The sequence below is a fragment of the Akebia trifoliata genome, chromosome 2, assembly GCF_017979445.1.
Source record: "Akebia trifoliata isolate Shusen 1 chromosome 2, ASM1797944v1, whole genome shotgun sequence".
NCBI classification, from domain to species: domain Eukaryota; kingdom Viridiplantae; phylum Streptophyta; class Magnoliopsida; order Ranunculales; family Lardizabalaceae; genus Akebia; species Akebia trifoliata.
In genome coordinates, this window is record NC_141376.1 from 9,027,432 (window position 1) to 9,098,438 (window position 71,007).

Here is a 71,007-nt window from a genome sequence, read left to right on the forward strand (position 1 = left end):
CTACAATTTCATGGTTGCATTAGATTTAATAAATAATTTAAAAAAGATCTAAAAAGGAATGGGTAATGAACTTTCACATTTTGAATTAAAAATCCTAGGTGAAAAATAATTTTTTTTTTCAAAAAAGATGCAAAAAACTTAAGATTTACAACCATGATCATGATTTTGAGATTATCTTTGCTTGGAATGAGACATTGAAGCAATCTTACTTCCTCTATATTGTGTAATTCATGCAAAGAATGAATGGACAACGATCGATTTTCTCTAAGATTTTAGTATTTATTAAAATGAGAGGTTGAAAATGATAACAGACTTTCCAAAAAAAAAATTCAATACTTTCAATCTTACACCCTAAATCTAACGTCCTATACAAATTTTGATAGTAGAGGTCTTGATTGTTTTACTAGATTTTAATTGCAAGAGTATTTTAATCTTTTGACAATTTTTTATCCTCTTAAACGTGGGTATAGTTTAATTGGAAGGGTATTTCAGTCTTTTGACAGTAGTTATTCTCTCAAAGCTTGATGTGTTGTTGGTCCCTCATTAAGGACAACAGTCAATGAATCTAAGTTATTAATTTGAAAATGTGCGGGGTATCTCTAATATTCATAAAAAGGTAGGAGGGTATGTCAAAATCACCCTATATATATTTGTAACGAAAATAGCTAAAATAACTATGTAGGACATTGCGTTCGACATTGAGTTGGTGTGGAGGTTTGCACGAAATCACAAATGCTTTTCCTCATGAAAAGCATATAAGGACAACTTGAGAAACAAAAATTTATAGTTCTATACACACTGCCAAGTCAGTACAGTGTTGTAGGAAGCAGCTCAACATTTTCCTTTTAAAAAAAATGAGGAAAGTGTTGAACTGATGTGCCAAACACTGCATTGACGTGACAATGTGTAGAGAACTAGTAGCACAATGTCGATAGAACTCAATTTGCAACAACTACAAATAATTCAAGAGTTGTTTTAATTTGCTTACTATGACACTGCTCAATATTGTACTGACGTGGCATTGTGCGCAAAATCATATATTTTTTGATTTTGTGCACATTGTCACGTCTGCAATGACATAGGTAGTCAGCTCACCATTTTTCACAATTCAAATGAGAAACAATTGTCCAACGAAATAAAAATTAAAGTATGACAAATTGTGATTTGTCTTTATATTAGGAGAATGCAAATGTGAGTTTAAAATGAAAATGACAATAATTACAACTTGTGATTTATTATAACAACACTAAATACAATTTGCTTTTAAAAAAAGGATGATCAGCAAAGTATCAAAATGAAACAAAACATTTGGATTTCAATGTGAATTTCATAAACTTATTGTTTATCTTCAATTCAATACCTTTAATTGATGTTATAAGTCGATTCAATGAAATTATAATAGACTTAAAATGAATTAATCAATTGAAGGTAGAAGAGATTAAAAATGCACGAAATGAGAATTGGATCAAGATCCAAAATGGTGTTACGTTTCTATAGAACAGGAATGGTGTTTACATGGCATGTTTTGGTTAAATACACATCGGACTAGTAAACAATGCGTGTTTTACATAGCATGCAGCCCAATGTGTTTAATCTCCAATCAAAATGTTTTACGTAAATACCGTCAATTGCTATACAAATGGGACATAAGTTTGAATCGTGACTCGTAAGAATTTAACATGAGAGATGAGGAAGAGAGAAAATGCAAGAGTAAGAGGCAAATTTTAGATAGCCCTAAATTAGATTGAGTGATAAAATAATAGAGTTTCTTTATCTTTTAATAATAATTCTAAATGTTGGAGTATTTTTGTTATATTAAGATAATAAGTCATTTTAATTGAAATTATGTTTATGTTGACTTATGATATAGAGATAAGATGTAAGGGCCTTTCATATTTTTATATATAAAATAAATCAATCGAAATTAGATTAGTTTCAACAATATCCACCTTTCCATCATTATAATAATAATAATAAATATTTAGTCATATATAAATGTCAAGTAATTAATATAATTATATTATCATTCCATTTACTTAAAAAAAAAAAAAAAAAAAAGAAATTTAGTTTTTATTAAAAATAAAAAATGAGGTATTTTAGAATACCTCGCACTCATCTCTCTCATCATCACCCTCTACCAGCCTCGAACATCTGACCTTGTGAGTTAAACCGGATTAAACTCACCACTAAGCCAACAAAGAGGCGGTGACATATTATAGATAATAATAGTAAAGACTTCTTGTGGGTGACTATCCGAATAGAACGGATCTGAAAATTTGAAAAGAGTCGGGCTGGGGAGACACAAGGGTGATAAAAAAAAGTCGTGGTGTCATACACATTACCGTAGATGTTTTTCCGCGAGATACGAGTAAAAAGAATCTACGGTTATATGCACGCCATCACATCATTTTTGCCACCCTTATGTCTCCGTTTGTGTTATTCCAGCATTTTCCATTTGAAAAGTACTTCGACAAGAACAAACGGTTGTGATTTTGACTAAAAACGTGACAACTCTATTATAGAAAACGAGTTTGATGTGAACTACTCCCGTACAAAAAGTTCTGCAAAATTAGCAACTGCTGACATGTCATATTAGCCTGAATTTTCTATTTTTTTTAGGCACTAATGATGCGATTTTTACATTTTTGACGTGGAGGTGCATACATAACCGTAAATATTTTCTCGTATCTCAAAGGAAAAATCTACGGTTACACTAAACATGCCACGTCAGAAATGTAAGCATCGCAGCAAATACCTGTTGAACCTTGATTGTTACCACTAGAAGCTGGACTTTCAAGTTTCAACCCATCTCAATAGACCTCAAAGAAAATTATAAGAGGATCTATGAAGATATTAAATTTAACAAATATATTATATATATATTAAATCCATAATTAAAAATCATCAAAGAAATTATTAAATTTAATGACTAAAAGCCATTAATAAAGTTGACACCCAAGAGGATGGTTAAAACTAAAAATTTGCCTTCCAAATCTCATATCTTACAGTGGGTATCAAGTGCATTTAATTAGTCATGATCTAGGTGCCAAGATCTAGTTAAGTTGTAATCTTTTATATTTTATGTTACACTGAGATGAACTGAATCATTTCTATGATTAGATCAATGGCCTCGGTGATTAGTTGCTTATATAACTATATACGGTCAGATTCCTATTAAGATTAATGACTTTGTCTCTAATATTTCAATTGGTTTGAAAGTGTTTTTCAGGAGACAGACCTCTTCCATGCGTGTACTGATTCGGAATCTTTAAATATACAAGTCTAATAATCCTATAAAATATTTATAGGAGACACTATTATACTTTATTTATTTATCAATAAGCCTATTTTTAATAAATTCAATAATTTGGTGCACGTGGGATTTGAAAACTTTTTTTTTGTAATCATGAAATATGAGATAAGTATAAATTCTGACGGATTATGTATTTACATGGTCCAAATTATGTGTTTTCTCACCAATTATTCTTTATAAGTCATTGGAATCTGACTCATTGGCTTTTCTACATGTTTTCTCTTAACGAATAATTTTTAGCATATTTAAAAAACATAACTTAGCATACGAGTTGATTTGTTAATAGTACCAAAAAATAAAGTACATACTAATATCCATGCAATGAAATATTAAAAAAGTCTTTATTTTAAGTATATATATATATATATACAAAGTGTTCTATGCTGTACTCATAAGCTTGATTTAAAATTTACAACTAATAATGATATGCGATTTTTTTACTTAGGCATGTGCCTTTTTAATTATTTTTATTTAAAACAATTTATTAATCATTTAAAAATAAATAAACAAAGTAAAGCCATTAACTGGGAAACATGTGCACAAAGGACGAATTTATATTGGAGACACTTGCCCCGACAAGAATTTTCAAAATCCAAAGGATTATTGAGCAATTGTCCCCACATAAAAATTTTCTTCTTAGTTGTCCCCCCAACAAAATTTCACTCTTAATTGCCCCCACGTGAGCAAAATCTTGACTCCGGCCCTACACGTGCATTCTCCCTAGACAAAAATGGTGTATTATTATCATGTGGATGGATACATGCCAACCATCCTACTTTGAAAACTAATGGTGCCAAGAGGTGAGTCCAAGGACCCTTAGTAAGGGTGTGAAATTCTTACTAACTTAGTAAGGCTGGGCGGACTCAAATATCAAATAGTTTGGGTTGATATTAGTATTATTATTATTATTATTCTTTTTTTATGTTTTTTAAATATTAAGGGGATATGTGCTTAGTAGTTAGTAGAGGTGAAGGCTGAACATAATAATTTCTTAAGGATTGGTGTGCCATGAGGACAAGTTGGTGTTCTAATAGAATCTCTCATTTTTATTAAATATTTTTGGGCTCTACAACTCGGTTTCTTTCCTTGACAAATGTAGCCACTACTTTCTAAGTTGAATTGTCGTTTTGAAGATAATCCAATTGCCTTACGTAATTTGCTATGTTTTGCCTACTTTTCTTAAGTCGTAGATGTGAATTCAAATTATTAATAACAGAAAATGTTCAGCACCAAACATTTTGGCAAAACATTTTTCAAAACATGGATTAGAAGTTTTGGAATGGGCTGATTTTTGATGATGATGATCTCCTGGAATGACTGATTTTTGGTGAGGATGATCTTTACGGTGAGGAGATCATCATCACCAAAAATCAGCCCATTCCAAAACTTCTAACCCCATCAAAAATGGTTTATAAAGAATGAACGGTCCATGATTTTTCAACTTGTAAACATGGGGCTAGAAGTTTTGGAATGGCTGATTTTTGGTGAGGATGATCTCTTCACCGAAGAGATCATCCTCACCAAAAATAAGCCCATTCCAAAACTTCTAACTCATGTAAGACAAAAATGATTGGCTAAAATGTTGGCCAAAATGTTTGGTGCTGAATGGGACCCATTAACAACAGGTCTACTACTGAAGCATCATAAAGAGCTGAACAAAAAGTCTATTCTTACTCACTGACATTTTATGTTGAATACGCCTCGAACCCAACGACACAGGAAGCCAACTATGATCATAAACAATAAAAAATAAAAACACGAAGCCATCAAGATCATTAAGAAGAAGAATGTGATTGAAGAAATTAGCTTGACTTGTCTTACAAAACAAATCGTCATTTTCCATGTTCTCCATGTCAAAAGCCCCTGCCTTGAGCCCCAACAAACCTGCAATGCCTTATCAATGACCCTGTAAGATCTGATTTTACAACCCCCAAGCATGATCTTGCACCTCTTCCCAGTTACTTCAAGCTATGGACAAAATTTTCGGTGGGGTTAGTCAATAGCTTACGTACCATCTAATTGATTTCTCTAGGCAAACATCTGCATTCTATGTGGAACACTGATTTTCTGAAATCAGATTCATAGGGGGTTCGGCTTCCGCACGGAAGGGCCTAGATGTAAGGCAATACAGGCCGATTGTAAGAGAGACTAGTCTTACTAGGCAAGACCCCTAGGGAAGAAATCCACCTGGTTGAGAAATATTAATTCTCTGTTTTATGAACTTTTTTTTTTTTTTAATATCATTTGACTTCATCAAAATTTCCCATACTGTCCAAAAGGATTATCAAAATTTGGATGCATGACATGTACAATCATGCTGGTTATATTTGCATTGGTGACAAGGGAGTGGGGGTAATGTACCAAATAAGACGTCAAAAAATATATATACGCAAGAAGGTTGTTTGTGGTTAATAGTTAATAACTTAAACAAAAATGAGAGGGTTGACACCGGAGAAATTGGTGTCTACAACATAAATGTTTACACATATAACTATCCTGAAAAGGAAATGCAGATTTCAATTATTTATAGCCAAGATTTGTAATTATAGGCTACAAGAACGAAAATTCTTGAGAAAGCTCAGAAAAAGTAGTAGATTACTGAAGCACAAGAAGCCAAAAAGTGATGTTAGTCCAACCTACTCAGCATTCACCTCATGGTTTTCTCTTTCTCTTGTTTGAATTTCTCTTTGAGTTAACCTTCAAATCAGGATTTGACGGTGAAGCTGGCATCTTGGCACCCACAGCAGAGCTCCATAGGGCCCTTTCGACATCAGATGGTGTGAAAGAGTTTCCTTCTATACTTAGTTCCTGCATGTAACCCAACAGGAAGGATAGATGTAAGTGCCCGTACTCATAAAGCTTTCATTTGGTAGTTTTGGCTAAAAGAAGACAAATGCATACAAAAAATCAGTGTATTCAGAATTGTTGGGAGACGCAATGCGGGTTCTTTAGTTTAGGGAAGGTAGAGCCTAAATGACAATGTATTTATTCATTCATTTCTTTTATTAATTTACTTAAAGAAGACTAATAATTTGCACACCAAAAAAAAAGGTAGGAAAAAATAAATCAGGAAGTTGTAGATTATGTACCAAATAGCCAAAAAGGATAATCAACTATGTCACTTGACCATCAATCACTATGAAAAAATATCTAAAGAATCTAAGCAAAGCAAATATGTAATTGTAAACATAGTCAACTGTTTTTACTGCTTGGAATAGGTTGAAGAAACCAATAAACCAAACAAACAAAAAAAATCACGAATGACCAAAAAATAAATGAGGGAAAAAATAGATGACCACTTTTCTGCTGCACAGAAAGCATTGAAAGTTATGGATCCAATATTCTTACTAGTAATCTAGGCGTAATTAGAATGTGTGGAGTGCAATCTCCCAGCTTGAGGGAAAATCTTGAAAAGTTAAAGATCTTACGTAATAAGATGTTTTTTTTTTTTTTGAAAAGTAACTTACGTAATAAGAGTTATTGAATGGAGTCACAATCCAGAACGGTGTCCTGTTCCTATAGCAACCAACAGTGTCTACATGGTACATGTTTATTGGAGATTAAACATATTGGGCTGCGTGAGATTAGAAGAATGGCTTGGTTAGGAGCCTGATGTGTTTTAAACTCCAACCAAAACATGCCACGCAAACACCATTCCTGGACGCAATTTTGGATCCTGATTCTATTCGATGTTGCACTCGTCCATAAATGGGTTTAATGGAACATTATTTATGAGTCAGTTTCTTACTTTGCCTCTTCTCAGGATAAAGAACTCATTAACAGTTACCAGGTTCATGTTCTCATTGAAATCAACTGCGGCTTACATTTGATTCCTATTAGAAAGAAGTGAACGATAACATGTGTGTTCACTTGAGAACTTTATCATTTTGAATGTTTCAATTGTTTTCAGTTCAACAACATTGTTTGGACTTGCAATTCCCTGTGTCCCACAGATTTAAAATCCAAAATAGTACGATAAATGGGTTAGTTGTTTAAATAATAAACAAACATTCATTAATGCCTCCTTAATTTTCTATGCAACTTGTGCACAAACTCATACAGGGAAGTTCTAAGTCAAATAAATAACTCATACAAGAAAGGAAACTGTTTGCTTTTATTAAGATTAATACACTGATATGAAGATGTACAGGTTCGTACAAAATTATTATTAGAAAGATGGGAACATTGGGATCAAATACTACAACAAACAAATTGTGTAGAAAAATAAAATCGAACCTTGGATTTGGATTGTAGCTTCTTAGTGAATGTGAGATATTGCTTCAGTGTATAATCCTTGGAATTACCAAGAGCAGCAACCATCGCCTTATAATGGGGAAAAAAACCAATTCGATCAAAATTCAATTTCAAAAATAAAACAAACAGAACAAATTATCTATCAAAATTTAAAATTTCAAAAGAAATGAATCAAATTTCACCTCATCCGACATGAAAGGTGCGACGTCAGGCGCATAAGCAGCAAGAATAGCAGAAGCTGTGGCGGGACCAACACCTTTCAACACCGTAAGCTCAGAAATAGCTTTCGAAACGTCGGGGATAGATTGAAAAGCCTTTAATGAGGCAGATTTCACTAGGGTTTCATCTAGAGATGAAACGAAATCCAATAAACGCGGCCTGAAATCAAGAAATCGTATCTAAAAAATTGATTAAATTTAATGAAAAATTGTTTTTCAAGCGAGGTGAATAAAGAGGGGTTAAGCGTACCTCCATTTTCCTCTGGTTAGCTTCCATTGCATGAGCTTGGAGAGCTCGGATTTGGTGATGTGAGGGTTAGGGTTTCGTTGGTGCAAGAGTGGAGGGAGTTGGTTTCGGTAGAAATCGTCGAGATGAATGAGTTGGGGCTTGTTTACAGACTCTAAGCGAGTCTGATAGGACGATAGAGCTTCTCTCCACACCCCAATATCAGAGCACCCTAAATCCATTTTTCACTTTCTTTTGTTAATTAAACCATCAACCATGCACACAACCAGACTACTCTACTGGTCTCTCTGACTCTCTCTCATCATATTATAATGGCGGGAATAACCAATAACTTACAACACACGCGTGAGAGCAATTCAGAATACGGCAAAAATTCGACATTTTGGATTGCAAAAATCCGGTAAAATTTTTATAAATGAAAAATATGTGATAAATGCTTTCTCCTTGTATTATCCGTCTCATTTCAAAAATTCAAAAACAAATATTCGGTAATTTGATAATGATGCTGATGATAGTGATAATGAGGGCATTGAAGTTATTGTTTTATTGATTTATGAAAGAAAATCAAAGTCAAACGATAAATCATCAATTTAAAAAATAATTAAAGTGTAATCTCAAATAAATGTAAAGGATCTTATCATTATTTTATTAAAGATAAAACAGACATTTGTCATGTAAAAATGTGGATTTCTCTAAAATTTTGAAGCATAACCGCTTCAAAATTACAAGTTTACACTTTACTACATACAACAAGTTATAATAGTATTTTTTTTTTCACTGAGTTTTATAAAAATTCATAAAAGTCATTAAAAAAAATGTGTTTTATTCAGAATAATTTAATAATCTAGAGAATAATACTTTCATTGAAATTTTTTTTTAAAAATTCATGAATTTTTCAAGAATTAAATGGGAGATTGTTAACAAGGCACCACACTCCCCTAAGCATCATCGAAAAACTCATATACAAATAAATAAATAAATCACAAAAAGAGTTGTGATGAATGCACATGGTCATGGTACGTGGTTAGGTATGCGGTTATGTGCCCTTGTCACGTTAGCAATCATCATTATTCAATCAAAAAACATTTTCTTTTGAATTTAGAGTCAATGTTTGGAAAATGGCCTCTATTGAACTTCTATATAACTCCCAAACTTAAAAATGAAATTAAATGATCAAAAATTTATATTTTTTCAAAATTCATAGATTTTCATCTTCTATAACTTTGAAGTATCGGATCATGTTTTTGGATGACAAGTGGTGAGTCCAAGGACCCTTAGTAAGGCTAAGGGGACTTGATTAGATATGTTGCTATATTAGATACATCGAATCATATTATTTATGATTACAAGCGCATGCACGTGCCTACTACATGGCCCATCCGCTCAAGTGCATGTGTCCCTTACATGTGTTGAAGGAGAAGAATGAAGAACATACTTTAATCTGATTCATTTAAGGTCAATTGCTAAACCAAAATGGATTCCTTCAACTTCTCAATAATAATGTGTGTGTATATATATAATGGTGGATATTTCCAATATTTTGATCTGTGGATTGTGTATTGTTCTTTATTTTAGTGACTAGAGAGACATGGGAGAGTGAGTGGTTAGAGGTGGTTTCAAACAGTTGAGTTGATTATAGTAGTAGTGGTTTCCACCGTTAGAACTTCCTTGATTTATTGTCTAGAGAGAGATAGGAGAATCCATCGTTAGATCTTCCTTGATTTATCGAATAGAGAAAGATGGGAGAGTCGGTTGTTTCAGGTGGTTTCAAACAGCTGAGTTGGTTATAATGGGGAGTGCTCTCCATTGTTGGATCTTTCCAACACAATCTAACACCATGAATTATGTTTATGTGTGTGGGGAGGGGGAGGGGTTATGTTACATTGGGTCAAGGTGTATGGGGGAGCAAATCCTTTGTAACTCGTTTTCTCGATAGCTCTTTGTAGCAATTATCAACGGTTGAGGCTGTACCACATCATCATGACGATTACATCCAATCGTTTAAATTTAGGAGTTCAATAAACACCCACTTTCAAACATTTGATTAGAACAAAAAATAAATTTTTTAACTTTTAATTTTTAATTTTTAATTTTTCTCAAAGCTGATCTAAATCATGGGTACAAGCAGATTGATGTGTTTATTTTTCTTCAATTCAATGTTCTATGGATAATAGAACAAGAGCTATAAGAAAAAAAGGACCATAGAGGATCTGCTCCCGATGTATCATACATTGAATCATTTCAATATTGTAGTTAGGGTGGCTAAACTACATGTATCCAATTTCTATTTGATAAGAGTTTGCCCGGAGACCAGATCCATTGGATTATTGAATCCATGATTTATTTTGTTCGATTAATATGAGTTTCAATGAGATAATGAATCTACCATCCATTTCGATTCCATTCAAATTTTTTTTTTGAACCTTTCAATAAAATTGTATTTCATGTGATTCATTTTAATTTGTGAATTGTTCATATATTTACTATGATAAATTTAGACACATATGACGGTGGAAAAGCAATTGAACCACAGATACAACTGTGAAGTCTAATGGTGAATAAAAAAGAAGTAAAAGTTGGAAGACTCCTACAGTGCCAACTCAACTCAGAGCAACTTCAGCTAGGGTTCAAGCTTTGCATCTTCTCCCAATTGCCATTTTATAGAGCTAGAACTCTTCGAAAGTACTCAAATACACTTAAATTGTGACTCTTTAGATTGAAATATTTTGAAAAGAGAGAAAGTGAAAAAGATAAAAGAAAATAATGAATCTCTCTCTCTCTCTCTCTCTCTCTCTCTACTAGTTGACAATAAAAAATAATGACAGTTGTGAAATATTTTATTGTAATTGAATTTGTTGAGAGTCATTTTGACTAGTTCGATTGGAGTGAAAATCGCTTGAATAGGCAAATCACTCTTCACAATGAAATGCCTAGCAAATATGCCTATTTACGTTGGAGTGCTCTTGGTGAGTAGATCCTTTCCTTAGGAGTACCACGTGGCAGAGTTTGACATGTAGAACACCAATCAAGACTTTATCCAATCAGATAATTTTGACCATCCGATGGAGCTCACACCTTTACATCTTCTAAGGAAGCCTACGAATCCCTCACCTATACATGGGTGGCGTTCGGAGGCTTTAAAGAGAGTCAAATATTGGCTCACCTTAGGCCTCCCAACGTTTCTCTCTATATTTATATATATTACTTTATTGGCTTTTCGTTGGGAAATAGGGAAGAAATGCAGAGGGTCTCTTCAGCAACAACCCAACTCTGCAACAAGTACCAACTCATCTTCTCATATAACTTCATTTTCAGAGAAGATTTCATTTCCGCTCCTTCTCCAATCCATAATTCATCAAAACCCCATAGCTTTTCATCTTCCCCTCAAATGGGTTCTCCCCAAACTACAGAAAATCACAAAAAATCATCCCCACAAACAGTCCCCATCGAAAACAACGAAGATGAATCCATGGTGGGCACAAGGATTTCGAACCTCTCGACTGATAGAAATCGAGGGTCTCGCTTTATTTGTCTTGAAAACAAACCAAACATCTACTCCAACCACCTAAACTCAGACGAATACTCTGCAGATGTTGAAATGGTTTACAGAATTCTGAGGAAATTTCATTCTAGGGTTCCGAAATTAGAACTAGCTTTGCAAGAATCTGGTATTATCGTAAGGTCTGGTTTAGTAGAACGAGTCTTGAATCGGTGTGGTGATGCTGGGAACTTAGGTTTTAGGTTCTTCAATTGGGCATCTAAGCAACCCGGATATCGGCACAGCTACGAAGTTTACAAATCAATGATAAAGATTCTTGGAAAAATGAGGCAATTTGGTGCTGTTTGGGCTCTAATTGAAGAGATGAGGAAAGATAATCCTCAGTTTCTTACTGTTGATGCTTTCGTCGTTTTGATGAGGAGATTTGCCTCGGCTAGGATGGTTCAGAAAGCGATCGAAGTGTTGGATGAGATGCCCAAGTATGGTTGCAAACCCGACGAGTATGTGTTTGGGTGTTTGTTGGATGCTCTGTGTAAGAATGGTAGTGTTAAGGAGGCAGCTTCTTTGTTTGAGGATATGAGAATTAAGTTTAAACCCAATGTAAAACACTTCACTTCTCTTTTGTATGGTTGGTGCAAAGTAGGGAAATTAATGGAGGCTAAATTCATTCTTGTTCAGATGAAGGAAGCTGGTTTTGAACCCGACATTGTAGTTTACAACAATCTTCTTAGTGGGTATGCCCTCGCGGGGAAAATGCAGGATGCTTTCGATCTCCTGCAAGAGATGAAGAGAAAGGGTTGTGACCCGAATGCAACTTCGTACACAATTTTGATTCAGGCCCTTTGTTCTAGGGAAAAAATGGAGGAGGCGATGCGGGTGTTTGTTGAGATGCGGATGAACGGGTGTGTTGCGGATGTTGTCACTTATACTACATTGATAAGTGGGTTTTGTAAGTGGGGGAAGATTGATAAGGGTTATGAGCTTCTCGATAGTATGATCCAACAAGGTTGCACTCCAAACCAGATGACGTATTTTCATGTATTGGTGGCTCATGAGAAAAAGGAAGAATTGGAGGAGTGTTTGGAGTTAGTGGAGGAGATGAAGAAGATTGATTGCATTCCTGATCTCAATATTTATAATACGGTGATCCGCTTGGCTTGTAAGTTGGGGGAGGTAGAGGAAGGTATCCGTGCTTGGAATGACATGGAAGCCAATGGGTTTAGTCCAGGGCTCGACACATTTACCATTATGATCCATGGGTTTCTTGGACAAGGTAGATTAATTGAAGCTTGTAGTTACTTCAAAGAAATGGTTGGAAGAGGACTTCTGTCTGCTCCCCAGTATGGCACTTTGAAGGAGCTTTTGAATTCAGTGTTGAGAGCGGAGAAGCTCGAAATGGCGAAAGATGTTTGGAGTTGCATTGTGAGTAAAGGATGTGATATTAATGTGTTTGCATGGACGATTTGGATTCATGCTTTGTTCTCAAAGGGGCATGTGAAGGAAGCTTGTTCTTACTGTTTGGATATGCTTGACAATGGTGTCATGCCGCAGCCAGATACCTTTGCGAAGCTCATGAGGGGTTTGAGAAAACTATATAATAGACAGATTGCTGCAGAGATTACTGAGAAGGTGAGAAAAATGGCTGCAGACAGACAGATGACCTTCAAGATGTATAAACGACGGGGTGAGAGGGACTTGAAGGAAAAAGTGAAGATGAAAAAGGATGGAAGGAAGAGGAGGGCTCGTCGACAGCAATGGGGTAAGGGTCAGGGACGAGCCAACATTTTATAAAAAAGGAGGTTGTGAGTTCAATCCTTTTTGTAAGAATTTGTAGCCCAATTTCAACAATGTTTTACTTTTGCCGCTTTGGTGGTAGTTGAAGTGGTATTTCATATAAATAATCAATCTGTGGAACATGGTACTCTGCCCGAGGGATCGACACATTAATCTTTCTGCCGAAAATCTAAAAAGACATTAACATAAAAAATAACTTTCTATATATTATTGTAATTAAGTTAAAACAAAATTTACATGAGATTGAGTATGCATTTATCTATAAGGGCAAAAGCAATCTTTTTACATACTCAAAACTAATAGTGATCCATTAAAGCCTGACTTTCCAAGAAACCCACCCAAGGTATCCCAAACTCTCAAATAGTACACAAAGAATATGCCGTAAAAAAAACCTCCACACAGCGCCAACAAGGAGTTAGGAAATCAATTTCATCTGGGAAGGAAAAGGTGAGACTACAAGGTCTGATGTTTGATCGACTTATGTATGGGTTTTCTTTGAATTTACGAGATATCTTTGGTACTTTTGATCAGATTAGGACTTCCCGTTCTTCCTTTCTAATTTTATGGCCTCATAGGACATCAAAACCTCTTTGAACTTGGCCTCGGCAGCTACTGCAACAATACACAAGCACTCAGAATCAATCAGCCAAAACAATGGTAGATGGCACAAAATAATCCGATTGGAACATCATTCTGTGTATGTGGGTCGGTCCTCACCTTTATTATCCTGGTTTTGATCTGGGTGGTACTCCTTTGCTCTGTCTCTGAAAGCTGTCTGCAGTAAACATAAGGAAGATGAAGCTGTTTTCCTACCATAAATATACAGCAATAAAAAATTGTTGCACTGTGTAGACAATTATTCTCACTTTATACATGTTTCTTAGTGCGTATTTTCTCACTTTCAAGAACTATCGCTAACGTAAACTCCCAAAAGAAAAAGGCTTATTTTCATCTCATGTCACACTTAGAGGAGGGTTGAAACCATTCCATGTAAGGTACATGAATGTAGTACCAAATTAGGTCACAAATACACCGCACAAATAACATAGATGCAAATTAATTCCTAAATCCTAATGTAGTAACTTATAATTGAGATATTTCAGAAAACCAAAAAACAGATACTAATTCCACTACTTCATTGGAAACGAAAATGAGATTTTACAAAAAATACCTTAATCTCGGCTTCCGTGTATGGCTTTCTTCTCCACCTATTGAAAAGAGAGAGAGAAGTGAATGTGTTAAACAGTTATGCTAATGAAGTGCGTCGATGAATACAAGAATATATTAAATCTTCACATCCTATAACTTTTCCTATATATGTTTAAAGTGCCAGTTTTCTCTTCATTGCGAGGAAGTGGTAGAGGGCAAAGACAATGGTGTGCGATCAGATAAGTGATTCTTGCAATTAAGTTTTGTGTGTGCCAAAAACAACTTTCACAAGAAAATGATGTTCAAATATGCTGCTCCCAAATGCCAGCATAAAATAAAAAATACAAACATTTTTGTTAAAGGAAAAAAGAAAAGGAAAAACAATTAAGATTTGTTTATTCTGAAAAGCACTTTCCCAATTGCAGGAATCAACAAGCTCCAATGAAAACAGTGTCTGCTTGTGGTACTCTAAAATCAGCTTAAAAAACATGTCGACCATGGCTGTTTCTAAGGCAAAACCAAAAATCTCACGAATTCCACAATGGATGATGAAATCTAAAGAAAAATATTGAATATCAGCTTAGAAAGAAAATTTTCAAATCATACACTAAAAAGATGGGGTCAATAATTTCCGAACTTCCCAAAAAAGTCATGAATTTTTATTTAGTTAATCACACTTTTGTTTCTATTTCTTCTTTCATTAGTTCAGCTTGTAATTAAGGCTTCATTTGATGAGAACCAGGGTGGGACAGACACTGTTCTGGAGAAGCCAAACAAGAATTGGTCCACCGTGTCTTCTTTCAATGCTACATATACAAAAAAAGGTTTCTTACCATGTCCATTATCATTTTTCTCACCATGGAGTACCCTAGTTACATAGCTTAAATCGATTTCCAGTTGTTTCTTCATTTTTATTTTCTCCAAACACAGCTAGTCCAACCAAACAAATGAATGATCTTGCAAGTTTGGCATTCTTTTTTTTTCAATAGTGTAGGGTATCCCAACATCCTTTTGGGATGAGGACCAATCCCCACAGTTGCAAGCCAGTTTGGCATTCAATTTGGTCTATAAGACATTGATCATTACCTGTCAAGACCCAAAACTGAGTAGTGATGCGATAGCATATAACTTCCACTTTCTCTGGGAGTTGCTCTGGAATTAGTAGTGTTTTGATTTTTGTAGGATGTCTCAGTCTTCCAATACCAATCATCTCGCTGGAAATGTTGATGATACACACCTGGACCACTTTCTCTCCAGCTCTCATAGTTTCTCTTATGTTTACTTCTCTCTCTGTTGAATACACTCTGCATACGCCTTATACGCTCCTAAAGAAATAGTAATAACCAATTAACATAAAAAATGGACAAATACGATTATGAAAAACATAAGAGGTTGGTATGTTTGCAAGAACAGCAGATATTACAAATGATAAGTGATCAGCTATTCCAAAGGGGGAAAAAACAAGAACTATTTTCTTTAACTTTAACTAAAAGGTGGCATGTGCAAATTCACATGTATCAAAAGGGCTTATTTGTAATTTAAAATATTGATTAAAAGGGTGTTTTGAAGATTATATAGTAAAAAAGGATATTTTTATAATTTTGAAAACCAAAGATTAATAGGATCGTAGGTTTGTATTTTCTTGATTTTTGACCAAAATAACCCTGATTATAACGGTGGGGTTTGTGAGATACAAATTTTGGTGTCAAACGACTTCTACTCCGCCCTCTCTCATTATAATAGTAAATATGAGGATTTTGGTGAAGCAGAATAAAAGATATGAATCAGCAGAGGATTGAGGATTTAAAATTCTGAAATAATGCTAGAGAAAGGCTTCTATCTAGGTACAGTTACAAAGGCCAATAGCATCTGTTACAAAGGCTTCTAGCGGAATAAAAGATATGAATCAGCAGAGGATTGAGGATTTAAAATTCTGAAATAATGATAGAGAAAGGCTTCTATCTAGGTGCTGTTACAAAGGCCAATAGCATCCGTACTTCCTTTCCAAAAGCCAAAAGCAGGTCCAAGCAGCTACAAATGGTTCTCTTATCCATTATGGGTCCGATTTTTTTTATTGGAGCAAGATTTTCAAGGTCTTTAGAGAAGCATATTTTGAGGATTTTTTTGTTTAAATGGGATTCTTTGTGTGTCTCATGAGGCATTAGTAGTCTCTTTGTATTTACTCATGTTTTTGTTTTGTTTTGTTTCTTCAGTCCTTTCTATTTTGTAGTTTGGCAAGTGGCCACTCATCCACTTTCTCTCAATAAAATTTGCATTTTACCCATCCTTAAAAAAAAAAAAGCAGGTCCAGGCACCTATGGCTTCTAGTCCGCTTTTGGATTTTGACTCTTGTGGCAAACTAGCAATATAAAGCCGAGTGCCACTAAACATTAATTTTCAAACAAAAAGTGTTTTTGTGGGCAGGAAGCTAAAAGTTGTCAACCAGAAGCAAGGCCAAACAGTAACTGAGTTGAGCAAAACCGACATCTAAGATGCCAGGATCTATGTGGATAGGGAAACGGATGCGGTAAGTGAAAATGCGGCTCGACTTTTTGAAAATCTGAGACATGAGGATGCAGGTAGGAGTGTATTATCCATGTCCTAAAATTTTCGTGCTAAGTTACAAATACAATAGTGTCTGTCTGAAAACGTACAACAAAAAAGTGCTCTCAAATATTTTCGTGCTAAGTTACTAATACTACCGGCATATCTATTTAAGCTAAGTTCATATTAATATTTTTTACGGCTCATGTCATAAAGAAATACCTTAAGTGCCCCAACTCATATCAGTATCACATCTCACCGATGCTTGTACTTTGGTCATATATAGTTATCTGGGTAGATAAACAAACATATACTCAATACAATATATAGTTTATATAGTCCATTGAGTTATGTATTCTAACAATCTTATTGATGAAATGCATTGAAGTAGAAACAAACAAAATGAAATTTAAAAAAAAAAGGTCTAAGAAATTGGTAAACTGATCATTGAAGATTCATCGATCTTTGGCAATTTCATCAGGACCAATGCATACACCTATCAATCTTTTTCCAGAATGTCAAACTAATTATATTTGTCTAAATACCATACTAAGAAAGTAACTAAACATTGTTTCAAATTATAGATGGCATCCTGCATCAACAAAGTTCCATTATCTCATTCAAATAACTAGAATAAAAAGAGAACAAAATCGGATAATGAAAACTGATCTCACCACTCTTTCCATTTCTTCTTCATGCTCCTCTTGCATTCGCTGATTATACCTTTTCCATGCTCCCTCCTTGAAACTTGAACGATTGGAACCGTTAATTGCACCCTTCAGCGATGATTGTAACCTGGTTAGCTTTTACCGTGAAATCACAAACATATTAGTTCATACATTCAGTTTAGAAAATATCACAAGTACAGCTATTTCTTATGTGGTTGAATATATTCCAGAATATAATGCATTGATGAGCAAAATATTGATTTAGGAAACATACATATTTTTATCCTGAAGAACATAAGTAGTTGGATAAATCTATTCTTTTCTTAATTCATACTAGACAAAACAACATAAGTACTTTTATCAAATGTGCTAGTCCACTATTTATCTCTTTTCAGACAAGTTGATGGGAAACATCCTGTTGAAAGGCTTGGGAGAATGAGAAAAATGACCTAGTGAAATGGAAGGTGTGTCCTCCTGGGGGGAGGGTTCTAACAGTGAGGAATTTAAAAGATGCGAACAAAGATCCTAACAAGAAATGGATCTGAATGTTCAATTATCCTTCTAAAAGTCTTTGGAGGAGAATGATGGAACGTAAATCATAATCATAGTCTACACCTTATCCCAACTACTGGTGTCAGTGCAACATGAATCTTATTTTTCCACTTAATTCTAAACAGGATTACTGTTTTGCCTATGTAAAAAAGAATGTTTAAGGTCATTTTGATTGTGTTTGAATACCAAATACCCATAAGAGAACCTACTATGTTCAAACGGCTTTGGTTTCAGTAGTCAAACAAGTAAACCCAAAATCCGGACAATTATTTCCAAGTCCAGTTGGGGTGTGTATATATGTATATATATATATTTGGATAACTACTGCCAATCTGCCATTTACAAACCAAACCCCATCTAAAGAGAAGATCCTCAAAGAAGACACCTTTGAGCTCAGAAAGTACATACATTTCAAGATTGGGAGAGATGAAAGAGGAGTACCATCAGTAGAAGTACTCCCTTAAAGATTGTTCATTCTGCCCTGTTTGTGCTTTCAGGTAGGAAGGAATGCCTAGTGAAAACTTGTTTAGCTGGGTTAGGGATAACTAGAATGACTGAGAGATGGATTCTATCTCTAGCCTCTTATCTTATTCGGGAAAGGAATACAATCCCTCATCAAACAACGACAATAGAGTGCGGAGGTTGCATCACAGTAGCATCTTAGTCCAATCTTTTTAGATAACTCTTCATTAGGCATCACAACTTGTTCCTTTATGTTTTGTTGACATTTGGAGCATCAAGACATCTTCATAGTCATTGTCACTCAAATCAAGTTAATGAAAAACACTCTTGCCCACATTCCCAGTATAGTGCTCAATGTTAACAATATTTTAATATTGTCTTCATCAATGTCCAATCCCAAACATTTTTTTTTTAATATAAATATAAATTCATTAAAGAGAAGAAAGATACAACAATCGGTCGAGATGACAAACCAAAACAAAACATCAACTATCACACAAGGAGTCCCATCGACACACGAGCTCCTCCAAAAATACCCCTTCAAAGTCGGGATAGAGTTTACACCAAAAAAATAACAGCCCTAAAACATTTAACACAGTATCTCTAGTAGAAGAAGCCTTTGATAATCCTCTTGTTCCTTTTCGACCATAAACCCCAGGTCATGGCAAACGGAAGTAAGTTCCAAAGGATTTTCTTTTGATGAATCCTATTTTTAGGTCCAACTTTATTTTGAGTCATATAGCACATGTCTTCTTATATTTTCTTAATATGTTAATCCACGCCATTTTTGGCCTTACTCTCGCCTTTTATAACCTTCGACTTACACAAAAAAGCTCCATCTCTCCGGTATCATTATAAGTTTTCATTGTACTATGCTCAAACATCTCACTCAACATTCCTATATTTTATTTTAAGTTTTGATGTAAATGGAACTAATCCGTAATCCCCACAGATATGCCCTGTTACCACAAACAAGTATATAAGATAAAGTTGTGGGTGGGGAGACTCGATCTGACAAACCTGGAGAGCACACCCGAGTTGCTAAACCACTGCTCCACCACTCATCTGGTGACATTCCAATATTTTACATCTAATTGGGGGCAAACCATAAATTCACACGAAAATATCCATTTGTAATTTCTTTATCTACCCTAATTGTATCACTCATACATTTCAATATTCTCATCTCTCGCCTTCACCTCGTATACTGAATTTTGACTTGCAATTACTACAAAATGGACCAAACCTAGGTGAATAATCTCATCCATGTCAATCAAACTCACTACAGTAATTCAGATTTAACAGATTAAATTGTGAACAAAACAAAGAGAATTATTGGGTAGCATACTATACACTGAAATACCTAAGTTTTTTTTTTTTTCTCGATCAAACGCCACAATTCAACAACTATAAGATGATGCGAATCCAAATTAAAATATTTGGAGAAATAATAAGAGAAAGGACGATGTAATAACATACAAGGAAAGTGGTAGCGGTGGCGCCAATGAGACCGAACAGTAGAATTCCCCAAACGCTCACCCCCTCTTCTTTTTCTTGGTACGGAGAGGGTCCGTTTCTGTTGGGCCATGATGATGCACCATTGTTATTGTTGTTGTTCTCTTTGTTGTCTCTCCTTTTCTCTTCGGAGACCATCCTCTCGTCTCTCTCGAACACACACAGCGATTTCTTACCCTGTGAGATGGACAACGAAGCATACTTTCATGTTTCTACCGTAGAGAGAACAACTATTTATTTCTCTTATCCTTCGTTTTCCCTCTTTATCTCTGACTCGCTGTCCCAATTTACCGCGCTCCCGCTATATCTATGACACTAATTACATTAGAGTGGCCAACGCCCTTTTATCTCTCCTGCCCATAGTAAAAAAAAAAAAAAATAAATAAAAAACATGATTTGATCAGCTAGAGACATTTCAAAACAAGATATGATGCAATGAAATATATGGGAAATGTTCAGCACCCTAAGTTTTACCCCACACTTTAACAAACGTTTTTTGTCCTACATGGGTTAGAAGTTTTGAATGGGCTGATTTTTGGTGAGGATGATCTCTATGATTAGAAGATCATCCTCCCCAAAAATCAGCCCATTATGAAATGTTTAGCCCCATGTTTACACGTTGAAAAATCGTGGACCGTCCATTTTTTGTAAACCATTTTTGATGGGGTTAGAAGTTTTGGAATGAGCTGATTTTTGGTGAGGATGATCTCCTCACCATAGAGATCATCCTCACCAAAAATCAGCCCATTCCAAAACTTCTAACCCATGTAAGACAAAACACGTTTGTTAAAATGTGTGGTAAAGCTTAGGGTGCTGAACGGGACTCGAAATATATATATATGGGGGCGGTTCAAGGGACATGTGTAAAACACATATGTAAAATAATGATTTTTCAAAATGTGGGTTAGAGATTTTGGATTGAACTGATTTTTTGCGAGGATGGTCACTATGATGAGAAGATCATCCTCACAAAAAATTAGCTCAATCTGAAACTTCTAAATCCATCAAAAGTGATTTACAAATTATTGACAAAACTTGACAAAAAATCGACGGTCAACATTCTAAATCACTTTTAATGGGGTTAGACGTTTCAAATTGGACTGATTATTTTTTTTTCCGGATGATCTTCCCATCATAGAGATCATCCTCACAAAAAATCAGCTCAATTCAAAACTTCTTACCCATATTTTGAAAATTTATTAATGTTACATTGTTTTTACATATGTCCCTTGATCCTGATCCTATATATATATTCACCATTGAATTTTATTTTTAAATTTGAGTGTTTGGTGTACGTCCATTTTCAACACCTTGGATCAAGTTCACAAAATAATATTTTTTTAATTTCTATATTTTTGAATGTGAATATTTTCATAAAATCTAAACGACTATTGTTGGATTGTTAATGTAATAATCAATGTGGGCTCAACAACCTTTTTTAAGATTTGAAATCTAAAAAAATAAATATGTAGGCAGTAGGCAAGAGAGAGAAGTTATTTGTATTGCTAATGTCATTGGGCTACTTATCAAATGTTTAATGAGCCATTAGCTAACATGTCATAGGGAGTTTGGGGAGTTGGCTAAAATTAGTGTTCATTTAGCATTTCTCATTACATTATATCTATGTCTCAAGATTTATAATTTATGTTTTACCTAGGGTTGTCAATGGATCGGATCGAGGTCAATTTGGGATCTGATCATATCGGGTCTGAAGTCTAAACAGATGAGTAGCAGATCGAGTTTTTATTAGGTCTTAATTTTAAGATTCAAAGCCATTAATAATCAGATCCAGTTTGAATCAAGCCAAACCCTATTTGTATATACAACATATTATCGAATCAGGTCCTTATTAGATCGGGATATGGTTGATTCAGATTCAATATGATAAGATATCAAATCGAATCCTTGTCGGAATCTAAACCTAAAGTTATTGTATCTAAATAGATCGAATTTCGGGTCTGATATGATCCATTGATAGTCTTAGTTTTACCTGTTTTACTTTTCTCTTCATTCTCTTTTCAAATGTACTCTTATCCTTATTCTCTTAGTTCTTCTACCATTTTTCCAATCCTTCCCTCCTACTTCATTGTCTTTCCCTTTTATACCCTTTCTTAATAATAACCCTTCAACTTTATTATTTTTCCTTTTTACCCCCGTAAGTGAACTCTAGTTTTATTACATTTCCGCTTCTTAATTTTTTAAGAATATTTCCAATTATATTACATTTCCTCTTTCAAATCCTTAATAATACCCCCATCAACTTTATATATGACCCCCCCCCCCCTCCTTCTCACCTTTTATAGGGACATATTTTTAAATTTATTGTCTTTCCTCTTTTGTCCATTTTCCAAGAGTATCCTTTCAATTTTGTTATCTTTCATTTTCTACCCATTTTTCAATAACACTCCTCCAATGTTATTGTCTTTACTATTTTTTTTTATATTAGTAATTTACTCTTCTACCCCATTAGTCCTGAAGAGGATGTTCGTAGGTACGAGCAAACTTTAGTGTATATGTGTATGTGTATATACATGTATGTATGTATGTACGTACCATTTCAAGTGACACATGCGACATATCATAGAAAATACCACTGAGCTTTCCATCCCGAACAACAAAAACTACTCTATTTCTTTTCATTTTCTTTTCTAAGGGCAACATCTAAATTTACTTGAATCCAATCAGTATAAAGTGATTTTGATTTCTGACAATCACGATGATTTCAAAAATATTATTTTTGAGATTGATTCGAGTTGATTTTGACTAGATTCGTCTGATGCAATTTAAGCAAATCGAATATTTCCATGTAATTTATGAAAAATAATTCGTGAAAAACACATGATCTTAACTGTTAAAAATAATAGATCCAACTCTTGAGATTTATGCCTATCCCAATAATACAGATGTCCCTTTTCAATAAATTATATTTAATATTTTTGTGAAATATAGAACTCCCTTTAAATTCCCATTCAAAACCTTAAGATACTTTGAACTTGTCTTATGAGGCTTGTGACTTGGCTTATATGATTACTCGACTTTTGCAGATTCTTATATCGACTAAATTTCTTTAATGGGAAAACAAAGTATAATAGTGTAGTTTCGTAATGTTATATTTTCTCCTTTGCTCTTCACTTTCGGTAAAGTTGTTTCCTTATTTCATTTACGTCAAAATGAGGTCAAATTTAAAATAATTTCCTGTAAAGATTGAAGATCTTGAAAGTGATTGTTTTGGGGAAGAAAAATTGAGCATGGTTTTTTTGAAAAAACAAAAATGATAGAATTTTTTATTAAAAAGAAAAACAAAAGGGAATCTCTACAAAATGTTAAGGTTAGGCTGAAAAACAACGAAGTGAAGATAAAGTTTGAAAAGTAAAGAATTTTGTACTATAAAGTGAAGAAGAATAGGGCATTTGAATCATTTTATAAGTTGAAGATCGATGAAATGTTCCCATTTCATCAATTTGAAATATACGAGCATCTTAAATATTCACCAAAACATGGATGAGCGTGTCTAAATCACCCTTAGAGAAAAATGAATAAGCCGAGTAGTGTATGGGGGGAAGCGCGTGATGGGAGAGCTGAGTCTACCTATTGACCGATTTAGAGTGCCCCGTCTCGATGAAATGGGTGACCTTCCTTCTCGGGCGTATCATATTACAAGCAGGGAATATGCTTATCCTCCCCTTCCGGCGCCTCTGTCCCTAACGCCGATAGTGGTGAACCCCCTTCTAGGAGACTTCTTGTGAAGGCTGGGTCGACAAGATCGACTGAGTCCGGTATGAGTCGAATCAGCAACAACCGTATGGGTTATGGCTATCAATATAGTCATAAAGGGTGCTTGCTGCCCGTGCTGCTGGTGCGCACAAAGACACTTCAATCGCCGAATAAACCCCGATTTGATATTTTATCTTCTTAACCGGAAGAAAATCAGGAATAAAATGCGGTAAAATTTTTCATTTTAATTGTAAATGGAAATAATTCAATTCATAATTATCCGGTTAGGATCGATCTAAACCAGCCCATTCTGTATACGATTCAATATGCCAACTATTAAACAACTTATTAGAAACACAAGACAGCCAATCAGAAATGTCACAAAATCCCCCGCTCTTCGGGGATGTCCTCAGCGTCGAGGAACATGTACTAGGGTGTATGTGCGACTCGTTCAGATCATGAGCTGGAACAAAAGAAAGGAGACTATTTTTCTAGTACATGCCAATAAAATGGAAGAACCACCCAAATGCACATTAATTAATATTTTTAAATCATACAATTATGTTTAGATAAATCCATAAAGCACCTTCTTATAATATATGATAAACTAATGGGTCTCATTCGACAATCAACGGAGGGAGCCAATACCTTTTGTCTTATATGGGTCAAAAGTTTTGGAACGGGCTGAATTTTTTTATTTTTTTTATGAGGATGATCTCTATGGTGAGGGGATCATCCTCACAAAAAAGCAGCACAACCTGAAACTTCTAACCCTATCAACAGTGGTTTAGAATTGTGGACCATCAAATTTTTACCGTTAATTTGTAAATCAATTTTGAAAGGGTTAGAAGTTTTAGATTGTACTGATTTTTTTTTTATATTGGTGATGATTTTCTCACCATAGAGATCACCCTCACAAAAAATTAGTCCAATATGAAAATTTTAAATCATATAGGATAAATTATGGTTCCCAACGTTGTCTCCCTAAAATCAATGACCATTTGACACAATGGCCAAAGTATCCTTTTAAAAAGAGAGAGGTCTTGAGTTCAAGCCCCCTAGTTAGTCACTTATAGGGATTTATCCCTCCTTACCTGGTATGTATTGTTTGGGGGGGGGGGGGGGGGGGGTATTGCATATATTCGGGGGATTTGAAAGAGATATAGTGTTCTAAGAGGGCAATTACTTTTCCCTACTAGTCAGGCTTATGGGTTTGAAAAACTCTTCGTAAATTAAGAAGACTCGTTCTCATTGAACCATCCCTTTCTCGAAATACACCTCAATTAATAACAAGTCACCTAGAAAAATGAATCCACTTGACAACCTGTTACTAATTGATTATGAATGAATTTGGCAGGAGGTTACAATTTTATACTACAATCCTATTATTATTATTATTCAAGTGGGATGCATTTTGAGAACATGTGGGTGTGACTAGGGGTGTCAGCTGAGCATGTTGATCCACTCAAACAAGGAACGTTAGAACCTTAATCTTGAGCCTACTAAGGCAGGGTCAGATTCAAAAAATTTCAACCAATTAAATCTTGGTTGGGCTAGGGCATAAATAATGCCCACTTGGTTCAGTCCGTTAGTATATTCTATATGTAATAGGTATATAATTTGAGTCGTGCTGGGGTGATACAATATTTACAGTGATTCTCACAATTTTGACGTGGACATGCATACATAACAGTAGATGGTTTTTACACGTATCGTGAGGAAACACATCTATGATTATGCGCACATTTCACGTCAGACTTGTGAGAATTGCAATAAATATTTTTTTATCATTTTAACATTTTTCATATAATTTCATGACAAAAGATAACGAGTCGTGCCGGGGTGACACAGGATTTACTGTGATTCTCACAATTTTGACGTGGACATGCATACATAACCATAGATGATTTTTACTCATATCGCGAGGAAACACATCTATGGTTATGTATACATCGCATAGATACTTTGTGTCATTTCAGCATTTTCCAAAGATAAATGAATTATATTTAAAAAAAGTCCACGTTCATCTTTAACCGTTTTTCAATTAGGATAGTCATCCTGCCTCTATTTTATTGAAAAACAATTAATAGTTGACTTCTAATAATAATAATAATAATAATAATAATAAATGAATGAATTTAATTTTTATAAAACCCTTATAATCTACTCGCTCTTGATCGGTTCTTGTTAGGATTAGCCTTGGGCACATAAAACTTAGAGCAATTCCAATGGAGCCCTTAAAAACCAGCCACAAAAGGGTTCCATGTAAGCACCTTTACTTACCCACTAAGAGCATTTACAAGCAACCCCCCTAATATTACATTGTGCATGTTAAACTCCGAAGAATTTTAAAATATTCATTGAATTGGAGAATGGACGTGAAGGATCCATTATGACGTAACTAACTAAAGTTTTAGTCACAATTAACAAATGAGTCATACTAGGGTGACACAGGATTTATTGTAATTCTCACAATTCTAACGTGAAGATGCAAACATAACCGTAGATGATTTTTACTCGTATCGTGAGAAAATACATCTATGGTTATGTGCACATCTCATGTCAGAATTGTGAGAATCGCAGTAAATGCCCTGTGTCATTCGGGCATTTTCCTTAACAAATTTGATAAAGTCAGACAAATCCTTTGACGTAATAAAATCAATTAACACTAACTATTCCATTACAAATGCTGTTAATTCCAATTGGATATATAGGAATTGAAAGTCCTAGGTGCAAGTGTGCAACTCCAATTCTAGCCCAAAAGAGCCAAGATGCTGAGTACTTACGCAGCATCACGTGCAAAGAACGTGTCCCTTCCTAATGGGTTGGGGGTCATCCCACAAGAATGAATTATTATGGGATGTTAACGCCTTATTAACTGAAAGGCTGCGTATATCACGGTGTCACCGTCACCACCGACACGTTGGCTCGTCTATTATCGTGCGCACTGCGCGCGTTAGCCAACCGCTTCGTCTTTCAACACTTCCAATAGCTTTCTATCACCTCAGGTTCCTTTAAAGGTAAATTCATTAACTAGAGATAAAATCTCCAGAATTTATTAGAAGCAACTAGTGAGCTTAGTGTAGGAAAACAGATCTAGATCCAAACTAGCAAGAACTCAAACTCAGTTCTCCAAATGCAGTCCTGAATCACTGAAATCAGGTATTTCTTAACTACTTGTTGTGTTTTGATTCCTGGATTTTCTAGTTCTTTATGATGAATCAATCAATATTTCGATCTGTTTGTTTATCTCCCTTACTAGTTGAGACTCGATGGAAAAAAATTCGGATTTCGGTTTTGTATGAGATTTATGCTTAAATGCTTGATTATTATAGATTGCTGAGTTTCTCTGAAGTGTTTTGATCTGAATTTTTAGTGTTTTTTTCGGTGAACTTCTGTATGTATTTATATTTTTCTTTCTTTTTTAGGTGTTTTTAATGAGATGATTTATTAAATGACTTATGGATCTGCTTCCGATGCTAATATAGTTAGATGAATCTTCTCATTTCTGGTACATCTGCTGAACGTTTCTTGAATTTGAACTCTTTTTTGTGAAGTTGACGTGTAGAGTTACGCCCAGTTTGAAATTTCCAAACTTTGAGATCATATTGCTTAGCAGTCTTAATCCGCTGTAGATCCATGGAATTTGGATTCTTTCGGCTTATTATTAATTTTGATGTGTTTGACATAGTTGGTGATAAATTAAGGAAAAATCGATTCAGATGAAGACTGATAACAAATTCAGTGAGAACGAATATGCATGTTGAGGGTTCTAAAAGAAAGAGAAAAAGACCTAAAAAGGGCATCGGTTGAGGTAGTAGAAGTAAATTTGAAGACACTTAAATTAACATAAAACATTGCTTTAGGATTGAATGGGAGAACATGATTTGTTCAACAGAATCTGGATATTTGGGATACGGCTTTTATAATGATGATGGCAATGTATTCTTGTTTGACGGTTTTCTCTTGTGTTTGGAGTATTGAGGAGATTGAGGTCAAATGCTTTTCTCATGCTGCTAATGTTATTTTTGATCTCAAGTATGATCTTGACCTGTTTGTTCTTATTGAACAAATTTCTCATGTATGAACTTATTTTTTTGTTGGCTGCATTTACATTTTAACACTTTTCCATTTATTTATTTATTTTTCATTCTTTTTTATTAGCATAAACTCTCGTAGGCTCATCACCATTTAGACTGATAAAGATGTCAAGGAGGCCAGTAAATCCTTCTCGACGCTTTGCCGACAGTGGAAGTGTTCCATTTGCAAGTTCATTGCATCAGAAATCACGCTCTTCATCTTATCTATCGATTGGTTTGGTCTTTGTGGTATTTGTTCTTTCTATTGATTAGTTTGGTCTGGAGTTGAAAGATTATATAACATGGCATAGGCTGATAAGTTCAGATCATGATTATGTTGTTTCTGAAATTTTCAGGGTGCACTCCTTCTTATTGGTTATTCCTATAGTGGGTCAGGTTGGTATTTGATTGCTGTCATATCTTCCATTATTGCATAAAGAGGGTTAATAAAGTCAACCTTTATGATTGGAGTACTTTTTAGTTTCTTTATTATCTTCTTCTTGCCATAGGTAACTAAGTGGACATTACTTCCTAGATTTGGTTCTATTGGTCAACATTTCTGTCAGTTTTTGTATATGTAGTGCTTAATTTACAGATCCGAATTTCATATGTTAGATATATTTTTTTCACCATACACCAACTGATCTTTCCAGTTTTCTCCAGGTGGATTTGGCAATGCTAAAGTTGTTAGTAAGGTTGAAGGTAAGAATTTATGCTTTGGGTACTATTTCATGTAGTAGATCAACATTTGAGAATCTTTTTTTTTTGTGTGGTGATAATTCAACTTTAGACCCGGTTTTATCTATCAAAAAAAAACTTTAGGCCTGGTTTAGACTTCGTTTGAATTTTTCGACCAACTTACACCAACAATTACAATCCCATCATTCCCTTGAAAAGTCTCATATTCCTCTCCTTCCAAATACCCTACCCTTCTCTCCATTGGTCTTTACAATGAGGGCATGCTTCTTCCTTGATCGTTTTTGGTGTTAATATGGTACCATGACAATAGTTACATTAAATACTTAAGCTTCTTCTCCTCAACTGTTTACTGTTGAAGTTCACATTCTAAAGGCTATGGTTAGCATCCATTTTTATTTCTCTTGAAAGAATAGCTTAAGGGAATCTTTGGTGTTAAAATCAAGGATATCTCTTGCATGTGAGAGTCAAAGCTCAACTAATGTTCAGCTTACTCCTTATTCTTAAACCCTAAATCATGGTTGAGGTATCCTTGTTGCCCTCATTTTTCCTTTCCTCAGCTCCAAAACTAATGTTCAGCTTAGCCAACCCCAAAATTAATATAAATGCAAGTATTTTATTTTTATAGAAGCACAGACTTTAATATTTTTTTAATGCCTATGCTTGTTAACCATTGCTGCTTTCTTCCTAGTTTTGAGAATAAATGTTTTCCCTCTCCCACTCTAATTTGCAATTGTTCCTGCTCATGAATTGTGCATCTAAGGCCAGACATACTGCAAATTGAGGCCTCTCCCTGTGAAAACATCCCACTTTTTCTCCAGATTTTCCAAAGTTGTTCCACTAATGGAGACTCTTTTGATCCAAAGTAGCAATTTAATAAAATTATCAATATAACTTTCCAGAAAAGAACTTGTTTATGTGAAGTTTATCTGCTTTATACAGCATCAAGGTTTTACATATTAACTGAAGGACAAAACAGGCATTATTGTGGTTATTGAACCATCCAAATTTAGTTTGTTGGTCTGAATTTCCTGGTTTGAACAGACACATAAATTGCTTTTACATGCTATGCTCATGATATATGTTCAACAATGTATTAATTTCTTTTCTATTTCCAGTGCTACAAGTTAGTATGCCAAAGTTTATAAGATTTAAGTGATATTATTGCTATTTAGATCTCAATATATGTCCATATATACAGGTGATCTTTCGTGTTCATTAGAAGTACAGAGAGCATTACCAATTCTAAAGAAGGCATATGGTGATACCATGCACAAAATTTTGCATGTAGGCCCTGACACTTGTTCAGTGGTCTCTAAATTGCTAAAGGAAGAAGACACTGAAGCTTGGGGTGTGGAACCATATGACATAGAGGATGCTGATGGTAACTGCAAGGGTCTCATTCGCAAGGGTATTGTGCGTGTGGCTGATATCAAGTTTCCTCTGCCCTACAAGGTGAAATCGTTTAACCTTGTGATTGTGTCTGATGCATTGGATTACTTGTCTCCGAAGTACCTCAACAAGACACTTCCAGACTTGGCAAGGGTATCAAATGACGGTCTTGTTATTTTTGCCGGTAATTTCCTAAACAAGTTTTAGAATCTTTTGGAACTGGTGAGTAAATGAGATGAACAGCTGATTAGCCTTCTTTGTAATCAGCAACTTCTAGCTTTTAAAGATGAATAAACTCAGTTTAGCGTCCTCTTAGAACCCACTCCTTCCTTCCATTCTTAACATGACGCATTATGTTATAAATTTGTTAATAATTTCTCCCCGTTTCTCTATTTATTATCAATACCACTATCTGAGGAATGGATCCAATGCAATAAGAGGACCTCTAAATAAATTTTCTCAAGTTGGCTATTGCTATTGTAGATGAGGATGCTAAGATGGACAAATGGAAGACTAAGAAGGATAAAATCTGAAATAAATTTATTCGTGGAAATGTGATAGTAGCCTCAATAGGTGATGGACTAAGGGAAAGTCGATTGAGGTGTTTTGTTCATGTGCAACAAAGAACAAAGGCAGCCGCAGTTAGAATGTAACGTGCAAGTGATAAATTTGGGGGTCGAACTCAAAACCACTTGGCAATGAGTGGAGAGGCCCAGGAGCTTATAAGGAGAGAGACAAGGCAATGAGTGTCCGATGTGGGACTAAACTCAACAGCAGGTTGAAGGTTCTAAAAGAGCAAGAAGAAGACCAAAAAAATATGTGAACTGAGGTAGTGAGAGTACATATAGATACACTTGAATTAATAGAACGCATGGATTTAGAGAGAATTGAATAGAACATTATTTGTTCAGCTGAACCCAACCTTTTAGGATAAATTAAGGTTTTGATGCTGATATCACTTTGGTGCTACTTTGCTAATATTTTATTTGTTGTTTTATTTTAAATGAATGATAATAAGGAGAACTTTTTGCTTTTCCATTTCCATATGTAGGATATCCAGGTAAACAGAGAGCTAAAGTTACAGAGCTATCAAAATTTGGAAGACCGGTAAGTGGTTATGTGCTTTTTGTGAAAATTTAGTAAACTTTTCATCGTTGGGTCATTTTATTTGTTAAAAATGGAATCTTTGATATGAAATAGGCCACTTCATCGTTAATATGAAATTTAAATGCGGCAAGCACTAATAAGCCATTCTAGTCATCATCATCACAAAAGCAATAAATACTTCATTATATAGGGCTACATCCATATATGCCAATAGAACATCGGGCTTCTCAATGTTCAGAATTATATTGTCATGGAACTAAATTCCACGAAGTATCCAATGTGCTCTTTTAATTGGAGACACTATTGTTAATTTGTTGTGTCCATTATACCAGATTGAGTAATGATGAGAATCCAAGGGCTTCTGGGGGAGTGTGGCATCATTCACCATTCAATATGGCCATGGTCCCCCAAACAATGGCTTTAATTTCTATTGTACTTAATTCCGGTTTTGTCCATGGTCCTTTCCATTTCGCAAATCTTTAATTTTTGTTGCTGTTATAGTGCCTACCCAAGGCCTACCAAGTTCAGTGCAACAGAAGAATCTGTTCCGTACATATGTTCTCACGGTGTTCCCGAGGTGTTGATACCTCGGACTACCAAGTGTAGAATACAGTTGTGCAGCACAAATTCCCTTGACCAACCGCATGGTGCTCTTCATTTCAATATGTTTTGTTGTATGGATGCACTTGGTGTGGCAGGTGTGAGTTTCCAAGATCATGGACCGGTTTGATTGTTAGTAACATTTTGGAATGTTTTCCTTCCTAAGGCCAAATTGAGGAGCTCGTCGTGGTGGATAAGGTATTTCGTTCAGACTGGCTTAGAGGAGAACGAATCTGCCATCAAGAAGTTTGAACAGGCTGCAAACAAGAGGTCCTACACACCGAGCTGCCAAATTTTTCATCTCAGTTCGTACCATTAAATCACAAGTCACAACCAAATGTCTTCGCTGCTCTCAGGGCTTCTAGTCAGAAGTGAAAATAGTATTTATCTGTCATCAATGATTGGGTGAACTAAATTTGGTGAATGAGATCAGTATGGTCACTTCAATCTTAAATTGTGCTCCAAGCCTTAGAAAGTAAATATTTGTTTTTGAAAGTTTTGTAGGTTGGCATGAATTGATTTCCATCAAGATGTATTTGGCTAAATTATATTTTCTCATTCCACTGTTTTGTAACTGAACAGACACTTTATCTACTCAAATCCAATCGTATATTTTGTTCTTGCTCTTCACATACTAAATAGGAAATAGAGATGACACAGATCTGAGGAAAGAACAAATAAAGAGATAACAAGAGATCAAACGTCTCAAACAAAAGAGCAGTGAAATAAAATGTAGTTGACCAATTCTCCACTAGATTTGCACATAAAACAGAAATCTAAATGAATGAATCCCCGAACAATGCCATGGTCAACAGTCAAAATCCTATCTAGAACAGCTAACCAAAAGTAAAATACCACCTTCGATGAACCTCTGGGGCTTCAGATTGCAGGTTCTCTCTCCATGGTCAAATTGTCAAGTGACCCATTATGGAGTCCTGGGAGCACCTACTTCACAAGCTTACATGCATTCAACCTTCAATGATCCCCACCCAACTGTCCAAGCAAGCAAAATTATTCTGGTATGTATCACCCAAACCAATCCATTCTATTTAATGGGAAGTTGTAGTGTTATTGTTAGAGAAGTCTGTGCTACCATCCTTTCATTTGGTGCTGTGAACTCCTGCTGCAACCACCTTAGATAAAGTGCCTGCTCTACACAATGGGTTACTCATCGCTAGCACCGGCTTGATCTCTGTTCATCGCTTATCATGTGTTCAACTACAAAATCTTTCACCCTTGCCATTTAGGAGCCCTGAAGGGGATGACATGTCGCCTCACTGATTCGCTATGAGCCTATTTAGCATTCATAGGTCAAGTCTAAGATTATTCCTCTATTATCACCAATAATCTCCACAAGAACACTGGCCTTCCTTGAAGCAATGAAACCTATGTGCATCTCTAACAGTAATTTCTCTTCCCATAATGGCAGAAATGAACTTAATTGCATTGTGGCAATCCCCACAGACCCGAAGGTTCTTCACCACAAGTAGAGGCTCCCCGTCTTGAGTGCTAATCAACCCAAATGCAATGGCAAGCTTCTCACTATGGTGCCCTAACATCATCTCCTTTTCCCCTTCAACTGTACCATCATCCTTAACCAGAGCCCACTTCAAATCAGGCACATATCCCGCGAGCTTCATCTTCCTAGACATCTCCTCCAAGAACTTGTATATTTCACGTGTCATTGGGTGTGAACTACCCTTGGCGACAAACACATGGATCCTCTTGTTCACCTCAATCCAACTACAACCTGGTTTTTTCCTCACCCCTCTATCTCTCATCAATTTTCTTACAGTAGCGACCTCTTCCCATTTGCCAGCACCGGCATACATGTTTGCAAGCATGACATATGGGGCTGCATTGGAAGGCTCGAGCTGAAGACACTGATTGGCTGCCTTAGTTCCAAGCTCTACGTTCCCATGTGTCCTGCAAGCGCCAAGCAACGCCGCCCAACCAATCGATCCAGGGTCAAATGGCATTGTTTCAATCAGTCTCTCGGCTTCGTCCAATTTGCCCGCTCGGCCGAGAAGGTCAATCATACATGAGTAATGCTCTGCGAGTGGTTCAATCCCAAATTTTTCGTTCATCAAATTGAAATAATTCCAACCTTCCTTGACCTTTCCAGTGTGGGCACATGCAGAGAGGACAGAGATGAAGGTGATGCTTGTGGGCACATTATTCTCTGATTCAAGCATTTGTTGAAACAAAAGTATTGATTCAATTCCATGCCCGTGTTGTGCATAACCTGCGATCATAGAATTGAATGAAACAGTATTATGTTCTGACATTCTCTCAAATAATCGTCTAGCATCCTTGAGATTCCCGCATTTTGAGTACATTGCAATTAGTGCATTGTTCACCGATATTCGATTTTTAGGGATATCAGATTTAAGTGCCAATGAGTGCAATTGTTTGCCCTGAGACGGAGATGACAGGTTCGAGCATGCACTGATCACACAAACAAAGCTGCAGTCATCAGGCCAATAACCTACACATTGCATCTCTCGGAAACAATCAAGAGCCTCTTCGGAAAAATCCTCATTTTGGGAATAACCTGAAATCATGGTGTTCCAAAGCACCAAATCAGGTTCTCGAATCTCTTCAAACACTTTCTTAGCATCTGAGACACCATTCCCACATTTCGAATACAAGTCGATCAAACCACTCCCCACATGGGAATTTTGATGAAACCCAGTTTTAATTAACTGGGCATGAAACTGAAGCCCACCCAATAGATCTTCCAAACACGTAAACGCAGTCAAAACGCTTGCCAACGTGAACATATCGACATTCAATGCCCTGCGGACCATTTCCTGGAACATAGCTAGTGCTTTAGATCCCTCTCTATGTTGCCCGTAAGCAACGATCATAGAATTCCAAGAAATCTCATCTTTAATCACACCCATTTCATGAAAAACCCGCTTTGCCTCCTCTAGAAATCCATTCTTGCTGTAATAAGTGACCAAGGCATTACCCACAGAGACATAAGAATCAAACCCGGCTGAAACTGCCACCGAGTGAATTTGCTTAATCAAATCAACATCATCACAAGAAGCGGTGATCGCACCAGATAGAGTGAACCCATCCATGTCGAGACCCATCTCTCGCATTTCAGAGAACAACTGGAGAACCAATGCACTCTCGCCGCAATCGGCATAACCAGAGATGAGAGTGTTCCAAGAGACAAGATCAGGTTGGGGAATTCGATCAAACAATTGGTGGGCAATTTGGATTTGTGATTCTTTGGCATATGCAGAGATGATAGCGTTGAAAGAGAAGACATTTGGGTATTGGGTGTAGTCGAAAGCCTTTCGAGCAGAGGCAAGACGACCACATTTGGAGTAGAGGATGATGAAGTGGTTGGAAAAGTAGGTTGAAGGAGGGATGAGCGACTTTATGTAGAGTGTTTGAAGGGATTTGCCCTTTAATAGATTTCTCTCGGCAATGAAAGATTTTAAAAGGTATCGAAACCGTTGGAGGTTCCATGAGATTTGGCTCATCTACTTACTAGGTTCACAAATAGAGGGGCCCTCTTGACTCATGTAAAAGTGCCAACCAATATCAAGTCTTGTTATTCACTTCTTATATCCATCCACTACGTGGAAATGTGATAGATTTGTTCCTGACCATGTCCTCAATCAATTGCTTATATATGTTACCACACCATAGCATGGTTTTAAATCTCATCTGAGATCAAGAAGACTCGTCCAATACGTCTAAGTATCATCCACCAAAGATATGAATAGATAGGTCAAACATATCAGATGGGATTTAAAACCATGGTTCATTTCTCTCATTGTTGAATGAGACGACTCAAACTCATTCAAGACGACTTGGTCTCATTCATGGACGAGATTAGATGTCAAAACGAGTTTTCAAACCATGCATCAGAGACATAAAGGAGTTTAATTTTTGCATTGATAATATCTAGCTATATATATATATTATAAAATAATAATAGAATTGTATTAATGAAAACAAATTGATTTTTTTTGCACCATCAATGACTAAATATTTTTTTTATTAGTGAGAAATATGGCAAAAATTATGAGATGATGGATTGTTTTTTGTTGAGATATCAAGGGTTTTGAGACATAGTGACAAAGTTGGGGTCTGGGAAGGATTCGACAAGGGAAAAATTGGCTAAGTCGGGAAAAAATCAAGAAAAAAAAAAAAAGCAAAAATATTTTTACTCATGGACAATATGGAGGTGTATGGTTCATATATTAGACAAAATATTAACAAAATTATAAATTTCCATGTTATGAAATATATTATTAAACAAAATTTCATATTAAACATAATATAAAAAATGTAATTTTCAAAAATTTGTAAATGAGTCGGGATTAATCGTGGATTGACAGAATTACATATTAATCGTGACTTTTTCAAAAAATGGTAGAAATTTGTTACTATGTTTTGGGAAGAGGTTGAAGATGAGGGTATCTCTGTCATTTCTTCATTTAGTCTCTGATAGAAGGCTACTATCAAGGGGTATGTTACCATTTTGAAAATGCAAATGATGTACCTCAAAATTAACTTAAAATTGGAGGGGTTGTATCTAAATTTCAAAACAATTCCATCATAATTCCCTCAAAATCTTCTAATCATCACTGGTTTTGTAGTTATAGTTTTGCGCAGTGGTGGATGCTAAAGTGAGCCGTTTGCGAGCATCGCTGGTAGCCAGGGGCGGATTTACAGTGGGGGCAGTGGGGGCAATTGCCCCCACAAGAATTTCTAAAATCTATAGGGAGGCATTAATAATTTTAAATTTTTTTTTAACATTCTACTGCTTTGCCCCCATAGAAGTTTTGAATTTTTTTTATTTGTAATTTGCCCCCACATTTTTTTTAACATTCTACTACTTTGCCTCATAGAAAATCAGAAAATTTTTCTATTTGTAATTTGCCCCCACGAAAACAAAATCCTGACTCCGCCCCTGCTGGTAGCCATTAGAGACCAGAACGCGAAGAAGAACACCAACCTCTCGTTTTCTGCAAAACTTCATCTCTTTTACTCTCTCTCTTCTCTGCTTCGTGTCTCTTTTACTCATTTTCTCACCTTCTAAAGGTTCCACGAAAATCTCTCATTCCTTCGAAGATCATCGAAACCTAAAGAAAAAACTAGCTTGTATGACTACACCGATGGGACATGGATCTACGATCCAACGGTCCGATCTACTCTATATGACAACACCTGCAAGGAGATCTTCAAAGGCTGGAATTGCATTTCCAGCAACAAATCCAACGCTCGAGATATCATCAATTGGCATTGGAAGCCGAACGGCTGTGATCTTCCACCGTTCGATCCTATTCAATTTTCTCCAGCGGTTCAGAAGCACCACCATTGGTAAATTTCTTGCTTCTGTTTGATCGTAGTGAAATTGTTGGTGTAGAATTAAATAATTTGTTTTTTGAGATTTTATTCAAATTAGGTTAAAAAATGTGATCATGAATCTTTGAAACAGTGCAGGATTTGTTGGCGATTAGTTAAATAGGAATATGTTTGTTCTCTTGTGTGCAATCTGAAACAAGTGTCGAATGAAGTAAGAAAATGGCGCCCTGCGGGGGCGGACCGTCGGTTTACCCTTCTGTATTATAACCTTACTGTTGCCTACCATCGGACTCATCTTTTGGCACATTATGGTAGGTAGGTTCTGTTTGTTGTGCTGTATTGCTTAGCGAGTTAGTGTTGTTGTTGATTACTTATCCATTCTCTCTTTAATTTTTTATTTTTTTTCCTGACTTTTCAATAAAAATTTCATCTTGTTTGTTGTACTGCTACTCTGCTAGCAACTAGGTAATGTTAAAGAAATAAAAAAAAATATTTTATATTTTTTTAGTGTTGATTCAAATAAAATTATTATTTTTTATTTGGTAAATTTAAATTATTTTTTAGTTTGGGGTGGTTTTAAAATGATATAGTTAATATCATTGGTTGAGAGTAATTTATTAGGTTATTCCACACTTCTGTGATAACTATCTAATAGTTATAACTTTCTTTCCAACAGTTACTTTCAAGAGACGTCATTTGGGTAGTCGTTTGATTTTGACTCTAAAGATGCAATGGTTTAGTACATTGGTTGACACCCATTAATGCTATTGTCACCCCAATGTTTATAACTCTTGATTAATGCTATTGACGTCCCAAGGTTTATACCTCTTGGAAAATGTTGGAACTTCTTCAATATTTATAAATATGAGTAGATCTGAATTTTTTTTTTTAAATTAATAAAAAATTAATCTCTCTCTCTCTCTCTCTCTCTTCTTAATGAAATTCTTTTTCATGTTTTTCTATAGAAAGAAGCATTCGCGTATCCAAAACTCTGTGTGACAAATTTTCTCAAGATTAGTGTAAACTTTGAGAAAATATATAGTTTTGGCACAACTGGGCTCTGTTGTATTCTGAAGGCAAATTCGCTAGCAACACATTTACATCTTTGATTTCAATCGGAGTGGGAGCGTCTCATGTCTATAAGACAACGTAGATTACTACGTGCCTCAAAGCAATCCTTTTGTTATTCTTTTTTCCCTTTTTTTTTCTATTTATTTTAACAATTTATAGATAACAGAGTATTACTCTAATGGTACAAATCATCAATTTTATGAATCAAGACCTTGTGAAACTTAATTGTTTTGATGAGTCAAATTTCAAACGATGGCAACAAAAGGTATTCTTTATGCTCTTTCAAATTAAGGTTGTGTATGTCCTCACAGCACCATGTCCAACTATCTCGACGAATGCAACCTTTGAACAAATGGACACTCAACGAAAATGGCAAGATGATGATCTGGATTATTGAATCCGTGTATTCAATGCCATGGCTGATAGATTTTTCAACTCATTTATAAAGTGCACCACTGCCAAAGAATTATGGAACTCCCTAGAGAAAAAAATATATAACCGAGGATATGGGTATGATTTGTTAAATACTTTGATTTTAAAATGACAGAAAATAAGTCAATCCTTGAACAAGTTCAGGAATTGCAATTTATTGTTACTAAGATGAAGGAAGAAAATATTAAATTTCTCGAAAGTTTCCAAGCGGGTGCAATTATTTTCAAATTACCACCAAGTTGAAAAGATTATAGAAAAACTCTGTCTCACAACAAGAATTTGCAAACTCTGAATGAGATTTTCATAGGTTTGAAAATAGAAGAAGAAAATAAGATCAGAGATAGAAATGGTGATTGCCCTGAATTTCTAAAGGCTCATGTAGTTGAATCTGTAATTCAAGATAAGAGGAAGGGATACATGTCTTTTACTAACAGAAAATCATTTAACAAATTTATCAATAAGAATGATCATAGTCAATTTAAAAAGAATGAAGGCGACTGTTATGTGTGTGGGACATTTTGTAAGAAATTGTAGAAAATGTAAAGGATAGAAATTGAAAATCGAATCTAACATGGTAGGAGATGTAATGGTTGTTGTGTCTGAAGTAAATATGGTTGAAACAAAAGGACATTGGTGGATCGACTTAGGTGCAACACAACATATGTCATTTGATAGGTCTGCTTTCAAATCTTACAAAGCTCAAGATGAAGAACAACTTTACATGGGAAATTCTTCTACCATTAAGATTGCGAGATCCGGTACTATGGAACTCAAATTAACTTCTAGGAAAATTCTCTTATTAAAAGATGTTCTTCATGATCCAGAAATTAAGAAAAATTTAATTTTTGCTTGTATGTTAGACAAAAATGAGTTCAAGTTAATCATTCATTCTGGAAAATTCCCAATGAACCAAACTATTGCATCTTTAGAGTCTTGAAATCAAATGGCATCCCAAATGACGTCTCTTGAAAATAATTGTTGGAAAGAAAGTTATAACTATTAGATAGTTATCTCATAAGTATAGAGTAACTTAATAAGTTACTCCTAACCAATGATATAAACTATATCATTTTAAAACCACGCCAAACTAAAAAATAATTTAAAATTTACCAAATAAAAAAGAATAATTTATTTGAATCAACACTAAAAATATATAATATATTTATTTATTTTTTGACAGGTATTTGGGTCTTTGATGAAATTATAATTGAGGAAATAATCTCCCAACAAAAATATATTTGACCAACATATTTCTAGTGGCGATTCATGTTGGAAAAAAAAAAATCCAGATTTCTTACTAGGAATTTGTTTCCTTAGCCATAGTGATCAGTGCTTCTCAATGACCTCATGATTGATGGGGATTTGATGTAGGACAAGTTGCAAAAGATTTCGTGGAGCACTTGGATTGCCAAAAGTCCAAGCAACAGAAAGTGTTAACACATTAATAGAAATCATGGACCCTGAGGTCGGAATCATGCGACAGGACCCATTCTTGAATGGAATTGATCTTCAAGATCCATAGTTTCGCTATGGACTTTTCACTTTTAGATCCTATTCTTTCATTTACCCTATTTTTTAGGTAATTTTGCTATTTTAGGAAAGTTTTGTTAATAACTTTAGTTATAGATGTTAGAATCATGCGCTATCAATTCTGTTTTACTTCTAGGGCTTAGTATGATTTATTTTCATTCTTAGGTCGAATTTACTATTTTTTGGTACTTTATCCTATTTCCATGTTTTTCTACAAATAAAACTTTTTTCCCCCCTTAGAAGTAGTATTGTAACGTCTAATACAAAGACATCTTTGATTCAATAAAATTTCTTCAAGAGTTCTCTATTTTGTGGTGGATTCCACTATTCCTATTCTTTTCATTGAATATTGATGTTGATTATATCCTTTCTACAATTCACGCTGCATTAGGATTAGTTAAACCATTGTATAATTGGTTTGATTCAGCAATTTTGATGTTGCATCCATGGTTCAAAATCTCATAATGTATTGTTCAAGCATCTCAGTTCTTCAACATGCCGAGAGAGACCTAGATTTGTCAGAGTTGTGCCGGAGTTCAAAGTCAATTATTCTTCTTGTCTCCTCTCCTTTTTTTTAGGATATACAAGAGATACAAGTGTTTCAAGCTGATGACATGCCCTTGGCTTTAGTCTTCTCTCGAAGATTAGATGATATTGAAAAGCCCTCTCCATGTTTTGGTAAATATGTGAGATACCATTGTGTTTTCAAACTGATGACATGCCCCTTGACCTTGGTCTCCTTTAAAAGACATTTTAAAAGTCTCAAAATGATTTGATAGTGTCTCAACAATGTTTCAGTTTTTGAGAAAACCGAACATATGCAACAAAATGAGATTTTAAACCATGGTTGAATCAACTTTCTTTTGGTGGATCTGGGTGGAAGTCCCGAATCATGACGCACCTGAGGATTTTTGTAAAATATTGTTACGATGCATATTGGGCCTGATTTGATTTTGATAGTTTGTTTCATTTGTTATTCTTAAGTTGGTCACTGGGTTTTCATTGGGTTCACATTATTGAACAAAAGTAGTTGGGTTAAAACGACTTTCATATGTTGATTTCATTTGATGGATACTGCTTCATGCCTAATCTATATAGGTGGTCAGCCAATGCTAATGGGGGTGTGCTAGAATCACTTGGATACAAACAAGGTTTTAGAGTCAATGTTGATATTCCAGAAGGCACATGAGCAGAGGCTTCAAGGTTTCATGATGTTCTTATCTTAAATACAGGACACTGGTAATCATTTCTTGAACTCACATTTTTGCGACCAAAATATTTTTAGAGATGCATCCTTCCTTGACGAGAGCTGAAAATGCGTACTCGTTTAGTGTTTAGTAATTGGACATGTACTATTTGTGTCATATGATTGAATCATTGGCTATAGTTTCGTACGTCAAATTTTATTTGTTTATTGTAAAGTTTAGAACAGTCCTTTAATCATAAGTAAATTTCGTTGACTCCTCATTTGGTTTCCATTTCTTATAACATATTCACACTTATATTTCAGGTACTTCATTTGTTCTTTTTATAAGAAAAAGTTATCCTACTAAATTGGAAATGTGTTCTCTCCATACATAGCAGAGAAATCTTGAGGTGGCAAGCTCAAGTCGATCCACTTATTTTGCCACTCCACCTTTCTCATTGGTATTAAGAAGAAATTGTGATGAATTCAGTAAGAAGCATTACCCATGGCTCTGACATTTTGGTGAGATGAAGCAAACAAGAGTGAGATTGCTTAAGAGTCAACAATTTGGAGTTTGCTTGAAGGTCCAAAGCGGTTGAGGATTCTCTGGTATCTGCTTACCTTATACAACTTGTGGGGGCGATTTGAAGGATAGACAGACGAATATTAGAGGGAAAGGAGTAATCTGTCCAAGAGCTTATCATCTACATTTTTATATTGTACCAAGAGCAACTCCAACCGAGCTTCAAATCTCTAAATTTAGATGTGAAGTCCTTGAACCAAACTCCAGTCAAGTTTCATTTTGAAGATTTGGGCTCTATATCACTGTTCACATTTTTTTTTTTTTTTTCTTTTTCTGAACACTTATTATTCCCTCATTTTTTATAAATGCCAAATTTGACCTTTATTTATTTATTTATTTTATGAAACGTATTTTAAATATTATTTTTGTCCCCACCTTATTATATTCCCCTTTTATTTATGTGAGTGATTGTATGGTGCTTTAGAGACTTAATAGTGATTTTAAAGCTTGAGTTGGTTGGAGTTCAAAGGTGGTTTCAAAATGAAGGAGATGCCAATTTGAAAGCCTTGGTTGGAGTTGCTCTAAGGGTGTTGTCTTGTTTAGAGTAACTTCAACCCGGGACTACAAATTGGCATATTCTTATTTTTAAGCCTCCCAACCACTTTGAACTCCAACCAGCATAGGCTTCAAAAAATCAATATTCAGTCTCTGGTTTATCCAAGTCTCTCTCTCTTATTCACTTAAGTGATATGAGAAATTCTATATAAGAACTAGACTACTTTCTTATTCCTATCCGATGTGGGACTAAAGAGTTTTACTTATAAACTCAATAGTTCTACAAACCACATACAACAAATCATGACTAATAGGAGTTGTTTGGAGTCGATTTGTCATTCACTCAAAATGGATTTTTGACAACTAAATACATGAAACTATTCTCTTCAATGAGAAGAATAAGTTTCCAAGTGGTCCCGCCTCAAATAAATAATGGACCTACTTAAATCGTAGTTCAAAAAGATTCACTCAATCACAAAAATCTGGAAAAACTGCAGATTTTTTCCAACACTTACTTAGGGTACTTGGGCTCACTTGTGGCATCCAAAAACATGATCTGTTGTTTTAGTGTTGTAAAGGACAAAATTCTGTGAACTTTGGATTTTTTTTTTTCAAAAAATATTATTGTTCGCCATTGAATTTTAAGTTTGGGAGTCCGGTGGAAGTTTGGTAACTGTCCATATTTAAAACCTTTGATCAAGCTTAAAATAAATTGTTTTTTGAATGTTTTATTTTTAATTAGAAAAGTGTTATGTTATTTAAAACATTTTCATGAAAAAATAAGTCAAAATTGACATTTTTTTAAAAAAATGAGGGGATATAATAGGTTTTAAAAAAAAGATAAACAGTGTTAAAAACATGACCTTCAAAAAAAAAAAATATTTTTAATTAGAAAACTGTTCTGCTATTTAAAACATTTCCATGAAAAAAATAGGTCAAAATTGACATTTAAAAAAGAAAAATGGGGATATAACATGTATTTTAATAAGTTAAACAAAGATAGAAACATGACCTTCAAAATTCTGTCTAAACTCTATACATGAAGACGTGAAATAGAGTTAAAATCTTCAAAATGAAGTCTGGTTGAAATGTGGTTTGGAGGACTTATTTTTGAAAATATATTAATTTGAAGCCAGATTGGAGTTGCTCTTAAAAGATTTATTCATATGAAGACTCAATTCATATGAAACTCTACTTTGGAATTGGGATCTCTATCCCGAAAATGAGTTCTACTTTGAAGTGGGCAGCTCGGTTTAAAATTTGAAGGAACCCTCCTCGTTACACAACACGTGACGTTTTGAATTTATTTTACACCCATTTTCCCAAAAATTTTAAATACTTCCTTGAAAATGCCACATGTAATCCATTGGAGAGGGTTTCTTCAAATCCCTCCCGCGGGAAATAGAAGTGAGTAATTCTATTTTATTTTCTACTTTACCCCCAATCTCTCATGTCTTGCTCTATTTAATCATTTGGTAGGAAAATAATATTTTATTGTTTAATGTCGAATTAATAGTAATTTTTCAAGAAATGATCAAGAGTAATTTAGATAGACTGTCCAACGTTTTCTGAAATCGTTGCACTATCTAACGTTTTACCTTTCTATCTTTAAAACCCTTCATATAAAAGGTTGGAATGTCCAATGATTTTAGAAAAATACTGGACTCAGATGGTCAAATGATTGAAGTAGGATCATTTTGCAACTGTCCAATATTTTAAATCGATTTTGGTAATTTTTAAAAGATTACTATATTTTTAGATAATTAAAAAAAATCAACATTGTTTTGATAATTTTCTATACTTCGGCCATAAACAATGTATTTACGAGTTTTACCGTTAAATTGCCAAATAAATGTGGTGAGAACAAGCCATCATCATGGCCGACACATTATCCCAAAATAATTATTTTGTTTGAAAAAAAAATGTTTATCCAAAGCCACATTTTCTGTCATTAAAATAATGAGATCAAGCCTATGAGTTTATTATAATAAGGTTCACGTTTTATTTTTATTGGTTGTTGGTTAATATAACATTCGTCATTGTTTACCTAGTTGAATAGAGACGAAATTCACTGATTTTTCCAAAAAATCATAATTAATTCACAATTCTTTCAATTGATGATTTAATTATAATTTATTCAAAAGTTTTGAAAAATACATTTTTGCATTATATTTATAATATAAAGTTTTATGATTGAAATGCGGTTATATTAACTGAAGGACCACACTTAGCCTGGACCGAGTGAATAAAAAAATGACAATGTGGACCATAGTAAGCTAGTCTATTGTTTTTTGAAACATGATATATTCCCGTTGGTAGAGGACTAGGACCTGGTCCATCAGGCAGGCCATACGACAGGCCCAACTTAGATATCTTGTCATACCCGACAAGACTAATTCATGACCACATGCACCAACCCACACAACACATGTGTCAATAATCCTCAATTTCGAACTCACAACTTAGAAGAGCAAACTCTAGTCGTTGGTCTTACCACTAAGGCACACCCCTGATGGGGAAAACTACTCTAGTTTACTCTGTCTTTCTCTTCTTTTTTTTTCCCTCTCCATGCATGCATAAATTGCTCTCCCTCCTTCTATGCATAAATTGCTCAAGAACTAGAAATTGAAAGTTTCTATTTCGAAAATTGTTAGCCTTGTTTCTTCATCCCAAATAAATTAGAAATCATCTTCTACTTTTTTAATAATATTCACTAAAATCATAACTAACAATTTTAGAATTTTTTTTTTATGGCCTATTGTTTGATTTGAGTAAGGAAAGTTTCGTGTTCCAAGTTCTAGAGAACAAAATTTTATAAACTTTGAAAAAATAATCTAGAAAGAGAGTTAACTTTCCAATTGAATTAAACGTTAAATTAAATTTATGAGTTCGATAATCATCCATTTGCAACAAATTAGAAAAGCTAAAAAACTTGTTAATTTTTTTGAAGATCTAAGATTTTCCATTAAATCTTGAAGGATGTGGTGTTGGATTTCCAAAATCCATTAGGGCCCAATGACCATTAGATTTTAAATTTTACTAAGTTGCATATTAACTTTACGATGAGATTTTATCTAAGAAAAATCCTTTCCTTACTAACTTAGTAAAATTTTAAGCCTTACTAAAGGTTGTTTTCCTAAAATGGATTACCACATTTCCAATCCAACACAACAGATAAAAAAAAAAATAACAAACAATTTTTTTTGGACTTCAAGTTATGAAAATGGATGGACAAGAAACCTTAAATTTAAAAAGAAAATTCTACGGCTAAAAATAAATTTTAGTATATATATATATATACCTGAAACATGAGATCATGCTTTTGGATGCCACAAGGTATGCCTAAGGACCTTTAGTAAGGGTGAAATCATCACTCACTTAGTAGGCTAGTCGGACTCTTTGTGAGTATTTGAAACATAGAAGGATTATAAACGTTGTATACCTACATAAATACCTTAAATACTAAATTCACGATTTTGCCTAACTATGATTATTCAAATTAATTTGATAGGGGCAGATTTTTTCTCCAAATAAGTTTCTCTCAAACTCCAACTTTTAAATTATAGAAACATCTCTTAAACTCTCTCCCCATATTTTGGGAAACTGCTACAAAAGGGCATAAAATCCACGATTTTTATTTGGTACATAAGAACTTTACTGGATGAGGAACATGACACATTTGTGACTCAAACAAGGACACAATTATGAACCGAACATAAATCATAAATAGGATTACAAACCAAACATATTATAATCTGTATCTACCAACCTACCATCAACATAAATTAAGTATCATAAAACATAAGTTAAATTTTACCATAAAAATACCCAAACTATTAAATGCATCTATATACACGACAACACAAATCGTATGATAAGATAACCAAACGCATCAAAAAAGGTTAGACGGGTAGATATCCTTGTAGGCACCAAAATTTTGAGGAGGCCTTTACAAATTTTATAAATAAAAATTCATAAATTTATTAATGGGCCTCCTATCCAAATTAAGTCCATTAATTGGAAATGTGCCTCCTACAAGCTTGGGTTTTGGACTTTCGCAGATAAAGCCCATGATCCAGTAAATACAAGTGATCTACACATTGAAATATTGGGCCCTATACCCAAATAAATGAGTTTGGCCCAATAATTATCCATTAAATCCTTAAAATGGGATTTGGACAAATTTAGCCTTCTAACTAAATCAATTAAACCTCTTTAAGTTGGGGTATAATTGGAAAGCTAAATTACCTTTAAGTCTATGAATACAAGAGTCTCTCTCATTGAGAGGGGATCGGGATCACTTTCTCTCAGAAGACAGAAGCTTTCCTTCTAGAGAAGAAGAAGCTCTCAAGCCCTCCTCTAGAGACAAAGTAAGGTTCTTCAGAGATCCGGACTCCGACTAAAGAGAAGATCAAGCATAAAGCCCTTCTCCGGAAGCCAAAAAAACCTTCTCAGTCGAAAAAGCGCGAAGCCCGGAGAGAAGAAAATCTACATAAGCCTCTACAGAAGATTAAACACAAAGCAAAGTAACCGTCCAAGCAACCTTCTCAGCCGATAAAGCGCGAAGCTCGGAGAGAAGAAAAGCTATATACGTCATCATCACTATTTTTGTACTTGACTGTTAATCAGAGGAAACACTGAGATCTGTATCCACTTTTCATCAAAAATCAATAAAATCATTTGCGATTATTTTTCAAGGATCTCAAGGTAGATCCGTAGAAATTTATTGTCGACAAATTTCTGGCACGCCCGGTGGGACTATCTCAACCTCTCATCTTTCAGTCAACTGCAAGAACATCACCTAAAGCATCAATGGCATCTCGCAACATCAACGCTATCGCATCTGCCACTACTAAGAAAGGTAAGAAAATCCTTTCTTCCAATCTCGAATCTGATCAAGTTACTAGTCGCGATCATCATGTGACACGAATAAAGACAAAGGCTGGTGGAATCAAGCTAATGGAGCCTCTCCAGCATCACTCCAAGAAAAGTGCCACGAAAACGGCACTTACCACGAAAGAATCATGGGCGGACATGGTAGAAGACGACTCGTCAGATTCTGGATCTGATTCGAAGTCAAGCGAGGGATCATCTAGATCTTTATCGATCACTTCTCCGTCACAAACTCACACATCCATCAGAGCAGTAATGACAGCTGGCGCACTAACGATGGAGGAACAAGTTGCTCAGATGGCAGACACTATCAACAAGTTAACAAAAGCAATGGAAGAAAAAGATATTCAAATTGCAACTCTTGCCAGTCGTTTGGAGCAGAAAGACAAAGACAATGAGTCGAGTGCTGGACCTTCACATCCTCCAGGATTCACCCCTGAAGCATACATGGCTCCGCACGAAGAGGAACAACGAGCAGACTATTCTGGTTCACGAAAAGCTACTCGAGATCTACCACAGGGGTCTATCGCTTCACTTTCTGTTCAACAACTGCAAGCAATGATTACTGACACTATTCGTGCTCAGTATGGGGGCATGCCACAGTCCTCATTGGTTTACTCCCAACCTTACACTCAACGTATCGAACAAATGCGTCTTCCAGCGGGATATCAACCACCAAAATTCCAACAGTTCGAAGGAAAAGGCAATCCAAAGCAACATATTGCCCACTTCATCGAAACTTGCAACAATGCCGGTATATTCGGAGACTTCATGGTGAAAAAATTTGTTCGCTCCCTCCGCGGCAATGCGTTTGATTGGTACACTGACTTGGAACCCAACTCAATAAACAGTTGGGATCAACTTGAGAGGGTGTTCCTTAGCCGCTTCTACAGCACTAGAAGAACAGTAAGTATGGTGGAGCTCGCCGCTGTCAAACAAAGGAAGGATGAACCAGTCATCGAGTACATAGAACGATGGAGAAATCTTTTCCTCAACTGTATGGATCGACTCTCGCAATCTTCTGCTATCTAGATGTGTGTTCAAGGGATGCACTGGCAACTCCTTTACATCTTGAAAGGAATCAAGCCACACACTTTCGAAGAGCTTGCTACTCGAGCCCACGACATGGAGCAGAGTATAGCTGTGCATCAGACTCCACGACCAAGCGAGCCTCGAAGGCAAGAAAAGAATGATGGCAAGTCCTTCAAAACTAAAGAAGTCTTATCCACCACTACCAGCAAACCTGTCAAAATCACAGGTAAAAGAAGAGAAGATCAGTCACGAGCTGACTCAACACAAGAAAAAGGAAAAGTTTGGAAAACTCTCAAAGAGCTTGAGGCAAAAGAGTACCCTTTTCCTGATACTGATGTCTTGGGCATGTTCGAAGAGCTACTGAAGTTAAAGCTCATCGAACTTCCAATACCCAAACGACCTGAAGAAGCAGGTCGCGACAATGATCCGAGGTATTGTCGTTATCACAGGGTGATTAGTCACCCAATTGAAAAATGTTTCATCTTCAAGGAGAAAATCATGGATTTGGCACGTCAAGGGAAAATTGAACTTGACTGTGTCAAAAATATTGCTACTTCCAACATGACCTCTGTCACTTTTGGATCTTTTGATCCAATACTCTTGACAAGTCAGTATGCTACTCAGATTCCATCTCCTCAGATCACCAAAATTTTACCTAAACCATCACAACTCATGTCCGTACATTTTGATGTTGAAAAGGCCTATCCCACGCTGGGGGCAAGGCCACATCAAAGAAAAATCATCACCTTTCCCACTTCACTTCAAGAAGGACCACAATCTCATTCGGCTTCAAAATCAAAGTCAGACATCTCAGAGTCTGCTTCAGTTGATGATGAAGGTTGGACAGTTGTCACTCGTCGAAAAAGACGTCCTACATATGTGTCGACTCCTTCTATTTCGAAGCCAAAGAGAAAAAGAAGAAAGTCAAAACCAAGTACAGGGTCAAAGAAACGAAAGAGAGCAACAAAGAAGAAGGCTTTCCAAGTTCCGCCTGCAGACCCTGAAGACAGCTTATGGTTGATGCAACCACAGGACATGAAGCTTTGTCTTTCATGGATGGATCTTCTGGTTACAATCAAATTCGAATGTCATCAAAAGACGAAGAGCTTACAGCCTTTCGTACCCCAAAAGGTATATATTGTTACAAAGTTATGCCTTTTGGACTTAAGAATGCTGATGCCACTTACCAGCGAGCTATGCAGAAAATCTTTGATGACATGCTACATGACAAAGTCGAATGTTACGTTGACGACCTAGTAGTAAAGTCTAAGAAAAGGGAAGATCACTTACAACATCTACGTGATACCTTCGACAGATTACGGCGGTATCAGCTCAAGATGAATCCATTAAAATGTGCTTTTGGAGTTACCTCAGGTAAATTTTTGGGATTCGTGGTTCAGCATCGTGGTATTGAAATTGACCGAAATAAAATTGAAGCCATTCAAAAAATGCCAGCACCAAAGAACATTCATGAACTCAAAAGTTTACAAGGTCGACTTGCCTACATTCGTAGATTCATCTCAAACTTAGCTGGGCGTTGTCATCCCTTCAGTCGATTGATGAAGAAAGATACATCATTTGAATGGGATGAAACTTGTGAGAATGCTCTGAAAAGCATCAAGGAGTATCTTCTCAAGCCTCCCGTTCTTTCTGCACCAATTCCTGAAGGCCACTGATTCTCTATATTAGTGCACAAGAAATGTCACTAGGAGCATTGTTGGCTCAAGAGAAAATGATGAAGGAAAAGAAGGGTCTACACTCTACTACTTGAGTCGAACTCTTGTTGGAGCAGAAGTAAATTATTCACCCATCGAGAAGACATGTTTAGCGCTCATCTTTGCCACAAAGAAACTCCGGCACTACATGTTGTCGCACACAATCCGACTCACTGCGCGAGCTGATCCACTCAAGTACATCATGACAAAGCCAGTCTTGTCGGGAAGACTAGCTAAATGGGTCCTTCTCTTATCAGAATTTGAAATTATTTACATCCCTCAAAAGGCTGTAAAAGGACAGGCGTTAGCCGATTTTCTTACTGATCATCCTATTCCGGTTGAATGGGAATTGTCTCACGACTTACCCGACGAAGAAGTATTCTCTATTGATGTGCTTCCAGCTTGGAGAATGTTCTTTGATGACGCAGCTAGAAGAGATGGAGCGGGGGCAGGTGTAATTTTTATCACCCCACAAAATGAAGTATTGCCATTCTCGTTTGCCTTGACGAAGTTATGTTCAAACAATGTTGCAGAATACCAATCTCTGATCATTGGTTTAGAACTCGGGCTAGAGATGAAGTTACACCAACTCTACGTGTATGGGGACTCACAACTCGTCATTAACCAACTCTCGATAGAGTATGACGTTCGAAAGCATGAGTTAGTGCCTTATCACTGCTATGCTGTACAACTACTAAGACAATTCGAAGACGTCATCATTAGGCATATACCAAGAGCTGAAAACAAGCAGGCTGACGTTTTAGCTAGTCTTGCTGCAAGTTTGGCTATGCCAGAAGGAGAGACAATGAGTATCCCTATCTGCCACCGGTGGATATTACCTCCTTTGATAGATCAAAATTGTCAGTCTCACGAAGCAAACGTTGTTGAAATAGCTGAAGTCAAAGATTGGAGACAGTCACTTATCGACTATCTACAGCATGGGAAGCTACCAGATGACCTAAAGCACAAAATCGAAATACGTCGTAGGGCACCTCGATTTTTATATTTCAATGATAAGTTATATCGTCGCTCTTTCGACGATGTCTTAATGAGATGTCTCGGAGATGATGACATCTGAGATGCTTTAGAAGAAGCACACTCTGGAGTGTGCGGTTCACATCAGTCAGGGCCGAAACTCCATCACAGTCTGAAGAGGATGGGATTTTACTGGCCAACTATGGTGAAAGATTCTTTAAACCATGCGAAGAGGTGTAAAGCATGCCAATTTCATGGAGATTACATTCGTCAACCACCAGAGCCATTGCATCCTACAATCGCATCTTGGCCCTTTGACGGGTGGGGACTTGATGTCGTTGGACCACTCCCAAAATCCTCAAGACAACATCTTTATATCCTCGCCGCAACTGATTACTTTTCTAAGTGGGTTGAAGCAGTTCCCCTTCGAGAGGTCAAGAAAGAAACGGTAGTCGACTTCATCAAAAGTAATATCGTCTTCCGTTACGGCATTCCACGATATATCATGACAGATAATGGTAAATCTTTCAGCAATACGCTAATGGATCAATTCTGCATGAAGTTTAACATTAAGCAGAGATGTTCTACAATGTACAACGCTGCAGCAAATGGACTCGCCGAAGCCTTCAATAAAACTCTCTGCAAACTTCTTGAAAAGGTTGTCTCAAAATCTAAAAAAGATTGGCATGAACGAATTGGAGAAGCATTATGGGCATACAGAACCTCATACCGCACCTCCACACAAGCCACACCTTACTCATTGGTTTATGGAGTTGAAGCTATTCTCCCATTGGAACGGCAAATACCTTCCTTAAGGATTGCGATCCAAGAAGGTTTGACCTGCGATGAGAATGCTAAGTTACGTCTGGCTGAACTTGAAGCATTTGATGAAAAAATATTGGAAGCACAACAACGGCTAGAATGTTACCAAGCCCGTCTGTCACGTGCATTCAATAAGAAAGTTCGACCACGCTCTTTTCAAGTTGACGATTTAGTTCTCGCTGTACAACGACCAATCATCCTCTCACACCGTTCTGGAAAGAAGTTTGATCCAAAATGGGATGGGCCTCATGTAGTGAAAGAAGTATACACTAATGGTGCATATCTTCTTGTAACACCAGAAGGATTACGTCTTGGTCCAATCAACGGGAAATTCCTAAAAAGATACTATGCTTAAAAGAATGATGCTCCCCAGCACGAGCCTAAACTGTTTGACAACGCTCCCCAGCACGAGCCTAAACTGTTTGACAATGCTCCCCAGCACGAGCCTAAACTATTTGACAACGCTCCCCGGCACGAGCCTAAACTGTTTGACAATGCTCCCCAACACGAGCCTAAACTGTTTGACAACGCTCCCCAGCACGAGCCTAAACTGTTTGACAATGCTCCCCAGCACGAGCCTAAACTGTTTGACAATGCTCATCGGCACGAGCCTAAACTGTTTAGCAATGCTCATTATCGTACGAGCTTAAACTACATGATACTCCTGACCCGCATGAGTTAAAACTGTGAACGGTCCAAAAAAAAAAAAAAGGAATTGAGCTCGCTAGATTGAAAATCCGAGAGGGCGGTCTAGGCAAAACTTAGAGCATCCATCTGAACTACGTTATGGTTTGATCCCATTTTTGGGTACGTAGACAGCCTGTAAAGTTACTTCAGGTTCAACCACATCAACAAAAAAAAAATCATCATGCTCAATAATGCTCTAGCGCTAGAGTTTCGCCAACTGACTGGACAAATAGTTCGTCGCATGGATCTTCTACATGCATAAAGCTTGCGTACCGTGATTCTTTTAGCCAGTTGACGTTTGTCAGCCAGTTGACCTCATCCACTTCTAAGCATTACTGATAAACAGTTGCTTTAGAAAGTTAGTCAACTAACTGGACAAATAGTTCGTCGCATGGATCTTCTACATGCATAAAGCTTGTGTACCGTGACTCTTTTAGTCAGTTGACGTTTGTCAACCAGTTGACGTCATCCACTTCTAAGCATTACTGATAAACAGTTGCTTTAGAAAGTTAGTCAACTAACTGGACAAATAGTTCGTCGCATGGATCTTCTATGTGCATAAAACTTGCGTACCATGATTCTTTTAGCCAGTTGACGTTTGTCAGCCAGTTGACGTCATCCACTTCTAAGCATTACTGATAAACAGTTGCTTTAGAAAGTTAGTCAACTAACTGGACAAATAGTTCGTCGCATGGATCTTCTATGTGCATAAAGCTTGCGTACCATGATTCTTTTAGCCAGTTGACGTTTGTCAGCCAGTTGACGTCATCCACTTCTAAGCATTACTAATAAACAGTTGCTTTAGAAAGTTAGTCAACTAACTGGACAAATAGTTCGTCGCATGGATCTTCTATGTGCATAAAGCTTGCGTACCATGATTCTTTTAGCCAGTTGACGTTTGTTAGCCAGTTGATGTCATCCACTTCTAAGCATTATTGATAAACATTTGCTTTAGAAAGTTAGTCAACTAGTTGGACAAATAGTTCGTCGCATGGATCTTCTACGTGCATAAAACTTGCGTACCGCGATTCTTTTAGCCAGTTGACGTTTGTCAGCCAGTTGACGTCATCCACTTCTAAGCATTACTGATAAACAGTTGCTTTAGAAAGTTAGTCAATTAGTTGGACAAATAGTTCGTCGCATGGATCTTCTACGTGCATAAAACTTGCGTACCGCGATTCTTTTAGCCAGTTGACGTTTGTCAGCCAGTTGACGTCATCCACTTCTAAGCATTACTGATAAACAGTTGCTTTAGAAAGTTAGTCAATTAGTTGGACAAATAGTTCGTCGCATGGATCTTCTACGTGCATAAAACTTGCGTACCGCGATTCTTTTAGCCAGTTGACGTTTGTCAGCCAGTTGACGTCATCCACTTCTAAGCATTACTGATAAACAGTTGCTTCAGAAAGTTAGTCAACTAGCTGGACAAATAATTCGTCGCATGGATCTTCTATGTGCAGAAAACTTGCGTACTGCGATTCTTTTAGCCAGTTGACGTTTGTCAGCCAGTTGACGTCATCCACTCCTAAGCGTTACTGATAAACAGTTGCTTTAGAAAGTTAGTCAACTAGCTGGACAAATAATTCGTCGCATGGATCTTCTATGTGCAGAAAACTTGCGTACTGCGATTCTTTTAGCCAGTTGACGTTTGTCAGCCAGTTGACGTCATCCACTCCTAAGCGTTACTGATAAACAGTTGCTTTAGAGGTTAGTCAACTAGCTGGACAAATAGTTCGTCGCATGGATCTTCTATGATCATAAAGCTTGCGTACCACGGTTTTTAGCCAGTTGACGTTTGTCATCAATTGACGTCATCCACTCTTAAACATTACTGATAAACAGTTGTTTTAGAGGGGTTGGCCAGGCCACTAACTGGACAAATGACTCGTCGCATGGTTATTTTGTGTGAGCAAATCTTATGTCAAGTCATTCTTCTAGCCAATTGACGTTTGTCAACTAGTTGACGTTGTCCACTCTTAAGCACTACTGATGATCAGCTGCTTTAGAGATTGGCCAACTAGTTGGATAAATAGCTCGTCGCATGGTTCTTCTGCTTGAACAAATCCGGCGTCAAGTGATTTTTCTAGCTAATTGACGTTTGTCAGCTAGTTGACGTTGTCACCTCCTAAGCACTACTGATGAACAGCTACGCTAGAGATTGGCCAACTAGCTGGACAAGTTTTTCGTCGCATGGTTCTTCGACGTGTACAAATCTTGGGAGGATAACGGATAACGAAAATTGAAGTTGTTAGTTGCCAAGATTAAAGTTACTGCAAAAAAAAAAAAACTGTATGTTAGAGCAACGTCATAAAAAGAATCCAATGAAGTAAGATAAACAAAATATCAAATTTTCAAGCACCATGAACCGGATCAAAAAAAACAATGATCTATGCATGAGGCCGTGAAGAAAATCCAAATCAGAACCACAATAGTACCTTGTGGACCTTATTGAAAAGACTTTGTTGAAGTTAAAATAACCTCTTTGTTTAATAGAAAGGGCAAACACATTGATTTAGTTCAATACTGTGAGATTAAAGCAAGCTATGCACTCCATTGCAGAAATGATCTTGCATCCAACATATGGGAATCATCTCCAGGAGGCCGAGACTCCAAAGATTGTAAGATCTGATTCAGGGTACTATGATGAAGATGATTTAAAGCAAAATATTGATGAAATTGAAGCCATCAACAACCACCGTTCTGTGGTTATCATAACGTTCTTGGCTGCTGAGGTTGCTGCTTGTCTTTGATCAACACAATCATTAGATGCCTCTAAGAATTTTTTCAAGACGTCGCCATGAGCCAATCTCCCGTTGTTGTGGTCACTAGGTTCTTTCAACAGTACATCAACTATTCTCCATTTTTCATCTGCTGGGCAAACCCACCTAAACCTGTTGACATTAACAAAGAGTAGAGAGATTTATCCTTCTTGAGAAGTCATAACCACCAATATTTCAGAGAATTTGCTCTCCAATAGTGATCTTCAATCACTATTATATAGGGTGTGGCGTTTCTTTAAAGATCAAACTCTCTGAGTTTGGGATGAAGACAAACTCCTATCTACTTTGGAAAGGTGTTTAAGGATTTCCTGCAAGCAGATGGTTGTAAAGACAAAAAAAAAAAAATTTTGAAATAAATAAATAATGAGAAGGAGTTGGAAAAGGATAAGGTTTGATGAAGAAGAGTTGAAGAAAGAGAAGTGATTGCTGGAGATGCCGTGCACCTTAGTTGCAGGTATTATCATGTCGAATCTACCTCATCTCTGCCATGACTGCTGTTGTTGCCATTATACTCTTGAGTACTTTGACGATTCTCTTTGGTACATAAGCTTGGATCGGCTAATGTTGCAACCCAACAATGGTAGCCCAGTGTTTTGGCGCATCTAAACCATCCACAAACCAAGATAACATTCCGCCAGATCTTATTTATATCACTAATCCCCAAGCAAAGGAGTTTCCCTAACAAACTCAACTTCTTGGATCCGTAGAGAGATCATAATAATCTATGGGATTTTAGCTAGAGAAACCTCCAAATTGAAAGAGAATCCTAACTAATCGGTGAAAGAGGAGTGGGATTCTACGTGGCTGAACACAACAGAGACGTGAAGAAGAAGAAGTACAGAGGCGTGAAAAAAAAAATCAGTAAAAAAAAAGAGATAGTAAGCTAGGCTTACTAACTTAGTAAGATTCAAATCTTACTTAAGCAATTTTGCTCACCTTATGGCCCATACATCTAAAGCCCAAATCATTGCCCACATTGAAAGTGGTTGAGGTGGCCCAATACATCTAAAGCCCAAATTGAAAGTAGTGGAGGTGAGAAGTACGTGCCTGTTTGTGATAGCTGGAATGGTTAAAAAAAAAAAAAACAAAAAGTCAATACAGAAACATTTTAATGGGTTTTGTTCTTTAAAAAATATAAGAATTCAAGGGCTTTGATTGCATACTTCTCATGTACGTGGCATACCCAACCTTAGAGGATTAAGTAATCGGGTACAAATAACATTTTAATGGGCTTAAGCGAATCTCAGTCCAATTCTTATATGACACGTACCTACTACCAAAGCAATTTTCTAAGCCAAATTTGTGATGGGCCCTAACCTTCTACGTGTAGGGTCCGAACTCCAAACTATTTGTTTCAATGAGACTCCGTCATCATTCCTTACCAAATATATCTCATGAAAAAAAAAAGAAAAAAGATTGAGCTTCTCAATTGTCCAAACCGAACTACAAATTCTTAAGCACATACGGTAGTTCTAAAGCATAATTTCAAGGACACATGGTTGGGGATGCTCTCCAAATTTTAGCTATCAACATAGTCAAGGATGTACCATCTTCAACTACGTTTTCAATAACACATCCTTGAGGGGGCATTTGTAGGCACCAAAATTTTGAGGAGGCCTTTACAAATTTTATAAATAAAAATTCATAAATTTATTAATGGGCCTCCTATCCAAATTAAGTCCATTAATTGGAAATGTGCCTCCTACAAGCTTGGGTTTTGGACTTTCGCAGATAAAGCCCATGATCCAGTAAATACAAGTGATCTACACATTGAATATTGGGCCCTATACCCAAATAAATGAGTTTGGCCCAATAATTATCCATTAAAATCTTAAAATGGGATTTGGACAAATTTAGCCTTCTAACTAAATCAATTAAACCTCTTTAAGTTGGGGTATAATTGGAAAGCTAAATTACCTTTAAGTCTATAAATACAAGAGTCTCTCTCATTGAGAGGGGATCGGGATCACTTTCTCTCAGAAGACAGAAGCTTTCCCTCTAGAGAAGAAGAAGCTCTCAAGCCCTCCTCCAGAGACAAAGCAAGGTTCTTCAGAGATCCGGACTCCGACTAAAGAGAAGATCAAGCATAAAGCCCTTCTCCGGAAGCCAAGAAAACCTTCTCAACCGATAAAGCGCGAAGCCCGGAGAGAAGAAGATCTACAGAAGCCTCTACAGAAGATCAAGCACAAAACAAAGCCACCGCCCAAGCAACCTTCTCAGCCGATAAAGCGCGAAGCACGGAGAGAAGAAAAGCTACATACGTCATCACTATCTTTGTACTTGACTGTTAATCAGAGGAAACACTGAGATCTGTATCCACATTTCATCAAAAATCAATAAAATCATTTGCGATCTTTATTTCAAGGATCTCAAGGTAGATCCGTAGAAATTTATTGTCGACAATCCTGACCTTGATATGACCAATTTAATAAATGGGTTAGATTTGTTAACTTCGTGTTGTTTTTTAGTCGTGTTAGAATTGCAACTCATAAAATTCATCATGAGTAGTGCTACTTCTAATGCTATTCTACGTCACTTATAGCATTTTTTTTTTGTTTCTTTATCAACATATTGTCATGGAAATTATGTGCACGCCACCACATCATTGTGTCACCCTTGTGTCTCCCTTCGTGTCACTCCAGCAAGACTCTTCAACGGTTGTGACTTCTTCAACGCTTGGTGATAAAGTTATTATTCGAGAAAATTTAGCAAGGGAAAAATGAGTGCAATTTTGTTGACGGGCATATTGTTGATGCATAATAACCGCGTAGTCCCATTGGAGGGTTTCTTGGAATATTTTTGCAGTAGTCCCTTCAACTTAATTTTGTTTACAATCCTTATACTCTTTATTAATTAAATTCAAATCCAAACATTGTCATTTTCAATTGAAATAGCAAAACACTTCTCGTACTAACGTAATAAGATTTTAATCCTTATTAAGGGTCTTTTTACTCATATGGATGATTACATCACTAGTCCAACACTACCACAACTCTCTAAATTTCATCGAAAGCCTTAGATCAAAAAAATATATTCAAGAAATAAATTTTTTTTTAGCTTGATGTAAGTTTTTGAAAATTACCGAATTTTCAAATAACTCTCAAACTTAAAATTGAATTACAACGGTGAAAAAAAACTTTTTTTGGGATTTATTTTTTCAAAGTTTATATACTTTTGTCCTCAACAATATTGAAGCATTCGATCATGTTTTTGGATGTCACAAGGTGAGTCGAAGGTTAGTCGAAAATAGTAAAATATTTTAGAGAAGCATTTTTCCTATTAACTTAGTAAGATTTGAAATTTTACTAAGGATCATTGAGTTTAAATGGATTACAAATTGGCAATCCAAAACTAAGGTTTCTATTCCTGAAAAAAAAAATTAAAGAAAAAAAAAACTATATATTTTTTAATGAAAATGATTTCCTTAAATAATTCAGATAAAAATAATAATAATAAATGAAAAATATTTTTTTAATTAACCTTCAAAAATAAAAACACCCCAACCTTTACTATGAGAGATATTTTAAGAGAGGGGCTATTGACACCCGAACTTTTACTTATTACATTCCAATTACTTAAATCACACCCCAATTAAAGATCAAAACACACTCTTCAAATATTACTAAGGTTTGCCGTCTCAAATTACAATCTCATCATAATAAAATATTATAGTACTCATTTAAACAATTTCAGTAGCTTTTTATAATTAAAAAAGCTTCATATAAAATCCTAAACTTAAAACAAAATAATCTAAGGGAAAAAAAAATGAGACTTTCTATTGGCACCCCAACTTTTACTTATTCTTAACCATTCACCTATTTTATTTATTTATTACTAAGGTTTGCCTCTAATTACAATCTCAATAAAATAAAATATTATACTACTCATTTAAACAACTTCAATAGTTTTTTACAATTAAAAAAAAGGGGTTCATATAAAATCTTAAGCCTAAAACAAAAGAATCTAAAAAAAAAAAAATGAGAGTTTCTATTGACACCCCAACTTTTACTTATTTTCAATCACACCTATTTTCTTTATTTATTACTAAGGTTTGCCTCAAATTACAATATCAACGTAATAAAATATTATAACACTCATTCAAATAATTTTACTAATTTTTTACTTTTAAAAAAATGTTCATATAAAATCCTAAACCCAAAACAAAAGAATCTAAGCAAAAGAAAAGAAAAAAAAATGAGAGTGTTTCTATTGGCACCTTAACTTTTACTTATTCTCAACCATTCAATTGTTTTCTTTATTTTTATTTGGGGTGTAATAAGCGAAAGTTGGGGTGCTAATAACACCTATCTTAAAATATCTCTTATAGTAAAAAATCGAAACTCCTTTTATTTTTACAGGTTAATTAGAAAAATATTTTTCATTCATTCATTATTATTATTATTATTATTCATTTTTTTATTTGAATTTTCAAAGAAATCATTTTCATTCAAAAAGCATAATTTTTTTTACATTAATTACTTTTTTTTTTCATAATCGAAAACCTTGGTATTGGATTGCCGATTTGGTAATTTGTTTGAGCTCAACGACCCTTAGTAAGATTTTTAATTTTACTAAGTTAGTAGGAAAAGTGCTTTTCTAAAATACTTTATTGTGTCCAAGTAACTTTGGGCTCACCTTGTGGACAAAAGTATATGAACTTTGAAAATATAAATCCCAAAAAATTATTATTTTTTACTGTTGTATTTTAATTTTAAGTTTGAGAGTTATTTGAAAGTTCAATAGCCATCAATTTTCAAAAACTTAGATCAAGCTAAAAAAAAAATTGTTTCTTGAACTTTTTTTGTTTTTTATTTGAGTTTTTTATGAAACTTAGAGGGCTGTGGTAATATTGGATTGGTGATGTGGTTATCCATATGAGTAAAACGACCCTTAGTAAGGATTAAAATCTTACTACATTAGTAAGACAAGTGTTTTGCTATTTCAATTGAAAACGACGGTGTTTGGATTTGTATTTAATTAATAAAGAGTATAAGGATTGTAAAAAAAAATTTAAGATGGAGGGACTGCTACAAAAATATTCTAAGCAATCCTCCAATAGGATTGCGGTCACCATGGGTCAACAATATGTGCGCCAACAAAATCGCACTCGAAAAACATTAGGTAAAAGTTGACAAAGTTGGAAAAAATCTAAAAAATAAAAATATAATATTACTAATAATAAGTAATGAAAAAACAAATATTTCTAAATTAAACAAATTATAAAGGGAAAAGATTGTATGGACCGAGTGAGTGAAAAAGTGACACGGTTAAGCGCTTGAATATGATACAAGCCCAATCAATACACCAAAAGTATATATTTGTTGGTGGGGCCATAAAGTTAAGCCAGGGTAGAACTGGGATTTTCTTTTAGTGGGGGCAAACTTATAGTTAATTGGAGGGGGAGGGGGCAAAAATTGGAGGGAGATGAGGGAGTGGGGGGAACAAGGTCAAACGAGCATTTCAATAGTTCAAAATGCAAGGTATCTTGAATTTAAGCATACATTCAAAGGTATCTAAAATGTTCAAAAAAGTTGTTGGTGGGGGGGGGGGGGGGGGGGGGGGGTTTGGAATTTGCCCCCAACTCTGCCTCTGAGTTAAGTCCCATGCCTCTTTAGGGGTGTTAAAATAATTGATGATTTTTTTGTTTTATTTTTGAAAATAAATCTAGAGTTTGTGGTTGGGAGGTGAAGATGAGGGTATTTAAATTATTTAATTAGTTTATATTAGAGTCCAAGGTCAAAGAGCATGTTATCAATTTGGAAAGCCATACCGATTTGATTTGTCATGATCGTACGTGTTAATTATTTGTGTCCATATCCAAAATGTGGAAAGGTGGTTTAGATATGGTCCTCCACTTTTGTTCAATATATATTTGGAGAAACACTTGTGTTTTAAAGTGACCATAAATGACCCGATCTTTAGCATAAATGACCAAACTCTCCTCATATTTAACATTTGAACAAAACACTCCCAAGCACTTTCATACTCAACAATTCAAATTTAGGAAAACAGGAAGATGGATTTTTCGGATGAAAATATCAATAGTTGAGTCGTGCTGGAAGGATCTCAAGATTGTATCTCATATCGCATATCTTGACATGAAAATATGTAGGAATTATAAATATTTTTTGACTTGTATCTCGATGAAATCATATATGATTCCTACACGCTTTCACATTAGGATATACTATATGAGGTACAATCTTGAAGTCACTTCAACTTTATTCTTAATAGTTTGAAGATGACAAATTTTTATGATAAAGTATTTTACTCTAAGTCTTTAACCTTAATAAGAAGTTTAACATAAAATAAATAAATAAGGAGATTTCTAAAAGATATTAAAATCAAGATTGAATAGATCATAAGTAATTTACTCTATAGTCTTTAACAACGTAAAGCTAAAATTTTTCTAAGATTGATGATGATGGCTGATGAGAGAAGGACAAAGGTACTTAAGTCATTTTATGAGTCTCTAATACAAAACCCAAGTCAAGGGGGGCATATTATTATTGAGTTTAAAAATAAAAGGGAAATCTCTAATATTAGCTCAAATGTGGCTGGCCCGAATGACTTTTTCGTACTAGTTTGAGTTATAAACAGACGAAGAGAGACTCAGACTCAAACAGACGAAAGAAAGAAATGGAGAGCAGCGGCGGCCGCGTGTTTGTGGGAGGAGGATCTCTCACCAAACATCTCCTCTCTCCATCTCCTCTCAATACCAACCTAACCTTCTTCACTCCCAAAAGATGCTCTTCTCCTTCTTCTCTCAAGGCATTTTCTTCTTCATGAATCAAACTGATATAATTTGTGATTATGGTTCTTTTTTTTTTTTTTGTTTAATATTGTTTCCTTGATTTTGTAATTTATAATTTATAATTTTGGAATCAAATTTTGCTATATAAAATGTTGAATTAATGTATGCAGTTTCAAAATCTGTTGCCTCACATCTATTCACCTGTTCAAGTAGCAGCTTCTACCACAAGACGTGAAGCGGCGACAACATCGAGTACTGTTAGGTTTGTTTTTTTCCTCAAAAATATGGTCTTTATTTAAATTTTACATTTATTTTTGTTTCAATTAAGGTTACCTATGATTTGTACGATTCTGGCACTGTTCAAAAATCTAAACTTTATTGAGAAAAAAAGGAATTTATAAGATAATGACCTATGAAGATTCTAAATTAAGATGCTTTTTGAAACTCATTTATGCGAGATTTAATGTAAAAATGGGTACGTTGTTCGAATTGTAAGTTTTTCCCGAATCAAGCCATACCCATCACTTGTTGTCACTTTATGGATGGAATCAGTAAGTTTGTGCTCGGTTGCCTTTCTTATGTAGAGCATATTATAATATGTTTTTATGTATGTTATATGTTCTTTTAATGTGCTACAACATGTTTTAGCACTATTATTCTATTTAGTCTATGGTTTATAATTCTAAAAAGGGTTATGTTCGAGATTTTTGGTCCTATTCATGATTTTTAGTCATATTGTGTGTGTGTGTGTGCCTGCCCGCCCTAGAACCAGAAATTAATAGGTCTATTCCTCAATTGAATCTAAATTCCAATTTTTTCTTTGAAAAATTAGAGAATCCCGATTGGATTGTCACGGCGTAAGAATAAGAAAGTGTGTGAGACGGGGAGGGTTTGGTTTTTTGAAGAGAAAGAAGTGACAAGAGGAATAGTAAACTGTTCTTGATATCCTCTAATGCTCACAAGTCACATGTAAAAATGTGAGAAAAAATAGCTTCCATCCCCTTCTTTAACCCGCTTTTTGCACATTAACAAATATAACATTTATCAGAAAAAACTGCAACAATTTTCATTGCATTTTAGTGAATTAAAACACGCAACCAACATCTCCTAATCTCATTTCTAAACCAACTCCATCCAAGCTGTCATTTTCATAAACAAAAGCTCATAGATTGGAGGGCTGATTACTTATCACCCTGTTTGCACTTTTATGGTTGGTGCGTTGCAATGAACATGGGCATATCCACTCTGTTGGTTTTTTCGTAAGCACTTGAAATAGTTAGATTTGTTTCTAGAACTCAGGTACTTTAGTTTCCCATTCTTTAATGCTTGTTACACTTATATGTTGATCTTAGATGAGTATTGACATCTATCAATTTAATGCAGCAAGGAAACGATTGAATTGGCTGATATATGTTGGGACGACATTGGATTCGGTCTTGTGCCGACCGATTATATGTATGTCATGAAATGTTCTATAGATGGAAACTTTTCCAAAGGTGAATTACAGAGTTTTGGGAACATTGAGTTGAGCCCATCGTCTGGAGTCTTAAATTATGGGCAGGTTAGTTCTCTGAATCATCTCGTTTTAACAATATTACTTTTTTATTTATTAATCCAGTCAGATTTTGTATCTGGGTATCTGAGTACTTGTCGTTCTTCTTTAACTGGGATATTTGTTTTTAGGGGCATTTAGAAGTAAGACATTTAATGACTGGGGCTGCTTGAAATTCTTATTAAGATCTCTTAATGTGGTTTTGCAGTATCACGGAACTTGATCCTGTACAAACATAATTACTCTTTTTTTTTTGAAGTTGAATGTTAACAACTATTTATAAAGGAAAGTAGGAAACACAAAGCCAACTTTTTGATTGATTTCAAGATCCAATTCTGTCTGAATTAAACAAACTAAAGAAAGGTCTTTAATTAGAAATTAGATTCCTAAAACTGGAACGGAATGAGTATGAATCAATAACCACCAGAAACTAGATGATGTTGTATGATGTACTATGGAATGATCTGCAGATGTATTTGAACTAGTAATAGCTTAGTTTCCTCTAAGGTAATTTCCTTTTAGTCGAACAAAAGAGGTTGGGGAGGGTATATGAATGGTTTCTTGTGTTATTGATTTGATTTATCTTCAACTAAGATGAATTCTATTCCAACAAAAGAAACAAAAAGGTGGACTATATAAAAGATAGTATGCAAGTGATTGCAATTGGATTTTACAAGGAGATACCAATCAAACAAAGAAAAAAAACAAGCAAACAAAGAGACCGATAACACGGTCGAATAAATAATTTGCTTATACAATATCACATGAATAATATTGGGATTTGAGCTTTGATCATTTTGTAATCACAAAGGGGAGGATTGTCGAAGAGTTGTAACATTTCTTTCTTGTTATTGTTGGGGTTGAGAATGATGAGTTCTTCTTTCATATATATATTTTATTTTTTTATTGCTTGTTTGCCACCAATAACAATATTAGGTTTTTTTTTTTTGGGTGATGGTGGGGGGGCTTTAGGGATTATTTGAAGGTTTGAAAGCATACAGGAGAGAAGATGGTTCCATTTTGCTATTTCGTCCAGAGGAAAATGCATTGCGGATGAGGATGGGTGCAGATCGGATGTGCATGCCATCACCAACTGTTGAACAGTTTGTGGAAGCTGTGCAGCTCACTGTGTTGGCTAATAAACGTTGGGTAATGTGCCATTTCCAATTTATAGTTCACTTAATTGCAGCGGGTATTTACTTATATTCTTCATATCTTAGTACCAACCTCCATGCTTCACTGCAGGTTCCCCCTCAAGGTAAAGGCTCTTTGTACATCCGGCCACTCCTCATGGGAAGTGGAGTTGTTCTTGGCCTTGCACCATCCCCCGAATACACATTTCTGATTTATGTTTCTCCTGTTGGGAACTACTTCAAGGTTGTTTTCCAACTGATTTAGCTTCTTTATTATTTTATTTTTCTGATGCATGCTGTTAAGTCTACATTGCCACTTAAAGATAATGGTTTCCTTCACCTTTGTACTCCCCTTCCCTTTGTTTCAATGTAATGGTTCAATATATTGCCTTTTCTTCCTTTGATGTTGCATTTTGTAGTTTTAGAAGTGATTTTTTCAGCATATGTTCATATCCCATTTCCTTTCTAGTACTTTTTTTTTTTTTTTTTCATTTTTAATAAATGGATCTTCCTTTTTAGTATCTTGAAACAAGTTTATTTCGTTGGTGTACTATTTTCTTTTCAGTTTACCATGACTTCTTTTTCATTGGATTTTTTCTTACCTCAATTATGGCATATATTCATTTTTATTAGGTGATGCAAAACTAATGCTATTATACCACCTCTTTGAGAAATCGTAGTCACATTATTATATGCATTTTTATAGATTTTGAAACAAAGTCTTTTTTAAGGAGCATCGTGGGCACACAAATGACACCCCAAATTCCCTTTCCTAAACTGGTGCTCATTTAATTTTGGAATTCTTTTTGTTAAGGCTGTATGCCTACCATTTGTAATACAACAATTCATAATTATTTATCAAAAAAGTAATGGTTTGTTCTTGCCAAGCTATATCATCATGTCGCCTACCAACAAAACCTTGCCATCGCTGTAGTTAAAGCTTCGGTGGGGCACCACTTAGACAACTACCTTGCCTAGCTAGTACCCATGGCGCCTAGGTCAGCCCTAGGCGAGCATTTAGCACAAGGCAGTAATGTAGGCATTGAAGTACAAAGTGTTAAGGTGTTAGGCTAGGCGTTACGTGTTACTTAATATGATGTATCTTCTATCTACTAGTTAACCTCTTGTAACATGAAGTACAAATAGCTCCAATAGATTGTCTTCCACCTATTTCTCTTCTTCATTCATGTTTTGGAGTCCTAACTATCAAGTTTTGAAGGCCTAGCTGAGGCACCTTCTTCTTTTTTTGAGAGGAAACACGTGCAACAAAGAAACAATCATCTTTCTCCCCTTCTTTATAGGAGAGAGGTTTTTTGTGCAATAGAGGAAGTCCTTCCTTTCTTTCTCCCACTTTTGTCTCTGAAACACAGAGACAGCCTTCTTCCTCAATCTTTTTGATAGGGATTGTGTTTGTCCAAGAAAGATATGATCACTTCTCTGTCTCTTTTTGTTTCAGGAGAGGGGTTGTATCTATGCAACACATGTATGATCTGTTTTTGTATTGTTTCTTGCCCCTTTCACCCTTTCACCCATCCTCTCAATCTTCTTTTGTCTTTTGCTTTTTCATTTGCTTTGTTATTTGGTTTCTTCTCATTGTCTAAAGAAAATAAAATGGCAAAGTGGTCTTTTTTTGTATGTTTGCTTAGAGCATTTAGAAAACTTATCGAGTTACACATTTGATCATCATTCCTGTTTGCATAAATCTATGGCTACATGATGAGTTTCCAAGGCTATTAGCAGTGAAGTTCTTACCAAAGTAAGAAGGAAAAAACAGTGAAGCCATTGAATTTGCTGTCAGCAACAAACTAACAACTACCATTTGGGTGGCAATTGGCCTAACAATGATGAATTTATGATAATCGTAGTGATGTCACGTAACTTGTAACAATTGAAGCATTTGATTCATTTTAAGCTTGACTATGTATGCCATGGAATGTACACAACATTTATAAATCTCTGATGTATCAGAGAAGAAGACAGCACCCTTTCTGAAGTCTCCAGGTGATATGGGGATGGATTTTTATGATGTTGACCTTTGATATGTACCATACCTATTGTATGGAGTGAAACTCAGGTTTTTTGGCTGCTAAGTGTGAAGGGTAGTTTTTCTGAGCTTTGTGAAGTACAAACTTTGAAATGGTGTTGTTATGCTCCTGCAATTTCATGTTTAACTGGAATTGTTTATTTAATTTTAACCCCACATAAAATTTCCTGTTCTTGATTGATTTTCTCTACTTGTTTTGGTCCTTGATTATTTGCACCATTTTCTCTTTATGGTATTTATGTTTTCTTTCCATTTTACCTAGCTACTTTTGGCAGGTATTCCATCACGGTCTTTAACAATTTCATATTTAATTAATTGATGACAGGAAGGTTTGGCACCAATAAGTTTGGTGGTTGAGAACGAGTTTCATCGTGCAACTCCTGGTGGAACTGGAGGCATAAAGACTATTGGAAACTACGCTTCGGTGAGCTACTTTTGCAAGGCTAAATTTTGTGGCTATAATATGCCTGATTGCTCCTTATGGTCTTAGTTTCTTGAACATCTACTTGTTCTACAAGGCTACAATATATTGTCAGTTTGAGAAGGATTGTTTTTGTTACAAATAAGGCTAGTAACATTGGTCCTTCCAAGTCAATGGACATATATCCTCAACGGCTCTTGTTACATACACATCTTTGAGGCTCATCTATTGCATGTTCATTGAATCTATACCATCTCCTGTAACTTGTATATATATTATGCATGTTCAAAATCCTCTTTAGAGTCAAAATTTCTGGGATTTAAATGGTAAGTGTACAATAAAGCAGAAGCAGCAGAGGTAATCTATCTTTCTTACGTCACATGTTTGTCCACAATGACAATGAAACCCTGTAACAACTGTCCGATACTGGTGCGTGTGCTTAGTTATTGAACTGTTCTTTAGTCTATTCTATGTGGTAAAAAGTAGCCTTGGTGATAAACCCAATTGGATTAGGAATACTATTGTTTGAGTTCAGGTCTGATATCTTCAATTATATGATTGCATCCCTGACATTACAAATTGATATTCTTCTCTAATAGGTTCTGAAGGCACAATCTGCAGCTAAGGCTAAAGGCTATTCTGATGTTCTGTACCTTGATTCTGTTCACAAAAAATACCTGGAGGAGGTTTCCTCTTGTAATGTGTTTGTTGTGAAGGTATATTAGATATTGAGCTTATTGTTCCTTTATTGCACACGTTTCCCCTTTTTTATTATTTAAAAAGAAAGGTTCTGATACTGCCTATTCATTAGCCAAACCTTGTATGAGTTGGTAGTCTATTTAAACGTGGAGATCTATACCTAAGATCCATTATGAAATACCGACATATTTCCAATAAGTATACCAACATATTTCATTTGGACAGGTACCAAAATGATTGTAATTGGAATACTTTCTTTCCAGACAATATTTTTAATTTTTTGTATTTTAGAATACATAGAACTAATTAATACCCGTGAATGATGTTTCCACATGGATAACTTAGTATTATATAAAAAGTACAATTTTGAATACTTTCTTCTAAGGATTTCCTTTGCTGAAAACTTTCTGACAGTGAAATTTAAGACTATGGTCTAAATCAACACAAATATATCACAATGCCTACAATGCAGATGTCTCATTCGTAGGTTAAACACAGAATCTCTTGATAGCATGAAAATGACTTGTTCTTGTGGAAGTCCCTATCTGAGGACCCTTTAGCAGCATTTTCCCTTGGCATTCAATTTAGTGACTTTCATTAATTAAAGTGTAAATCATGAAAGGTGGAATTAGTGTTGTCATTTGTCTGGTACTCTGCAGGAAAGTGGATTCTTTGACTGAGGAATTGTTGTAGTTTTAGCTCACCATCAATTTATTTATGGGTTAGGATCCAGAATGGTGTCTCGTTCCTATAATGAAGGTAAGGTGTCTACCTGGCGCATTATTGTTGGAGTTTGAAAAACCTAGGGCTCTTAACGAAGCTGTGCACGTAGCCCGATGTGTTTGAACTCTAAGAAAAATATGCCACGTAGACAACTAACATTGCTATAGGAATGGGACACCGTTCTGGATCGCGACTCTTTATTTATTTGGGAACTAGTTTTAATTGTAGGATGTCACTTTCATTTGTTGCAATGTGGATCTTGCATTTACAAAGTCATTTTATCAATTAGATGACATTTGAGTTCTTCTTTGAAGATGTATTACCAATTTTTTTACTGCCGATTCTCACTGTACATCGATACTATCTTGTGTTTAGTTGATTTTGACATTTTTATTCTATGTTTGATTTGGTCATTAAATGAAAAATGTTATGATGCGAATATCAACACGAGGGTTAGTTTTTATATAGACAAGAATCAATAGTCAATAGGTTCTAAATTGTTTGCAGAACTTGCAATCATTTGCTTAGTGTCATGATGAATAAATATTTTCAACACCATTGTGGACTACTGTAATGTGTTCTCACTGACTGTGCGCTTCTAGGATAATATTATTTCTACTCCAGCAATTAAAGGGACGATTCTACCAGGCATTACTCGCAAAAGTATAATTGACGTTGCTCGTAGCCAAGGTTTCCAGGTATTTATTTGGCTATTACTTTGCTTAAATTCTCAGTATTTTTGCAACTTGAATGTCACTGGTGAATATGTGGCATTTGACATCTCTAACCTAATGATTCCAGTTGATGTAATTTTATTTACTTATTGGTTCCACAATTAGAAACATGTTAATGCTATGGCAAACTGATATTTACTTAAATTGGTATGTGTTTTACCTTTTTATACATCTCTAAGCAGTGACGGGGTTTACTATCACTCAAATAAAGGGCATAGAGTGGGTGATTACTAATAATTTCTGATTTTTTTTATGCATTTATATCTTGGATGTTCTTTTCTTGAAGATGATTTTGGTCCTTGTTTTCCTGTTATTATGACGTAAATTTTATTGGTTTCACTATCAAAATCACATGTGTTGCTTCTTCACATGGCTCATTCTAGCTTTTCAGAAATAAAAGGGTTTACATTTTTCTTCCCATGGAGAAAGATTCAATAGTTTTCTTTGGTCACTCATTTGGCACTTCAGGTAGAGGAGCGCCTTGTAGCAGTGGAGGAATTGCTTGATGCTGATGAAGTTTTTTGTACGGGGACAGCGGTGGTTGTATCACCTGTGGGCAGTATAACTTACCTCGGAAAAAAGTAAAATTCTTGTCATGGCTTTATGGTTTTGAATCTTTTGATTAATTTTTTTCCTTCTTTTTAACTGATATAAAGTGTTTCTTGATTGGCTAATCCCATGCTGCTTGTAGATATAAACATAGTAACAAAAAACGCCTTTTAAAAATAAAAATAACGCTGTCTTGTACACCTGACTATTGAAACAATAAAAAAGCGCAACTTTTTGAAAGAGCTTCGTCTCATCCATCTCTCCCCCCCCCCCCCCCCTGCCCGCATTTTAAATGCATTTTTTATGTTTTAAACAAGTTTTTTTATTGTTTTCTTTTTCACAAAATTCAAATAAACTCAACACTTTTTTTTTTAATGTGGGATTTGATACATAAAATAATTTGGTGATTCATAAATGTAGAAATATGGGATTTGATGATAATATCTTGATGTTATGGTTTTCATTTATTTTCAATAGTTGATTATTTTGAACAAAAGATATGTTGATGAGTAAACTTTTTTGGCATCATAACATGTATAACTATATTTGAGAACATGTTATATTTGAAATATAGAATAAATTAAAATAAATATCTTATGTATTATTAGATACATACATTTTTCAGAATTTTTAAAAATATTTTTTATATTTTATGTTTCATCATTTTTTTCCCATTTCTTTCTCATTTTTTCTGAAGTTTTCCCTTGCTTGCTGTTTTAAACCTGTACTCCGACTTTGTGACTGGTTATAAATGGTGAGTGTGTATTAATGGCATAGTATGCTTTAGATGGTTCAAATGTTGAAATTCATAGTTATTCTCTCTGTCTTCCACCCCCACCCTCATTTTTCTTTGTTGTAAACATATAAATCGTGATCTCCTGATGAATTTGAATTCAATTATTATTTTTCTTTCCCATTGAATTCTTTCCAATTAGAACTGATACATAATTTAACAGAATTGTGAGATTTATTGGTGCTTCAAGAGAAAATGGATAGATTAAAAGACCTTTTGTGGTTAGCCAACGCTGGAGATGTTGAGGCGTGTTGCTCATAGAATTAT

The 71,007-nt window shown here is 35.4% G+C and overlaps 6 protein-coding genes and 1 long non-coding RNA gene across 13 annotated transcripts in view; 4 read left to right on the forward strand and 3 right to left on the reverse strand.

Moving 5' to 3' along the window:
- Positions 1 to 5,810: 5,810 nt before the first annotated feature.
- On the reverse strand, positions 5,811 to 8,423 carry LOC147409369 (DNA binding protein). Its single transcript, XM_086428119.1, has 4 exons — positions 8,036 to 8,423; positions 7,750 to 7,945; positions 7,550 to 7,636; positions 5,811 to 6,121 (listed from the first exon to the last, which is right to left on the reverse strand). The coding sequence occupies exons 1-4, from the start codon at positions 8,251 to 8,253 to the stop codon at positions 5,966 to 5,968; spliced, it is 657 nt and encodes a 218-aa protein (XP_086284245.1). The 5' UTR covers positions 8,254 to 8,423; the 3' UTR covers positions 5,811 to 5,965.
- Positions 8,424 to 11,128: 2,705 nt separating this feature from the next.
- Positions 11,129 to 13,436, forward strand: LOC147409370 (putative pentatricopeptide repeat-containing protein At5g65820). The gene has a single exon (XM_086428131.1). The coding sequence runs from the start codon at positions 11,271 to 11,273 to the stop codon at positions 13,320 to 13,322; it is 2,052 nt and encodes a 683-aa protein (XP_086284257.1). The 5' UTR covers positions 11,129 to 11,270; the 3' UTR covers positions 13,323 to 13,436.
- Positions 13,437 to 13,511: 75 nt separating this feature from the next.
- LOC147409371 (Chaperone DnaJ-domain superfamily protein) lies at positions 13,512 to 20,497 on the reverse strand. 3 transcript variants are annotated; one of them, XM_086428160.1, is made up of 6 exons: positions 20,180 to 20,497; positions 17,693 to 17,794; positions 15,561 to 15,799; positions 14,497 to 14,533; positions 14,043 to 14,100; positions 13,512 to 13,937 (listed from the first exon to the last, which is right to left on the reverse strand). In XM_086428160.1, the coding sequence occupies exons 1-6, from the start codon at positions 20,351 to 20,353 to the stop codon at positions 13,858 to 13,860; spliced, it is 690 nt and encodes a 229-aa protein (XP_086284286.1). In that variant the 5' UTR covers positions 20,354 to 20,497; the 3' UTR covers positions 13,512 to 13,857. The 3 variants fall into 3 exon arrangements, with proteins under 3 accessions (XP_086284286.1, XP_086284281.1, XP_086284273.1); XM_086428155.1 differs by having other exon boundaries at positions 13,512 to 13,934; positions 17,693 to 17,821; positions 20,180 to 20,495; XM_086428147.1 differs by having other exon boundaries at positions 17,693 to 17,821; positions 20,180 to 20,492.
- Positions 20,498 to 26,773: 6,276 nt separating this feature from the next.
- LOC147409372 (putative pectin methylesterase CGR2) lies at positions 26,774 to 32,433 on the forward strand. Of its 3 annotated transcripts, none has more exons than XM_086428189.1 (7): positions 26,774 to 27,091; positions 28,109 to 28,257; positions 28,365 to 28,404; positions 28,672 to 28,710; positions 29,906 to 30,280; positions 31,148 to 31,203; positions 31,970 to 32,433. In XM_086428189.1, the coding sequence occupies exons 2-7, from the start codon at positions 28,135 to 28,137 to the stop codon at positions 32,120 to 32,122; spliced, it is 786 nt and encodes a 261-aa protein (XP_086284315.1). In that variant the 5' UTR covers positions 26,774 to 27,091; positions 28,109 to 28,134; the 3' UTR covers positions 32,123 to 32,433. The 3 variants fall into 3 exon arrangements, with proteins under 3 accessions (XP_086284315.1, XP_086284323.1, XP_086284309.1); XM_086428197.1 differs by having other exon boundaries at positions 26,774 to 26,949; positions 28,094 to 28,257; XM_086428183.1 differs by having other exon boundaries at positions 26,777 to 27,091; positions 28,094 to 28,257.
- Positions 32,434 to 32,468: 35 nt separating this feature from the next.
- On the reverse strand, positions 32,469 to 35,505 carry LOC147409373 (Pentatricopeptide repeat (PPR) superfamily protein). Its single transcript, XM_086428172.1, has one exon. The coding sequence runs from the start codon at positions 35,301 to 35,303 to the stop codon at positions 33,141 to 33,143; it is 2,163 nt and encodes a 720-aa protein (XP_086284298.1). The 5' UTR covers positions 35,304 to 35,505; the 3' UTR covers positions 32,469 to 33,140.
- Positions 35,506 to 36,251: 746 nt separating this feature from the next.
- On the forward strand, positions 36,252 to 42,263 carry LOC147409374 (uncharacterized). 3 transcript variants are annotated; one of them, XR_015173548.1, is made up of 4 exons: positions 36,670 to 37,152; positions 37,271 to 37,448; positions 41,269 to 41,409; positions 41,681 to 42,263. It is a non-coding gene; the product is annotated as an uncharacterized LOC147409374 (long non-coding RNA). The 3 variants fall into 3 exon arrangements; XR_015173550.1 differs by having other exon boundaries at positions 36,673 to 37,152; positions 37,276 to 37,448; XR_015173547.1 differs by having other exon boundaries at positions 36,252 to 37,448.
- A 19,661-nt stretch (positions 42,264 to 61,924) lies between these two features.
- LOC147409375 (branched-chain-amino-acid aminotransferase 3, chloroplastic-like) overlaps positions 61,925 to 71,007 on the forward strand; it is a 10,188-nt gene continuing 1,105 nt past the window's right edge. Inside the window, exons 1-9 of the mRNA XM_086428222.1 lie at positions 61,925 to 62,109; positions 62,263 to 62,354; positions 63,476 to 63,653; positions 64,617 to 64,793; positions 64,890 to 65,021; positions 67,147 to 67,245; positions 67,842 to 67,958; positions 69,267 to 69,362; positions 69,867 to 69,979. Of these exons, the coding sequence (XP_086284348.1) occupies positions 61,978 to 62,109; positions 62,263 to 62,354; positions 63,476 to 63,653; positions 64,617 to 64,793; positions 64,890 to 65,021; positions 67,147 to 67,245; positions 67,842 to 67,958; positions 69,267 to 69,362; positions 69,867 to 69,979 (1,136 nt within the window). The 5' untranslated portion in view covers positions 61,925 to 61,977. The remainder of the gene's footprint in view (positions 62,110 to 62,262; positions 62,355 to 63,475; positions 63,654 to 64,616; positions 64,794 to 64,889; positions 65,022 to 67,146; positions 67,246 to 67,841; positions 67,959 to 69,266; positions 69,363 to 69,866; positions 69,980 to 71,007) is intronic.

Excerpts from the sequence above, each read along its gene's own strand:
- LOC147409369 (XM_086428119.1), bottom strand. The coding sequence starts at position 8,253 with ATGGATTTAGGGTGCTCTGATATTGGGGTGTGGAGAGAAGCTCTATCG. Across the intron at positions 7,946-8,035 it reads CTAACCAGAGGAAAATGGAG|GCCGCGTTTATTGGATTTCG; the intron begins GTACGCTTAACC and ends TCTTGATTTCAG. Across the intron at positions 6,122-7,549 it reads AGCTACAATCCAAATCCAAG|GAACTAAGTATAGAAGGAAA; the intron begins GTTCGATTTTAT and ends GGTTACATGCAG.
- LOC147409370 (XM_086428131.1), top strand. The coding sequence starts at position 11,271 with ATGCAGAGGGTCTCTTCAGCAACAACCCAACTCTGCAACAAGTACCAA.
- LOC147409371 (XM_086428147.1), bottom strand. The coding sequence starts at position 20,353 with ATGGTCTCCGAAGAGAAAAGGAGAGACAACAAAGAGAACAACAACAAT. Across the intron at positions 14,101-14,496 it reads ACACGGAAGCCGAGATTAAG|ACAGCTTTCAGAGACAGAGC; the intron begins GTATTTTTTGTA and ends TGTTTACTGCAG. Across the intron at positions 13,938-14,042 it reads TCAAAACCAGGATAATAAAG|TAGCTGCCGAGGCCAAGTTC; the intron begins GTGAGGACCGAC and ends GTATTGTTGCAG.
- LOC147409372 (XM_086428189.1), top strand. The coding sequence starts at position 28,135 with ATGTCAAGGAGGCCAGTAAATCCTTCTCGACGCTTTGCCGACAGTGGA. Across the intron at positions 30,281-31,147 it reads CGGTCTTGTTATTTTTGCCG|GATATCCAGGTAAACAGAGA; the intron begins GTAATTTCCTAA and ends TTCCATATGTAG. Across the intron at positions 31,204-31,969 it reads TATCAAAATTTGGAAGACCG|GCCAAATTGAGGAGCTCGTC; the intron begins GTAAGTGGTTAT and ends TTCCTTCCTAAG.
- LOC147409373 (XM_086428172.1), bottom strand. The coding sequence starts at position 35,303 with ATGAGCCAAATCTCATGGAACCTCCAACGGTTTCGATACCTTTTAAAA.